Source organism: Engystomops pustulosus, chromosome 9 (genome assembly GCF_040894005.1).
Source record: "Engystomops pustulosus chromosome 9, aEngPut4.maternal, whole genome shotgun sequence".
NCBI lineage: Eukaryota > Metazoa > Chordata > Amphibia > Anura > Leptodactylidae > Engystomops > Engystomops pustulosus.
The window spans coordinates 89,028,217-89,100,305 of NC_092419.1; the positions used below are offsets into that span (position 1 = coordinate 89,028,217).

A 72,089-nucleotide genomic window follows, 5' to 3' on the forward strand; every position below is an offset into this window, starting at 1 on the left:
CGGTCGCAAGTCTCACTCCAAATTCCTCACAATTGGCTAGTATATGCACTGCAGCAAGGACAGCCACCAGCAGATCAACCAGAAATAAAATATATATAACGCTATTGTAGGCCTAAGTAAGCCGTTTGGATTCTCCTTTGGCTATTTTCTAGCCAAGTATGAAAGCACACTGATGAGATGACGCTGAGTTATGAAAAAATAAACGTAAAATAAAAAGGAAATGGCAGACTGTGCCTAATTGAAATCATACCCCTAATAAATTTTCCCACTTCGGTCTTTGCGATGGATATGTGCGTCACTAAGCGCTAAACACAGCGGTTGCAAGTCTCACTCCAAATTCCTCACAATTGGCTAGTATATGCACTGCAGCAAGGACAGCCACCAGCAGATCAACCAGAAATAAAATATATATAACGCTATTGTAGGCGTAAGTAAGCCGTTTGGATTCTCCTTTGGCTATTTTCTAGCCAAGTATGAAAGCACACTGATGAGATGACGCTGAGTTATGAAAAAATAAACGTAAAATAAAAAGGAAATGACAGACTGTGCCTAATTGAAATCCAACCCCTAATAAATTTTCCCACTTTGGTGTTTGAGGTGGATATGTGTGTCACTAAGAGCTAAACACAACGGTAGCAAGTCCCCCTGCAAATTCCTCACAATATGGTACTAGCTGCACTACTAGTGCCAGCAAGCCCAGCCACAAGCAAACCAAAAAAAAAAAAGTATAACGTTATTGTAGCCCTAAGAAGGGCTGTTGGGTTCTTGTAGAATCACTCCTGCCTAACAGTAATCTACTAGCACCCTAACGCTGTCCCTGACCAGCAGCAGCTCTCTCCCTAGCGGCATCCAGACACAGAATGATCCGAGCAGCGCGGGCAGCGGCTAGTCTATCCCAGGGTCACCTGATCTGGCCAGCCAACCACTGCTATCGACGTGTAAGGGTACCACGTCATGCTGGGTGGAGTGCAGAGTCTCCTGGCTTGTGATTGGCTCTGTTTCTGGCCGCCAAAAAGCAAAACGGCGGGAGCTGCCATTTTCTCGAGCGGGCGAAGTATTCGTCCGAGCAACGAGCAGTTTCGAGTACGCTAATGCTCGAACGAGCATCAAGCTCGGACGATTATGTTCGCTCATCTCTAGTTACCTCTAATAACCAGATTATTAAGAGTCAATATGTAATTGGCGGCTGACACCAATACATACTTTATTTAGATTATTAAAGTTTATTAAAAATGTGGAAGCATTTCCAATCCACACAAAGCACGGAGCGTAGGATCCCGCATTTGACGCAACTTGTAAGTTGATTTATTTAAAACAGATGCCTCAGTCTTTTCAACGCGTCCTCATGAAAATCTGAAGGTCAAATACACCGAAAGCAAAAGTCTGTCATTTATTTTAAAAGGCAGCGAAAAAGAAAGAGGGATGCAGATGGGAGTTTGTTCTCTTGCATCTAAAAAAAAAATTGCAAAGCGGTCTATTAAAGATGTGAAGCCGAGGATTAGAGATGCGGAAAAGCGGAATGGCTATGCTGAAACTGGCGGCGGTCTCTTTATCTTCCCCATCATCAGTCTGGAGACGCACACACATATATCCTTCTCCAAATAGTCATTTGGGTGTTAATATCAAACTATTTGCGGCTATCACTGGTATCAGCCTGCAGAAATGCTCTAGCAGCAGGATTATCACCTCCGCCGCCCATGTGCCAGACTTGCGCAGGCAGTTTTAATATTACAAATTGTGAAGCTCAAGATTAAATAATTAGATTTCTTGCAGTGGAAGAATCCTCCAGGAGGCTCGCTGACATATCACTTCCTGTGTATTTCATATGCCAGACACGGCTTAATCCAGTGTAATGCATGGAGAGAGCCGTGCCAAGCTATTTTATATGTCATTTGCCAAAGGCAAGAAATACCTATTGTGCTTGTTCAGTCTTTCTAGCTATCCATATGGATATACATAACAGCCCTCATCCTTGTACTAAGCTCTCGCTCGGAAAATATGCTCCGTAAGGAAATCAATAGCACAAGGCAAAATACAAAGTGGTCAATAATTCCATCCATTGGTTTGCGGATGCCCATCGTATGAGAATACGGGTCATTTATTATTCAGGAGAGGGATCTCGGGGAAGGTGGACTTTAAGTGACAAGCCAGGTATTTGTATTAGGCATAAGCAATGCTCCGAGAACACATATTACAGGGAGAAGCATTGGGAAAATACAAGTTTGTGACAATTTAAATGCGAAGCACAAGTTTGTGTCTCGCTGGTGTGTACATAAAAATGCATAGAGACAACTGGAGCCATTGTTTTCCCGAACAGAGGCAGAATAACAAGCGGTAGCGCTGAAGTGGAGCGAGTAACCAAGGATAAGGACTTGGCTAGATTAAAGAACAAGGACTTAAATGAAGAAAGATCCAGTGTCAAGGTGAAGCAGACAGCCCAGCAATTCCCGCTTCTTATTAGAGGGCTGCGCCAGAGTCGTAGCATTCCCTGTATTTACTTTACACAAGTGCAAAGTTCACAGCAGGTACGGCGGCAGCTATTGATGGAGGAACGGGAAAGAGGGGGGTGACCCCGTGACGCAAAAAGCCAACCTCTCTCCAGTACAATTACTGCTGCAAATAAAGAAGAGATAGAAAGAAAACATAATATGAAATTACTTCATAAATGCCCATACGGTTGTCAAGGAAACATTGACATAGTCATAGAAACCTCCATAACACATTACAAGCACAAAACTTAATGTCATAATGGGGGGGGGGGAGATAATATGATGCAGAGGCTGTGGTGGAAGGATTCATCTAGTATGTCACAGAAAGATGAGAAAAATGGTTAGAATCTACACATAGATATATATGCTGTATATATATGGACAGAGATAGATATTATATTGTAGCTATAGTAAATATATGGAATGTGTATATATATTTATATGTAAATGATCGATATACATAAGATACATAGATAAAGATAAAAAGGTAAAGAAAAAAAAACAATCCCAATGTTAGGGCGGAAACTATATGCAGAATCCTCTCTAGAGTCTAAGGCTAAATTCACACAAACGTATGGCCGCCGGGCTTTAGCCGGTCAGGCATACGTTCACTGCAATGAAGAGGAGGAGTGGTGACCCCTCCCCTCTTCAAAGCAATGCATGGAGCGTGTTACGGCGCCGGGAAGGATAGACCATGTCCTATCGTTATGATGCCACATGGGTGCTGCACAGTATCGTTACATGCGCCCATAACCGGCTTATGGGGGACGTATGTAGGGCCGCAAACTTGCAGCCTGATATTTGTCCCTCTACAGTCATGTGAATGTAGCCTAAACTGTATAAAAATGGATACACAGATAGATAGCTAGATAGAATACAAAGGTGCCAGCAGCACAACACTAAATTGTCTACAGGTTGGTGTACGCTAAATGCACCCGGGTTAAGGGGCAATCCCCCTTACAAAAAAAAAGCAGCACTCCAAAAGCAATGATACAAGTAATTAAAGGGATCCTGTTATGGAAGCTTCGAAGTGCCTCCAAGTGACCATTCTTTGTGTAGGAAGGTGCTTCTAAGTTGTAGTGGGCTCGCATCCGTTAGGGGTTGCTCTCGTAGACTCCTTCTCTCACCACACAGGTGGTAAACCCGATGATAATAACCACAGGGGGCGATTCCACATCCAGAATACTACAGGAAACGAAAACACTCCTATGTTCACACCCTTGTGCGGACTACTCCATATATTCGCATAGATTTATCCAGGACGTGGAGTTGCTTCGTGTGATTTTATCATCTGGTTTTCTACCTGTGTGGTGAGGGAAGGAATGTTTGAGCGCAACCCCTAACGTATGCGATTCTACATAGAGACTTTATTGGGACACCCTTTGGGTGTACAGCTCCGTTGATAAGTATCCTCTTTTGTAAATCGTAAAGATTAAGTAGAAGTGGGCCCCCGTTTTCATCCATTTCTGAAAGAAGGGGAGACACTATTTGGTACATTTGTATACTGCCCATTCCTGTGTGGGCCTGATCATTAGTAATTCCCACACTGAAGGAGAGGACAGTGAAGAGACTACATTAAGTTTTCTACTGACTGTAACTATAGAAGCTGTGAGGACTTCTACCAGGATTACATTATGAGGACCACTACAAGGATAACTTTTTTGGGGAGATTCGTAAACATTTCATTGTGTGCTGGTCAGAACGTCGTCCGTACCTGGTTCATGACATGCTGGATCCGCTAGGACAGTGATGGCGAACCTTTTAGAGACCAAGTGCCCAAACTACAACCAAAACCCACTTATTTACCCTGATGTGCCAACGTGCCATTTTAAGCAGTAACTTATTGCTACCTGTTCTTCCAATTCTTTAATTGTATTGGCCTGCTTAAGCCAACAATACAGTTGAAAGAAGGTGGGCAAATTCAGTCTATCATTGTAGCTTCTCTCCAGGGTCTCTCTGTTTAGAAAGAATGGTGGGTCCAGCAGGAGGACCTCCAAAGATAAAAGACTTCTTTCAACACCTTCTCACTTTTCAAGCAGTTCCAAACAGTCAATGAAGTGTCGCTGTAAAATAGTGTTGAGCGCAGCATCTCATAAGTTGCATAGGACTGCAGGAATATTTCATGGATTTTGTCCTGTTTGGTGAACTCTGTCCTGGGCTGATGGACTGAGTGCCCATAGAAAGGGCTCTGAGTGCTACCTCTGGCACCCGTGCCAAAGGTTCGCCACCACTGCACTAGGAGATTTCAACCATTAGAAATTATGCCTTGTGTCCCTTTTTCCAAAAATTGCATGATAGGTGCAAAAAGAGTCACAAAATCAGTGGAGTGCACCAGGATTTGCAGGATTGTGTTTTTGGAGCCAAAATTATACAGTTTTGTGCACAGTGTAGCAGTTCTCTTACTACTCCTAGAAATTTGTGAATAGATTGACAAGTGGGTGTTATCACTTAGGTGCGTGTCAGTCTTAGGCCAAATGCACAAAAAAATGTGTTCAGCCAACAGACTGCACAAATAGGGCAGGACACAAGTCTTTGCACTACACGAAAAAATTATGACAAGGACTCCCTTCCTGCCGGCTGAACTGCAATGTCGGTACTGTATTAACTGTTATGCCGGGTTCACATCACGTTTTCCCCATACGTTGTAAGGAGGATTCAGGATGTGTACTTACAATGTATGGAACAGACATATCCCCAAGGGTAGATTAAGACTTCTATGGACTCTGGGTAGAATGAATATTACAGCCTCTACAAGTCCAGAATTTCAAATGTACAAGGATTTCATGGGTTAAGGTCCTTCTCAGTATCAAATTTGGTGGGTGGTTTGGATGGCCAGGGGCTCCTTAGAAGGCTTGGTCCCCAGACTACTGTCCAAACCTCTTATGTAATAAGCCAATACTGCGTATCCTACTGTATGCTATACAGTTAGACACGTTGTCAAGTGCCTCCTCCTCTCCACTGAATGCAGGGGGAGGAGTGAACATCCAGTAATTGGCTGATGATGTTTGAGGTGTTTCCCCAGTGATGTCACAGACTTTTTACGGACAGGTTTATGAGTCCTCCCTCCTGCTGACCTCGGTGGAAGTCGGGGGAAAATGCACTACTGCAGCATTTGCCCTCATCAGACTTTAATGGCCCTAGTCCAGTGTATACGCTGCTCAGCAGGAGAGAGCAGGATGGGAAGATGTAGCTTGTTAAGTCTTTACATCATATTTTTTGTATAGTACACAACATATACAGAGCAGAGGAAGGCAAAAACTATTACTGCATCTGTCAGTATTAGTCTATGCATACAATGAGCATGTTTGTGTTTCTGGAATATATGCTCAGCATATACTGAAAACATCTTTTGAGCCTAGCCTTGGCCGGCAGACAAGAAGTCCTTGTATCACATTTCTGTGTGATCAAGGACTCCCGTCATATGCAATGTGTTCAGTCTGTGAAATTGGACCAACATACAGACCAGTTTCCACGCACTTACCCTTTGCAATTAGTTAAAGGGAACTTGTCACCAGGAGACCCCTTTTTAGCACTCCCACCCAGTCCCCACAGAGCATAGTACAGACACTGCCAGAGAGACACTGGGGGGAGGGTGCTAAAAATGTGTCTCCTGGTGACAGGTTCCCTTTAAGAGTATATGAGAACATGTAGGGATACACCTATTTTACTATAGGGAATAGCGACATCATTTTTAAAATGTATTGATAAATCACAATCCAAAATAATGCAGAGTAATGAGATGCTCTGGAGTTTTTTTTACTGTTTTTTAGTTTTTAAAGGAACACTCCAGCAAAGCTAATTCATTGAATAATACATGGTGCAGGGTCTGTAGAGAGGAGCAGGACTCATTTCCATTGTATTCTTAGAGTCATGCTCCTCCCTCCGGGCACTGCACGAGGTATAATTCAATAATCAGCAGTGATTGGAGCGTTCCTTTTATAAAATAGACATGTGAATACTTACAGTTCTGTGATCTGTTAATTTGATCAGTCCCCTGTGGTGTTGGACTGGCCCACCAGAGTACCAGAGGATCCTCCGGTGGGCCCAGGCTCTAACCAAGTACTGGACCCCAGAGATAAAGCTGAACATAACCCAATTTGGAGAGTCTGTTTTCTAGAAGTTGATGGAGGGTAGGCCCCCAGCATAATTAATCTGGTGGGCCCAAGGAACCCAAGTCCGACACTGGTCCCCGGCCATATGAAACCTGAACATTGCCAGTGTGAAATATATAAAATTCAATTGTTTTTAACTCTAAAAATCCAACTTTTTGATCCAAAAATGACTCTCTCTTTATCGTAAATACAAAATGTGTTCTTTTTTTTTTCTCAAATGTCAACTATATTGTTTCCACAGTCTTCGTTAAAAAGTCTTCCAGACACATATGTAAACACCCCGTCCAAAATACACCCGGCTCAGATCATCCTAATAATGAATTCATGCCAAATTAATGTCTACCTCTTTAGCTCAGAGGTCCCAGTCAACATTACTGATTGTATTCCCCAGTATACGTTTGCTTCTTGACATGTACCCAATGTTCCTTTTAAATCTTTGTTTTTAAGGCAATTTAGCTATTTAGCTGTATTTTGTAGTATTAATATATCACCGGCGCTGTGCGGACGCTTGTGCGAGACAACAGTGACATCTAGCGGCCGCTTGCGTCTCGCAGGAGACAATCCCGGAGATGGTTCTAGTCGTTTACTTACTTCAATAGAACGCCGAAACCAACCAAGGTCAAGTGAAGGACATTTGCAATGCAAATTAATTTATTGACCTGCAGCAAAGATTGAAGAGACGGGTATTTGCTTTTTTATTCTAACAAAGGATCGTCTCACTCCCGCTACTTTAATTTGCTTTTAGAAACGCAGGAACAATCGGAAGGAGACTTGTTCAGTTTTCATGTAGGAGATAAAAGAATAAGGCAAATGTTTCCTTAATTCTATTGTTCGCGTCTCCTTTACTGTACCGTGTAGTGTTTGTAAGTGAAGCGCGAGTTTAATTACTATTTCTCTTCATTTGAGTTTTTTCTCATAATACCGGAGGAGTATTAGGTCATTGCCATCGCATTGTCTGCTTTCATGCACAGTGCAATACTGCCCCCTAGTGATCTTTTCATTCTTTTCAGACTTACAAGCAGTAGTGGTATTGCTACAATGGTTCCCTACAGATGTCCAAATCCTTTTTAATTGCCTTATTTAATTCATATTTTCATCTTATTTTAACTTTATTTCCTTTCATAATGTCATCTCTGTGCTGAGCTGTATGTATCTACCATCAAAATCCATCATGATAAACCAGGGACACTTCCTTATAGATCTTATAGACACCGTGACTGTGGTAGTCATCTTATATTTGTTATCCAAGGCCTCCTTCCTTCTAAAATCAACTTTTAAAATTATGTTTATGAGAATGAAGAGCTCTGGGGGCATTACCGGAACCTCTCTGTGATGCAGCTTCACAGAATGTTACACTGTACACTGTTCCACGGTGTCAGAGGGAAGTGCTGAGGGAGTTGCCCCCCTAAAGCTCTGCACATTAGAGGATGACTATATTATAAATGCCACATAATAGCTTACAGAGTGACTTTCCTGCTGTAATATACCAAAGTGAGCGGCATACTGGACTGTACATGTAGTAGATCGCGGGACAATCCTATAAAGAAATATGCTAATCCTACTTTCCACAGCTCCGCCAAAGTGCCGAACCCAAAGCGAAGCCAGTGTGTAGTAACCCGACTCAACTAGGCAACTGCACAGGCGCAGGGAACTCCGGAATAAAGTAAGTACAGGCGGTCCCCTACTTAAGAGCAACTGACTTACAGACGACCCCTAGTTACAAACGGCCCTCTGTGTGCTGGATGTACTGTACTTTAGCCTTAGGCTACAATGATCAAATCCAATTTTCACAGAGACCAACCATTTTTGGCTGGGGTTACAATTTTTAAAAATTCAGTTCCGACTTACATACACCTGGGCTACCTGGGCTACCTAAAGGGCAATTTTGGACACTAAATCACCGGTCCATAAGGACTTGTGGCTGGTTTAGTGTTCCAAATTGTCCTAACAGGATCCCTTTAAGTCTACAGCATATGAATTATCGTTGGCCATTTTTAGGGGAGCCTCCCACCTGTAGATTGCTAGCAGAATGTTGTAAATAAATGCTCTGCAATTTCCACTATAACTTTATTTTTTCTATCCATTACACCCTATCCAAGATATTCCCATGTACATCTGCATGCTAATGAGGTAGTTGGTGCACAATGGGCATGTCCTCAGCACCCCGAGCATTGCTTTTCCTGGCTACATCACATCTCTCTTTTTCCAGTATCACTTGAAGTTTCTCAAAAGAAAAATCTCCAACATATCTGATGAAACAAGCATGTCTTTATTTACAGCTTCCCCTGTACCCTGTGTACCCCCACTTTCATTAATTTTCCATTCCGAAATGTGTCCCAGCCATATATACTCTAAACACCATTCCCTTAGCCCGTTATATTAATAATCCATGGACTGCCTCTACTATAGATTTTAAAGGGAACCTGTCAGCAGAAATTTACCTAACACACCACTAGCAGTATGTTCCTAAGCAGCTGAACACCTTCCAGACCATATTTCTTTCATGACCCAGTGTGGTGGCAGCATCCAGAAAATCAACTTTGAAGTGAGATTTTGAAGTAAATTGGTTGTGTAAAGTCAAGGAGGCGGAGATTTAAACACTGAAGTCAAGCTCTCTTTTTCTCGGAATGCCCCCTTCACTGTAATTGATGGTCCTGCATCCAGAGACATCAGTTACCATTTCTCCTGATGTCCGATGCATGATGTCCATCACAGGGGAGGAGCTGTTCCCCCCACTTTGACTTCAGTGTAAAACTCTCTGCCTCCTCGATTTTAAACAATCAATTTACATCTCACTTCAAAGTTGATTTTCTAGATGCTGCCACCACACTAAACCTTAAAAAGAAGCAAAACCTTGTTGTTTGACAATATACTGGTAGTGGTTTATTAGGCCAATTGCTTTTGACAGGTTCCCTTTAACACACTGCTAGTCTTTGGCCAGGCATCTGCTCCTGGAGATAGATGCCCCCTATGTAACTGGGTCCCTAGACACAGGCCCTCAAGCGCCCTGGGAAAGAGGATTGGTCCAGGCAATAGCAGTGCTGAGCACATACCCTGGGTGCACCAACTGCCTCATTAGCATACGGATTCCAATCAGAATTTCTCTGAACGGCCATAATAGACAGAAGGTATTTTTAAGTTAAAGTGCAATTTTCTGCAACATGCTGCCAGCAGATTATTATGCTTGCGGTAGACCGTCTTTTGACAAATTAGGACTAAATAGGACGGGTTTTCAATGTATGTAACGGGAAGCTGTCAGGGGAATTTGTCCTTATCATTCCACTACAGAATCATACATAGACAAAGGATAGATTTATGTTTGTACATCATGTTCAGCTCCTATGAACTAAATTTGAGACTATATCAGGAAATTAGAGCAAGACTTGTGGTTCCTTATTACAGCTCTAAACACCCAGGGACGCGGTTTAATTAATTCCACCACCTACTTGTCATATCGTATTCCAGCCACAATAACAATGTCATCATTCTTACCTGAGAAGAGCTAAAGCCATCAGGAGCTACAACAATTAACCCCGTAGTCGGACGAGGCCAGGGAAATGCGTCACTTCCCACCACTGATAGAACATTGCAGACTTCCAGACAATAATGTTTTTTTTATTATTCTTTAAATTTGCAAAAACAGGAGCGGAATTACTTTCATTGATTAAAAATTGTCGTTATCTCCACGTAATCAGCCCAGGAAATTGCACCAGCAAAGTAAATGGGAGAAGGAGAGATGTAATGTTATCCCACCATGAATAGGAGGAAGGTTAATAGTCAGGCAATTACAGCACCTCGTTAGGTGATTAAAGAAATAGCCATTGTCTATAGGATATATAATGCAAGATTGCACAACATTTTGGTTTTATACATTTTTTTCTAAACATTGGACACATGTTATAGGGATTCCAGGTTATTATATGTACAGTGTCAGATCGGGTTGCCTGAGACCCACCTATAAAGGGAACCTGTCATCAGGGAGCTCAGTTTACCAGAAGACAGGTTCCAAAAGTCTACGACATGTCCAAGTTTGTTTTAATTGATTATTTTAAGTTACCTGGCTCCCTGCCAGCAGCAGAGAGTGAGTCTCGGGAAGGGGGCAGTTCAAAAGGCACGAGTCATCTTCTCAATCCATCCCCACCTCCTCATTCATTGCCCTCCCCTTCCCTTAACCTCTCCCCCTTAGTGATGACTCATGACATTTGAACAGGACTCAGCACACACTACTGGCAGGGAACTAGGTAATATAAGACAATGGGGCTCATTTACTAAGTGTCGTGCTGCACACTTTTGTTGGGCAGTGCACCTTTTTAGGGGCTAAAATGGCTTGCACGGGTATTTAAGAAGTGTGTTCGCTGGGATTGTGGCGGATGTGACCCTTTTGTGGCGGAGCTGCGCTGGCTTCCATGTGACACAAATTACGGTCCGACTGACTCGGACTGAGCGCAGGATTTAACTTGCAAATTGTGTCCCACGTTAAAGGTGCACTAAAAAAAAGATGGTAAACTCTGTCAGCAACACATTCATGATTTCTGGCGCACGATGTTCCTGAATCGCCTCACGCAGCATTATGGACGGACAATAAACTTTCAGTGAACTCCGATGACCCTGTAAGTCAATGTGCCCCTATCTATTAAAAAGCACTGGATTTATTCATTTTGCTGACAAAGGCATTTTTTAAATGAACATGCAATAGGCTATTGGAACCTGTCTACAGGTGAAAATGACTTCCCTGATGACAGGTTCCCTCTAAGCTGCTACATGAAAATATTATCAGACACAAATTCCTAGACTGTAGCCAACTTCCTAGCCTTACCTTGGACTGGTTTTCCTGGAGGCTTGTCAGCAGCCTGCTGACAGTCTGTTGCCTTTACCTTATGCTGCTGAGAGACAGGAATACATGCCCATACATCAATAGGCCTTGGCCATGCACTGCTTATGAAGGGGTTGGGGGCCCAACTATCTTGGGGTCCCAACAGTGGATCTAACTGTTCACCTGTGGACCAGACGTGCATATATATATATATATACGTGCTTATATATATATATATATATATATATATATATACAAACAAAAATTGCAAAGCAGCACAGCCTTCAGGAAAAAAAGGTTCAGACGGGTGCTATCCCAATACTCTTACCCAAAGAGTGTGGATATAGCAAGACAAGCAAAGACAAAGGCTGATTAACAGCTGAAACGTTGCTAGAGATGGAATAAACCTCACATTTTTTTCCACGATTCCTTGGAGTGCTGCCACTTTTTTGCTTCTATATATATATATATATATATATATATATATATATATATATATGCTTATCCGACCTGACAGCACCCACTGTAGATTGTATAGTGGCTATGCTATGCCTAGTACTTAGATATTGTAATTGCCATAATTTTCCTTAATTTCTACCAATTGATATCAGCCCTGGAGGAGCTTATTTTGCCTGGATCAAGGCCTCATACACACAACTAGGTACTAAGGTGGTGATCTAGCCACACAAACTGGGGCTAACTCATGGACCATTATCCTTCTATTGTGCACGTTCACAGTGTGGTGAGGCATGGTGTATGCTCATTGACCTGGGAATGGGCCGAATGACCAAACTGCAAAAGATAGGGCCCCGGAAAATGTGTGTGAGGCTCAACACTTTATGATAGATAGTGAAAAATTTCTACATCCTAATTTAGGCCAGTTGTAAGGTTTTCTTGCCTCTTCTGGATGAACACTCTATGTGACCTCACAGACCTGGGAAGCAGAAGTAGCGATAAGTACTGAGTAGTTGGAGTGCTGGATGCCGTTCCGCTTCGATGTTATACTGATACCACGAAAGACCTGAAAAGCCCTTTCTAATGTGGAGTGGCTTGTTGGTTCCCAATGTGTTATCCAGCATCCCAGACTCATACCGCACCATACCAACACCGTGGCACACCTCTACTGTGTGACAATGATAAACTAGACCATGGCTAATAAATTACTTTTGCCCATGGGGGTATACTGCAAATGTACTTATCCACACGACCTCATAACAATGGTTGGTGACCAATTCTTAAAAGCTAATAATCTTTGAAGCAAATCTATTACAATGGAACATGCTCCATAATTATTTGTTAATTAGAATTTGACATTTTAATGCCCTTTAAGAATAATTTGATGCCTCGGATTATATAACCTCGGTGCCATCCGCCACCTTCTGAAAGGTCTCTGTGTCTTCCGTATCAAGCACGCAGTATTACCTGACCCTCAGGTGAGGATTCGGAAGGCGCTCATATAATTTAAGACTAGAATGCATCATACTCCATGCAGCATGCATCTCCCTGAGTGGCAGATCCCCACGTAGTTACCTGAACAATTATTCATACCTTGCTATATATACATCTTACTGCAGGCCTCCCCAGCTGTTAACCTTGTGTAACAATTATCATCACTCTCTCCTCTCTCTGTAATTAATTATTCAATGTACCTGGTTCACTGCACTAAATTATTACAGCCTGCTCATTAGGAATGAAAGGTTGCCGTCTATATAAACCAGCAGCTGTTAACGGTTAGGTTGACGTATAAAAATTAAGCGATGCTTGATAGTAGCTATTACGCATGAGTAAAGGTTAACATTGTGGACTGACTGGTGACAGATTAGTTTGTGTTGATCGGCTCCCATCTGTTCCGAGAAAGTTATAAAACAATACGATTTGTTATCCTATAGAAACTGGTTTAATCTGGGTGACTTGGTAATGTCTTCGCCTGTGTTATGTTCCTAAGGGTGCATTCACAAGCCCATTGTGGGGGCTGTGATCTGGTTGCATGATTTGCTACCAGATCACGTCCCTCTTAAACCTCTAAGGCTCCCGTTGACACCAAGTCAGCAGCCGCGCCACAAAGTAAATGACTTGTGCTATATTTGGGCAGATTTATGGCGCGACCACTCGTCTGCCTATGCAGAGAGGAGGGGTAAGAACACTCACCCCTCCCACCTCCTCCCGACCCTGTGCTCACAAGGGATCAAGAGACAAGGCGAGAATGGAGCCTCTACCTATATATGGATCCTGGCTGTATCCTCTAGAGTGCACACACTGGGGCACATTTACTTACACGTCTACGCGATCCCCGAAAGTGCATTGTCCGACCGGAATGCACATCTGCCCGATATCCTGCATGTGTCACTTCCCCGCTCAGGTCCTTGTTTTGCAACACAAATTGAAAGTTAAATCCCGCGCTCAGTCCAAATCAGTTGGATCATCCGGCGGCTCGCCCCCCCGATTTCTGTCGCATGAAAGCAGCGCAGCTGCTCCACAATCCGATCACGTGCGCCACAATCCCAAGTTAAATACGTGTCACAGCAGCGCAATCCACGTAAATGTCGGAAAATCCGGCGAAAGTGCGATCCGCAGACCCTTAGTATATAAGCCCAAGTGTATTGATTAGCACCTCATAGAATACACATCTTGGTTATATTCTGAACTGGTTGTGGGCTAAGGAAATTGAATATCACTTGGTGTAAATCCTTCTCAATCGATTGTTTGAAGTAAGACTTGCATGAGGAGATAAATCTGGGATCAGCAATATTCATCTGGAGACAGCTGAACTGGTTTCTAGAGTAACTCGCGACAACTTAAAGGAGTTGGCCACTAAACTTCATGTTTTTGTAATGTGTGTGTAAGTGTGGCAAGCAATATATTACGTATTTTATGAATATACATCTATTAGAAGTTCTTTACCACTTTCTTATATGTAAAGTACTATTTTCTACCTTATCAGTTGCCATTCCTGACCATAAAATTGCCAAAAATGGAGGGTCAAGTGATCCTAGCTCTCCATGACTAATCTCCATTCTGGGACCTCATGGTTCATGAATACTATTCATGAATACAGGCTTAAAGGAACGCAACCATTTTAAAAAATGTAAAACACCTACACATACTCACCCGCACTTCTCTTCATTTTGATCCCGGCTGTGTTCTCCGCTAGTCTTGACACTCTGGGATCACCTAGAAAAGAAATATATTTGGCAGCACGGAGTGGGGGACGAAATGTCCAGTGCTCTGGGCTTCTAATTATGCATGCCCCCCGCGAATTCACACCCCTGCATGAAGTCACCTCCCTCTAACAACATAGGAGATGGAGGTGCGGGGGCATGTATAATTAGCAGCCTGCCGTGCCGGACATTCTGTCCATGTACTCCGTGCAGCTAATTATAAGTTTCTTTTCTAGGTGATCCTGGTGTGCCAAGACAAGTGCCGGGATCAAGGTAAAGAGAAGCGTAGGTGAGTATGTGTAGGTGTTTTTATTTTTTTAAATAATTGATTTTCTTTAAGCTTCTGGATGGTAGATTAGACATGTTATCAATCACATGACCCTACATCCCCTGCCATTTTATTGACTGTAATGGCAGCTACTAAAGACAATTCTGAACCAGAGGTTTTACTTTATGTTTCAAGTGAAACAAATTTAATAGATGCATATATATATTTCTAAATGATCTAATATCCTACCCACTCACTTACACACATATATTCCCCAAAATACAGTTTTTAGTCATAAATAGTAGTATTATGTAGAGCCGCGCTTTGCAGTCACTCTCCAAGAAGTTTGGATGAAGGTAGCAAGAAGGTGGTTTATCACCCAACAGGATTTCAAGATCATTTTAGTCCCACGGACCGAACCATTGTGTTGTCGTGCTCTACTTCTGTGCCATACAGCTAATCACAGCGCCACCTGACAGTTCTGTGCTATTTGCTGCTCATTATGTGTAGAGCAGCCTTCAATGTAGTCAGACTCTTACTTAAAGAGAATTCGTCCAGCATTGTGCTCCAACATCCACCTTCATGAGCATAACCAAAGCTGCTCCTTTGCCTGCCTGAAACACAACACATACAACATAATAGAGAATTGTCAAAGGCATCACAACATAACGTAGCAACATAACACGGCCCAGTTAACCGTACCTGTATAGCAACTGTCCAATGATATAGGCATATTGATAGTAAGAGGGTTCTGTTCAGGTTTGCAAGGTGTTTAACAAAGCCGACCATTTACAAGACCTTCTACCACATTTACCACCAAATGAGAGTTAGGGGGGGATGATATTCTACAGAGCTTCTTGTTATATCTTTATCCTCTATAATTTATATAGACCGGCTCTAGAAGGGTTAAACACACTCATTAAAAATCCATACTGCAGTGCTGCATTTGGAAAGGCGCGGATCAATACTTTGCGCAGAATTCATTGTTCGCCAAGGCTACAGTTTTAACTGTGTGCTCTCCAGAGTCCAAGCTCCGGCGAACACAGAAAATATCATCTAAACATTTCCCACAGTTTAGAAGAAAAATCTTTAGAGTTTCTTCCTTTAATTATTTATGGGCTAAGGAAACAGAATATCACTTGGTGTCAATCCTTCTCAATCGATCGCTTTGAAATTAGACTTGTATGAGGAGAGAAATCTAGGATCAGCAATATTCATCTGGAGACATAAGGGGCTGCCAGCACTGAAATAGTGCAGTCTGTAAAGTGGCTTCCTAGTCAAGGTGCCAGCTTCTCAGAGGGACTCTTTACGTTGCAGTTGAAGGATATAGCTACCTAATCTTTTATTTGTACTGTGACCTAGTTTTTCATAGAATAGGCACAAGCTCCATCACGTGTGTTGTCCTGTTTGTATGGGACAATTGTAGGGAAAAAAATTGAGATATATGCCCAGTAAGAACTTTAAGGAAATCGACCAGTATGAAAAAGTTTAAAAAAACGCGGAAGATACTCTCCTCTGCTTCTCTTTATCTTGATCCAGCCGTTGGTCTTCACTAATCTTGACAAGCCGGGATCACCTAGACTTATAAAAAGCAGCCAGGAGCACAGGAACGAGATGTCCATCACTCATGACTCCACATGAGATGTCTCCCTCTCCCTTGTTGAAGAAATAGGTGCTGTCATGCAGGAGAAGTGAATAATTAGCAGCCCGGAGCGACGGTCATCTCATCCCTGCGCTCCGGGATGCTTTTTACAAGTCTTTTTTTTAGGTGATCCCGGCGTGTCAAGACTAGTGAAGACAAGTGCAGGAATCAAGATGAAGAGGAGTATTTTCGGTGAGGTGAGTATTTTCGTTTATTTTCATACTGGTTGATTTTCTTTAAAGGGAAGTTATCATGAATTGCAATATTTACCTTTATATCCTTTTTAAAAATAAATCTTCTGAGACTCATAAATTCCCATACAGGGATGAAATTACACGTTTTATGTCTACATGTGTTATTCTCACGGAAATGTCTTAATAAACCCCTGGATTATTACAATTACTCTTGGCAAAGAAGCATGTCCTTATACTGTCCGCTTAGATTTAGATTTCAGTTGTCAATTTATTTAGATCCTTGTTTAATCAAATTTTATAAAAAAAAAAAAAAAAGCGTTCAGGCTGCTAAAGGAGTGAGACAACAAATTTTACGGAAGCCCCAGACATCTACAATGGGAGACACCAATGAAGACCACATTGGCAATAAAGGGTCTGTTTAATATAGATTGATGTTCTGTATCCATATATGGACAAATGGAATAGGCCAGCAAATTATAAAACAGACCTTTTTATATAACTTAATTTTTATTAGATTTTAAAACAGTTTTGGTTCACAATGCATCTACAGGTCACAAAATATTTGGTATTGCAAGCCTTATGTAGAAAGGATGCTGTATATGAAGGTATAGAAATCAAACATCAGATAACAGATGTCTACCGGTTAAAAGAAAATTAGGTACTACCACATGCTTTATCCATAGTAACCCAATCCTCCAAATGCACAAAACATCAAGAAAACTGATATATAGTTGGTATTGTACACCATACAGATTGGCTTTAAAGGGGTTTGCCCATTAAAGAAAGTTCTCAAATCATAATCCCCTAGCGATTAAAAGATCATTTAAACCCCCTTACTATACAATTTTACTCAGTTTTATTGATGTTTTAGCTCCTATCACTCAGTGGTGAGTGTAAGACTCTAGGGTGGACACTTCATGATCCATCTAGTGCTGTCAGATGCTGTGTGCTGACAATGTGCCTAGGTTATCAGGATTCAGGGTTTGTCTACACTTCTGTTTAGCTTCTGAACATTCTACTAGAATTTGATATATATAAAAAGAGAGATGAGACAGATCAGAGATGAGAGATGATGAGATCCATGAGATGGATATAAAACACAATGACACACTCAGCTCTGCTCCCTCACCTTATCAATAAAACACACAGCCAGCTCTGCTATAAAGACCTTATCTGTCTGTAGTTTGTACAGTGAGTCTCTGCACATGGCTGCTTCCCGGCAGGAAGTGCCTGTGTCTGAGCTGGTTTTGTAATGCAGGGGGGAGGGGCAGGAGGCAGAACGCACTGCAGCACGCAAACAGGAGAAGCTTTTCATGTGAAAACTCCACCCAGAGTCAGAAGATTTACGGTTGTATCCAGGGAAAACCAAAATTGTGTACAACAAGACTGATAGAGGCAGGTTGGACCCCTTTGATGTAACCTCATAGATCAAATCTTATAGATCAAAGTTATAGGATTTCTGCTACACGTAGAGTTGATTCCCATTGACTTCAATGAAATTGAACCTTTGCATTGCATATGCTGTTAACCACAAACTAAATCCACAGCTACAATCACATTATATGGTTTCTGTACCTGAAGTTTAAAGTGTTTTACATAGCATGTGGTTATGTTGATATACATCCCCATGAAAGCACGTCTAGTCTGTATGCTCTGTAAGGGATTAGGTCCGGGATTGTCGTCTCCTGGGGTAGACGGGCACAATTCACCAACACCTACCCTGTTATACCAGTATTTGCCCCCTACCCTTATTAGCCACATTTAATTAATAAATGTACATTAAAAATAATAAAACTGATACTTACCTCCAGGCAGGGTGCTCCCATGGTGCGCGGCTCCCGTCTTCTCGCAGCTCTTCTGTGAGCCGTGGCTACACTCAGCGAGACAGGCGGCGTGACATCATCATCCGCCTGTGTCTCTGCATAGAATGGAGCGATGTCATCAGCCAGATATGCGCCGAGTCGCTCTGCATGTAAATCACACCTGTGTCTTAAAGAGACAGGTGTGATTTATTTATCTGGTGGGCGAATTAGGTGTCAACAGGTGCCCGAATCGTCGACATTAGAGCAGCAAATTTTGCCGCTCTTTAAAGGGCTCTGCACTCTGCCGCCTGAGGCAAGATTTTCATCTAGCCTCATGGCAGTTGCGGCCCTGGGCCCCAATCTGGAAAGTCTGCACAAGGTAGTTATGCAGGACTTCCAGCTGGATACAAATTAATCCTCATTAGAAGCAAAACACCCAGCTTTCCCACTTCCATCCAGCAACATATTCATTCCATACCAAAATCTACTATAGCGGCAGCTACCCTGCCACAGCTCCTCACCCTGACACCAGGGGTCATTCATCCTGGGCCATATGTCCTTCAGTCAGAACACCATATTCGCGTTACACCAATGGAGAAGAACTTGTTAAAATCGGGCACCTTCCTGCACACGGCTACCCCACTGGAACTGAATACAAATGTGCCTGTCGTACATTTGATCAATATGGAGGAGATTTAACAAAGGTTGAACTTGATGGATTTGTGTCCTTTTCCAAGCTGCAGCTTCACTTCATAGACTCGACAACGGAAGACAAGCTCCAATAGATATGACAGAATAAGTGTAAGAAAAATATTGGAGACTGAACGCAACGTGCATTAATTTTGTTTTCGGCTATATATCTCCTATGAATATAATCTGACACCTTGCTTTTCATACATTCGCTCTAGCTTAAACCTGTTGTTTCTTCAAGTATATTATCAGTGAAATCCTTAGCTGTGACAAGCCACTGTAAGAACATTATTTTATGCCCTCATGCGGATTACTGCAATATTTTGCCATCTGGCATTTACGCCTCCCATCTCTCACTCCTACAATCTGTTTTGAAATCTCGGCTTGGCTTTTCCCTCTTCCCTGGAACACGGAGTGTAAACAGTGCTTCAGCATCTCAATACATTATTACCAACCCGCGGGAGGCAGGGGTTAAAACTGCCATATTGTCACATCTGCTGCTGATTTTTGTCAGCGTGGTTTCAGTCAATAGGGGGATTGTAAGGATATAACACAAGTGTTCCCACTCCCCCTTATTGCACAGACAGGACCCCTCCCCAGGATACAAATATGTGGAAGGTAATCACAGAAATGTAATTCAGATTTGTAGTGAATGGACATAAAAAGCACAAACATAATGTACAACACCTCTATCATAGTAACACAGGACAATAACATAGTAGATAAGGTTGTATAAAGCCACAAGTCAATCAATGCCAACTTAGAATCCTACGGAGCTGATCCAGAGGGAGGCAAAAAAGAAGGACATCCAGGCACTTCTCGATCTTGTCCAGTGTCTCTCCCATGACAACATCCTGCGGCATGGAGTTCTAGTACAAAATCCCGGCATATGGTGACAGTAGAACAGTTTCTCCTCTTACATTGAAGGTTGATCCCTTGTCATTTTGTTAAAAAGAATTGTCCATTCAAGAGACAAAACTACAGGTCCATGCAGCATGGCCCAAAGAACAGATAAACATAAGATTGTTAGGCAACGTTCACACTACCATCTGAATTTCTGTTATTTATCTCTGTTAAAAATGAAAAAAAAGGGATGATAAACTGCATAGGACATGAGGACATGTCAGTAACTTCCGTTTTTACATTTATTATAACAAATCATCAATCTGTATCCTATGGGCCAGATGTATCACTGTTCTGCTCTTAAGTGTAGTCGTTGTGCTTTAATTCTGGCACATTGTTGCGCCAGAATTGTCACTAGCTACAACCATCTGTGATGAGTTCAGTTCCTGCCTCCTATTAATTGCTTTACTTTAGGCGCAATTTAGGTGCAGTTTAGGCGTGATATAGGAGCAATGTTAGATTCTGGCAGTTACATGTGATCCTGCTACAAGCTCCTCTCTGCTTATGTCCCGCCCCCCAGCATGAGAATGACCCTCACAGCAGAGCTCATATGTGTGGCACCCTGCACCCAGTGATCTCCTCAGCAGTAGCTTCTCCTTAAGGGTATTCCCCAGTGCTGATCTTCTGCTGCCCCCTGTAATTCTGGCCAGTATCCTCCTCAGACACCAGTGTGGTCATCCTGCTACACAGGGGACACTTCCCTGTCCTATCTGCAAAATCCTACAAACTTCTCTTCTCTCCTGCTCTGAGCTGAGGCTTCTGCAGATTGTTTGTAAATAGAAGCTCATGAACTGTAAACAGAGGCTGTATGTACTGTAAACACTGGCTGAGTTCTGCTGCTGGGGATAAACTGGTCTGCACAAAAGCTCAGCTTTGCTTCTCAGTTTATGCCACCTTCAGGCTGGAGCATTTTTGCACCCATTTTTGTGCCTAAATGAACAAGTTGCTAATGATGAATGATTATTAGGCGAAGCAAAACATCTGGATTGGTAGGATAAATTAGGAAAACATTTTTTTTCTGCCAAAGTTTATTTTTGCTGCCCTGCTAGTTTGGTGTTTGGTCACAAAACTGGCGCAAAAACTGTGTGACAATATGAAACAGCGCAAAAACAATGGAAAAACAAGTGATACGTGTGGACCACTATATATAGATACATAGACAGATAGATAGACAGATACAGGTACCAGCAGCTTGTCAAAAGAACACCCGACAACAAAAACCAACAGTCAGAACCCATAGAAGTCACTGACTCCAAAACTGCCAACCCCAAATGATAGGGGGTTAAGAGTGTCGGTTACTGACATGCAGAACATCCTGCTGGCCCTCAGACTGAACAAGGTCTGTGGGCCCGATGGAATTTGCCCCAGACCACTAAGACATTTGAAAAAGTGATCTTGTTGCACCTGACGTAGCGGTGAAAGAGAGGACTGAATCCTTACCATTTGTGTATAACAAAAAATGGGAGTTGATGCTGTTGTGTTCCTCCTTTACAAGACATACACATACCTGGAACAGAAGGGCACCATAGAAAGGGTTACCTACTTTGACTTTTCAAGTGCATTCAATACGGTTGATCCCTCCCTCATGGGGGAAAAAATGGCAAATTTCAAAAACCTAATGATTACTAAATGAACCTTTGACTATTTGAGGAATATAAATATGTACTAATGGGTGGGGCAGTATCGCACAAGGTAGTCAGCAATCGAGGTGTACCGCAAGGCAATGTACTATCCCCGTTTCTTTTCACATTATATACCTCGGATTTCAGACACCAGTTAGATCTTTGCCACCAACTTCTCAGACAACTCAGTAATTTTGGGATGTATCGAAGATGGCAAGCATAGCGACTATAGAAGAAGCCTTGTGATCCTGTGGCAGTGAAGTCCAGATGCCTATACAAGGATTATAAGTTGAAAATCGAAAGATTCATATGGAGAACCCTACTGGGATTAGCGACAAGCCCAGACTGGTCTCGAGGCACAGCAGGAACATAACACACTAGTGGGGCGAATGTATCACCATGTTGTCTGGTTTCTTTATTACTTTTTGAGACTCTTTTGTGTCAGTTGAGATTTTTTTGTCTCAACCTTGACAAAAAAGTCTCACCTGAGACAATATATGTTTTGGAAAATAGTACAAAAAAACAGGCATGGTGATAAATCCTCCTCCCTCTTAATTTTAGACCTTATTAATAACTCAGTATATTGTATGAACAGAATCCGTGCTCTCTGCTAACTGTTCAATCAGCACCACATGCAGGTCCACGAAGTTTCCCCTGTGTCACAAACCCGAAGTATCAGCACCATGGACAGTCTCCAGACTGCAGTACTGGGCAGCACACCACAACCTGATAAACATAGGGGTAAAATTTACTTACCTGGTCCTGTCGCGATCCCTAATCCGGACTGTCCAACAAGGATGAAGTCCAACGTGATTCACCAAGATCGTAACCCCGATATTCTGCATGTGTCGCTTCCCCACTGAGGTCCGCCGGAGTTCACCTTCTTCTTCCCGGTGTATGTGAGTGCATGTCTTGTGACACAATTTTAATTTTAAATCCTGTGCTTAGTCCGATACATCGGGTTGTCCAATGGCCACGCCCCCCGATTTGTGTCGCATGAAAGTCGGCGCAATTGCGTCAAAATCCGATCGCGTGCGCCAAAAACCCCTGTTAAATGCGGCGCAAAGCGGAAATAGTCAGGAAACCTGACGGAAATGCGGTCCACGGACCCTTAGTAAATGTGCCCCATAGTCTTTCACACTGTTACCATAAGATGCTCCATACAAAGTGGTTTTATATTGCTTTTCTAGTAAATGGACAGGTTTACTAAAATCTATGCTTGATGAACACATTGCAGGTTATGCTGTGTTGTCATATGTAAATAAATAGGACAGGGAGAACACAATGCAGAACTTGTTCTCCGTAGAATTATATCCTCTTCTGGTGGGCTGGAACCGACCATATATTACATAGCTGGATATTCATTGGGATGTTGACGTGTAATTCTTCAAGGCCATAACCCATGCATGGGAAATCTCTGGATTGATCACAGCTTCCCTGTGAAATTGGGAGCAGAACCCAATGCAGTCAGATGATCGTTCCATACTAGTGATCACTGATGGGACAAGCCCATCTATGAGTATGACCCTACATGTCAGGAATGATCATCCATGTGATACATGCATGTACCCGGTCTACCAGAGATTGAGATGCCTTCTATTTCCATTAATAACATTTTTTATATTACAGAGGATAACAATGGTTAAAGAAAGGTTTTAACACTTGAGATACTGGTGAGGGGGTGAGTTCTGTTTATTCGCACAGCCCTATTTTGTATTCATTTTATTGCTATGTTTTCTTCATAGAAGTCAATAACGAAATACTTGTTCACTTCTATAAATCTTTATTTATAACTAAGCAACCGGAGAAAATATTGCAGGAAAGAACATGCAGCACGTTGACATAACAAAGCCTCAATACTGATATCAAGAGGTAAACTCATAGTCTATGGGAGGAATTTATCACAGATTTTTGGCATACAAGCCTTGAAGTAGTTACAATTCCTGGCACACCACTAGATACATCCATCAGGGCGGGTTTACATGCCCGTTTTTTAACCATATTTCATGTTACTATAGTGTAACTTAAAGAATATTTTATTATTTTGTTTATATTTTTCTGTTTAATTTCCGTATATACTCGAGTATAAGCCGACCCAAGTATAAGCCGAGGCCCCTAATTTTACCACAAAAACCTGGTAAAACCTATATTTTTTACTTGAGTATAAGCCGAGTTTGGGTTTTCAGCACATTTTTTGTGCTGAAAAACTAGGCTTATATTCGAGTATATATGGTAACTGTTTTCGTTTATCTGTGCTTTGGAATTACAGCTCAGGCACTTACAAGATCTGCAATGCCATTCACAGGCTATAGACAAAAGAAGTATGGGTAATTTTAATGTAAATGCCTTTGAGTACTTATGTACCATAAAGGTGTATCATTTGGCAGCCATTGGGGGATCCTTTTTCATTTCCTCTTGCAGTTGCAGTGGAGAATCAACTTACATCATAGAAACAACAGATCCTTCAGTCCTGGAGGGAAATCCTCATTATAATAAGGTGATCCAGTGGTAACATGATCTGATGAAGTCTAGACTTGCTCTATTTTATGCATTTGAATTCAATACTGCAAAATTCCCCCCAAAATATGGTAAATATTCTTTTCTAATAACTTTAGAAACTGTTTATATGATATTTTACCTACAGTATTTTGTTCCGAGGTCGTCTCCATATTTAAGCAGGTAATCGGATTCCAAATTAAAAATGGTTCCATTTCATATTGAAGATTGGAGAAATAGAGAGTAAATCTATATTCACTCTAGAGCCCCTTCTGTCGAGGATCCACGGAAAAGCCCCTGTGCACATACAAGGACATACAAGGAACTCTGCTGTTCCCTCAGACTCTAAGTGGGTTAAGATGTATACAGTGCAGGTCATCTTAAATATCAGATGAAAATATTTATTAAAACATACCCACAAAAGTAAAGTCAAGCATTGTATTACAGCAGTAAAATTCCACACCAAGTCTCGCCTATGTACAGTGGGTATGGAAAGCGTTCAGACCCCTTTAAAATTTTGACTCTTTGTTTCATTGCGGCCAATTGGTAAGATTAAAAAAAGTTTTTTTGCTCATTAATGTACACTCAGCCCCCATTTTGACAGAGAAAAAACTGAAATATAGATATATTTGCTAATTCAAACTGAAATATCACATGGTCATAAGTGTGACACTCATATTTAACTCACATGCTGTCCATTTCCTTCTGATCTTCCATGAAATAGTTTTACTCCTTCATTGGAGTCCAGCTGTGTTTAATTAAACAAGTTGGACTTGATTAGGAAAGTTTTACACCAGTCTATATAACAGCTCACAGCTCACAGTGCATGTCAGAGTACATGAGAATCATGAGGTCTAAGGAACTGCCCAAGGAGCTCAGAGACAGAATTGTGGTTAGGCACAGATGTGGCCCAGGTTACAAAAGGATTTCTACAGCATTCAAGGTCATTCTAAAATCACAATCACCCCCATAATCCTTAAATGGAAGATGTTTGGGATGCCCACAACACTTCCTCAACCTGGCTATCAAGTCAAATTAAGCAATAATGGGAGAAGAACCTTGGTGAAAGAGGTAAAGAAGAACCACAAGATCATCGTGGCTGAGCTCCAGAGATGCAGTAAAGTGATGGTAGAAAGTTCCACAAAGTCAACAATCACTATAGCTCTCTATGGCAGAGTGTGCTGACGGAAGCCTCTCCTCAGTGCAAGACATGAAAACTGCATACTGTTTGAAAAAAACACGTTAAGGACTCACAGACTATGAGAAATAAGATTCTCTGGTCTCATGAGACGAAGATTGAACTTGGCATGTGAGGAAAAAACTAGGCACTGCTCATCAAATACAATTCCAAAAGTGACACATAGTGGTGGCAGCTATAGGGGCAGGGACAGGACGACTGGTTATAATTATAGGAAAGATGAATGCGGCCAAGTACAGAGATATCCTGGATGAAAACCTATTCTAGAGGGCTGTGGACCTCAGACTGGACTGAACCTTCCAACAAGACAATGACCCTAAGCACACAGCTAAAATAACAAAGCAGCAGCTTCAGAACATCTCTGTGACAATTCCTGACTCGTCCAGCCAGAGCCCGGACCTAAAGCCAACTGAGCATCTCTGGAGAGACATGAAAATGGCCTTTACCAACGTTCACCATCCAACCTGAGGGAACAGGAGAGGATCTGCAAGGAAGAGGCCAAGGATCCCCAAATCCAGGTGTGAGAAACTTGTAGTATCTTCCCAAGAAGACTCCTGGCTGCTCCAGCTCCAAAGCTGCTTCTACTCAACACTGAGCAAAGGGTCCGAATAAATTAGCAAAAATATCTACATTTCTTTTTTTCTGTCTAGATGGTGGCCGAGTGTACAATAATGAGCCAAAATAAAACTTTTTTGATCTTACCAATTGGCTGCAATGAAACAAAGAGATAAAAATTTAGAGGGGTCTGAAATTAAGAGAGGTCTCCCTGTATATAAGAGACTTTTATATAAACATGTATATAGACCCATATAATATATGGTACAATAGGCTGGACTTAGAATACAAATTTATTTCAAGTGAGGAAAATTCTTCCAAAAATGAAAATGACGATATGAGGAGAGGATATAAGACTGTGCCGTGAATCTGGGGATGTTTGCATATTTCATTTCTCCAAACACATCAAGTGATTGCTTTCAGTAGTAAATCCAATGTGAATTAGCTAATTGAAGGCAGGCAGATATTTTTCTTTCTTGATGCCGCTCTCCAGTGTTCCTATTAAGCTGAGAAGTCTGTAAATTATAGAATTCAGATTTATTTCACTTGATAAGAAATATCTTACCCAGGGTGAAAGGAGCTCTATAAGGAGGAGTTCTCCTTAAACTGACCGCTTAACATTTCCCCTAGAAGTATAAGCCTAGGGGGATTAGTAGCAACTATTTTGTGTCAAAGGGAACTTGTCACCAGTTATCTACTAAATAAACCCTAAAAAGTACCCTTACCAAGTCTGTAATGGTGTGTAAATGGTTTGTCAGTGGGTCCTGCAGTTGCTGCATTTGTCCAAAAATAACTTTTATTCCTTTTGATTTCATCTAGATATACTGACAAAGAGATGTGAGAGCTCTTGGATCTGCTCAAGCTCCCCGGCCTCTTCATAGCCTCTCTAACTCATAAACCCACCCCTCCGCACGGCCCACAGCTCCACATCACTGATAATCTTTTTAAAATTCTCGCACACACCTGTATGCCTCCGGACAGCTCCATAGGTGCACTCTGCACATGAGCCAGTGCCCATCAGCCAGTGCGCCTCCTGACAGCTCCATAGATGTATACCGTGCATGCACAAGTGCACACCTACCTGTGCACCTCCAGACAGCTCCATAGGTGCATACCGTACATGCACCAGTGCACACCGGCTAGCTCTTACTCACACCGGCACTGGCGCATGCACAATATTCACCTATGGAGTCAGCTGGGGTGCAAAGGCCGGCACATGTGCGGGAATGTTAAACAGATCAGCAATCATGTGGATCTATGGGCAGAGGGAGTGGTGGGTTAACGAGTAAAGGCGGCCTTGAGGATGCAGGGGAGCATGACTACATCCAGGAGCTATCCCTGTTTTCTCTGGAACAACCTGGGCTCCTAGTTGCACTATTTAATACTCCATGCAGCAAACAAGGAAGCTGGGAAAAATGTGCAACCTTTTGAACACATTTTATTACTTTTTTTATGAAATGGTAAAAAGCGTTTATGTGGGGTGTTTTGTCTTCTAAGATTAGCTTCATGGGATAATTATTTTTATGTTCAATCCACATTTATTGGTAAAAATGAAAAACAACAGCTACAAACCGAATTTTCAAGGCATGAAGGGTGGTCTCGCAGGACCCCAGCATCAAGATACAGCGGTGTGACGGCAGACTGTGAGATCACACTGAGGCGGAGATCATAATGTAACAACCGCGGGGGTCCGCCCACCCTTTTCAATGATAGAACAAGACAAAAATACAAACAGGGGACAGACAACACGAGACATAGACGAGTTAGACAGAGCTGGATGGGGAGGGGAGGGTCATAGGGCTAAGGATGGCTTCTGAGTCGTTCTTGGGCCATACGCACTGAGCGTACCACCTAGTATTTTCAATGCAGGGGTCCTGAGAGGTTACAATTTCAAGTAAAGATCTTATTATTCTAAGCAAAAAGGTCCTAAAAGGCAGGGGTTATCTGGTATTCCTCCCAGGGGGTCCACACCGTGGCTGTTTTACTCAGGTCTGGCATGTCCTCGGCCACCAGCTCCTCCATCCTTCGTATGTAATGGAGCTCCTGTATCCACTCCACAGTGGGTGGATGAGGGCTCTTCCAGTGTCGAGGGATCACTGTCCGCGCCCGCCATGAGAAAATGGCGAAGGAGGCCTTTTTTGGAGGAGATGGTGCCCGACAACACTGAAAGGAGGGCGACCTGTTTGCTGAATTGTATAGTCTTAACAAACACCCTACTGTAGGTGTGAAATACCATCCGCCAGAAGACCTGTATTGCTGAGCAGCTCCACCAAATGTGAAGCATGGATCCCACCTCCGCACCGCACCTCCAGAAAAGTTCCGAAACTCCAGGGTAGATCCTGTGGAACATGAGGGATAATTATTTTTATTATATATTTTTTGTATATATTTTTATCTGTGTTCTGAGAGGGTTTTTGAGAGGGTTTGATTTTTCCTTCAACATACTCCACCAGAGTCCACCATCGGTGAATGGTTATCAAAACCAACTATGCTTATTATCTGCCGATGAGCCCAACTGACCAGCGTTGCGGGTGAAATGCGCTGAGATGTAGTTTTAGCTATGGGACAATGGGGGCAGAGTGATTTTTAGATCAGTCAGTGTGGTTTATCGTCTTTAGCTTGCTCCTAGCCCCGTTCTATGACAGCAATGGGACCCTCGGAGTTACAATGTCACCCAATATGGTGGAGCACATGTACAGGGTTTCTATGCTAAATCTATGGATAATGAAGAAAAAAAGTCCTCAATGTCACCCACACAGTATCAACACACACAGATCAGCTGATCAACAAATAATAAAATAGCATAAAACAAAAAGCAGACAATACTAGATCTTCCAGAATTTTGGGTGGAGAGGAGCCCTGCAGTAATAAATACCCACACAATCTTAGTTGTAAAACAAACGCTATGGCTGGATTTTTAGATTTTATTCCTGCAATTATTTTTACAAATATGTTACTACTTGGATGCGTTCAATATTTCTTACAGCAGTAAAAAATGCATTAGCAAATCTCCATAAATTCAAATAGACATTTTTTTTTCAAGAAAATTGTTCTCTTTCTGCACAGAAAAAGGAAAAATATAAGCCTTAGAAAACAAATGATTATAAAACACTTAATGTAATGTGCGCAATTCTAATGGTATTCATGGTAAAGAAGTAATGGAGGCTGGAGATAGCGGCGTAAGGTTCAGCACATCAGTGTCATTTCCCTGGATATCATCCTGACAGTATTACTGCCTGACTACATTGCTGATCATTGTGTCAGGGTCAGTGGTGGATCAAAACTGGGCCTATTAAAGTAGTACCCCGAGGCTTTTAGACGTAGGGGCCCAGACATAACCGATTAAGTCTCAGTGGTACAATTATGTTGACCTTGAGATGTACAATAAAGATATAAAGTGACGAGTATCTTTAACTTTCCAGTGTAGACATGATACACATGTTATTGAAGATTCATTGCAGTGACTGAAACAAATTAAATTTTATTATCTACAGGCACTTTTGCCTCTCCTTACTGGTCCATTTTAGTACATACATTTTTTTCATGTAATATCAATTCTTGAGCCTCTTTTCTTATAATTGTGATATGCAGGGTTAGAGAACAAACAGGAGACAACCAATAGGAAACAGAGATAGTGGGTCTTGAGACTAAACCCCCTGCCCAGCTTTTCCTGCCTATTTACCCAGCTCAACCTAGACAGTGGGTAGACAACTTCTCCTTTCCTGCACCAAATCCAAAACCGGCGACAAATACAATACAGAGTGGGATAGTTGTCAGATATGGGTCAAATCCAAGAGGACAAATGGAGTAAAAAAGGGATGTTCAGAATACAGGCAGACCCCGGGTTACATACAAGATAGGATCCACAGGTTTGTTCTTGAGTTGAATTTGTATGTAAGTCGAAACTGTATATTTTATAATTGTAGATCCAGACAATTTTTTTTTTTTTGCCCCAGTGACAATCGGAGTTTCAAAATTTTTTTCTGTATTGGGACCAAGGATTATCAATAAAACTTAATTACAGACACTTTACAGCTGATTATAGAAGTCTGGGACAATAGTAAAGCATCCGGAGAGCTTCACCAGAGGTCACAGTGGGCAGAGGGGTCCGTCTTTAACTAGGGGTCATCTGTAAGTCGGTTGTCCTTAAGTAGGGGAACACCTGTACAAACAGAGGGTCAAAGATTCCAAAATACAGAATGACAGAATACGCGGGTTACTAAGTACTAGGCTACTATGAGTACTGATTCTGAAGACCTTATATGAAAATCCACGATACAGAATAGCAATAGGAGTGAAGAGAGATTGGGGGTCATTTACTAAGGGCCCGAATCGCGTTTTTCCAACGGGTTATCCGAAAATTTCCGATTTTACCTAAATTGTCCCGGGATTTTGGCGCACGCGAACGGATTGTGCCGCATCGGCGCCGGCATGCACTCGACAGAAATCCGGGGGCGTGGCCATACGAAAACCCGACAGATTCGGTAAAACCGCCACATTTAAAATAAAAAAAAGGGTCACTTGACATGCGCTTACCTGCACCCAGCATAGGACGGTGAACTTCAGTGCACTCTGATGAACTTCAGCGCAGCAGCGACACCTAGTGGACATCGAGGGAACTACCTTAGTAAATCGCCGGAAGACCCAAATCCTCCACAGAGAACGCGCCGCTGGATGGCGAATGGACCAGGTAAGTAAATCTGACCCATTGTGTCAATAACAATGGCTTAACTGTTAGTGAACCACAGCAGAGTTTGCAGGAGACAAATCGGTGTGGTGCAAATCAATCAAGGTAGCCAGCAAATATAAACCAGAGTTCATATCACGATTATCAGAGTGAAACACAATCACCCAATCAGCACATCCTCAGCCCTGCTTTACGGTCAAAGGATGACGCTGGCAAAGATGTTACAAATTCATAGTTATGCAGTTCCTTTGTTGTTCTTCCTGGGTGTTACCTGTGAGGGGTGTATTCTTAAAATAGTACTACATTGTCCAATGAGAGCTCACAAAATCATATGCAGTACCCAAACCTTTCACAAGAGTAATGTCAATCTATTCATAAACATGCAAGGTGTAAAAACATGGAACAACAAAAAGTTATAAGGACTCACTAGATAATCAAAGATTGTTGTGTTCATGGGGAATACAAGTATGTACTGAATCAGATGTTTCATGAGAGTTGCTAGATCCTTTATAAAGCTGTGTTCACATGTTGCGTTTGCATTGTGTTTACATCGCATTTACATGGCATTAACATAACATTTATGTAAACATTCTATGAACATGACATAAAAGTAGTGATAACGAATTGTTAACCATGTTTCTGCCACAGTCCATGACTCTTCATCAGACGCCATATGTGATTCTTGCCTATAATATTACTGAAAATCATTAATATGGGAAATAAGACGGAAAGGAACAGAAGCCGATTCTGCGTCTCAACCAGCGAGACAGATGGAGGCTGTTTGATTTGGCTAAATACCTGTGAGATCAAATGTTAATCCCATTGCTGAGTTTCTCAGTCTGGCATGAGGGTTGCGGTTCACTGACTAAGCAAAATGCATATATTTAATGCAGTTATTACTATAAACACTTAAAACCCCAGGAAAAGATTTTTCTTACATGTTTTGTAAAACAATTACATCTGCAACATATTCAATGATCGAGGTCAAAGCTCCATTATCGCAATGCAGAGCAAAAACTTATCCCTAAGCACTACAAATATAGGAAACGGGTCAGTCCGCACTTTTATCTATTACCTCACTGCTCTGATCACAGATGTTTTATGCAAATATGGTTATTTTATGTGCAAAAATGATAAATATATAAATTCATCTGTTATTGAAAAAAAAACGAAAATGACACTCATTCCTCAGCTCTCTTGTGTTGTACATGTGTCCTGTGTACTGTGCAGCAACTGAGTGCCAAAATACTCCCCCCACAGCTTTTATATGTGCAAACTTCTTCCCCGGCTCTAATGTGTACAAGACAACCTCCTCCCCCACTCTCCTTTGTACTAGACATCTCCTTCCCCAACTCTCTGAAGTACCAGATTACTCCCTCGACTCCTCTCCCATGTACCAGACTACTCCCTCCCAAGCTCTCCGGTGTACTAGACTACTCCCTTCCCAGCTGTTCAGTGTACTAGTGATGTGTTTTTCGCGAACGAGTCTGCTCTAAGAGCCGTCTCTTGTTCATGAACAATGGTAGCCGGCTCACATTAGTGAGCTAATAGCTCACTTAACCCCGTCCCTAACCGGCTCACCACACCCCCTTTGCCCCCTGGTGTACTGACTGGCCAGTATATTCAATAAGAAGAGCTGAATTCCCATCACTACAGTGTACCAGACTTCTTCCTCCCCAGCTCTCCAGGGCACCAGATTATTTCCTCTCCATCTCTCAGGGGCACCAGTCTATTACCTCCCCAGCTCTCAGGGGCACCAGACTATTCCCTCCCCAGCTCTCAGGGGCACCAGACTATTACCGCCCCAGCTCTCAGGGGCACCAGACTATTACCTCCCTAGCTCTCAGGGGAACAAGACTATTACCTCCCCAGCTCTCAGGGAAACCGGATTATAACCTCCCCAGCTCTCAGGGGCACCAGACTATTCCCTCCCCAGCTCTCAGGGGCACCAGACTATTACCTCCCCAGCTCTCAGGGGCACCAGACTATTCCCTCCCCAGCTCTCAGGGGCACCAGACTATTACCTCCCCAGCTCTCAGGGGCACCAGACTATTACCTCCCCAGCTCTCAGGGGCACCAGACTATTACCTCCCCAGCTCTCAGGGGCACCAGACTATTACCTCCCCAGCTCTCAGGGGCACCAGACTATTACCTCCCCAGCTCTCAGGGGCACCAGACTATTCCCTCCCCAGCTCTCAGGGGCACCAGACTATTACCTCCCCAGCTCTCAGGTGCACCAGACTATTCCCTACCCAGCACTCAGGGGCACCAGACTATTACCTCCCCAGCTCTCAGGGGCACCAGACTATTACCTCCCCAGCTCTCAGGGGCACCAGACTATTACCTCCCCAGCTCTCAGGGACACCAGACTATTACCTCCCCAGCTCACAGGGGCACCAGACTATTACCTCCCAGCTCTCAGGGCCACCAGACTATTACCTCCCCAGCTCTCCAGTGTGACAGACTTCTTCCTCCCCAGCTCTCAGGGGCACCAGACTATTACCTCCCCAGCTCTCAGGGGAACCGGATTATTACCTCCCCAGCTCTCAGGGGCACCAGACTATTCCCTCCCCAGCTCTCAGGCGCACCAGACTATTACCTCTCCAGCTCTCAGGGGCACCAGACTATTCCCTCCCCAGCTCTCAGGGGCACCAGACTATTAACTCCCCAGCTCTCAGGGGCACCAGACTATTACCTCCCCAGCTCTCAGGGGCACCAGACTATTACCTCCCCAGCTCTCAGGGGCACCAGACTATTACCTCCCCAGCTCTCAGGGGCACCAGATTATTACCTCCCCAGCTCTCAGGGGCACCAGACTATTACCTCCCCAGCTCTCAGGGGCACCAGACTATTCCCTCCCCAGCTCTCAGGGGCACCAGACTATTACCTCCCCAGCTCTCAGGGGCACCAGACTATTCCCTACCCAGCATTTAGGGGCACCAGACTATTACCTCCCCAGCTCTCATGGGCACCAGACTATTACCTCCCCAGCTCTCAGGGGCACCAGACTATTACCTCCCCAGCTCTCAGGGACACCAGACTATTACCTCCCCAGCTCACAGGGGCACCAGACTATTACCTCCCAGCTCTCAGGGCCACCAGACTATTACCTCCCCAGCTCTCCAGTGTGACAGACTTCTTCCTCTCCGGCTCTCAGGGGCACCAGACTATTACCTCCGCAGCTCTCAGGGGCACCAGACTATTACCTCCCCAGCTCTCCAGTGTGACAGACTTCTTCCTCTCCGGCTCTCAGGGGCACCAGACTATTACCTCCCCAGCTCTCAGGGGCACCGGATTATTACCTCCCCAGCTCTCAGAGGCAACAGACTATTACCTCCCCAGCTCTCAGGGGCACCAGACTATTACCTCCCCAGCTCTCAGGGGCACCAGACTATTACCTCCCCAGCTCTCAGGGGCACCAGACTATTCCCTCCCCAGCTCTCCAGTGTGACAGACTTCTTCCTCCCCAGCTCTCAGGGGCACCAGACTATTACCTCCCCAGCTCTCAGGGGAACCGGATTATTACCTCCCCAGCTCTCAGAGGCACCAGACTATTACCTCCCCAGCTCTCAGGGGCACCAGACTATTACCTCCCCAGCTCTCAGGGGCACCAGACTATTACCTCCCCAGCTCTCCAGTGTGACAGACTTCTTCCTCCCCAGCTCTCAGGGGAACAAGACTATTACCTCCCCAGCTCTCAGGGGAACCGGATTATTACCTCCCCAGCTCTCAGGGGCACCAGACTATTCCCTCCCCAGCTCTCAGGCGCACCAGACTATTACCTCCCCAGCTCTAAGGGGCACCAGACTATTCCCTCCCCAGCTCTCAGGGGCACCAGACTATTACCTCCCCAGCTCTCAGGGGCACCAGACTATTACCTCCCCAGCTCTAAGGGGCACCAGACTATTACCTCCCCAGCTCTCAGGGGCACCAGACTATTACTTCCCCCAGCTCTCAGGGGCACCAGACTATTCCCTCCCCAGCTCTCAGGGGCACCAGACTATTACCTCCCCAGCTCTCAGGGGCACCAGACTATTACCTCCCCAGCTCTCAGGGGCACCAGACTATTCCCTCCCCAGCTCTCAGGGGCACCAGACTATTACCTCCCCAGCTCTCAGGGGCACCAGACTATTCCCTACCCAGCACTCAGGGGCACCAGGCTATTACCTCCCCAGCTCTCAGGGGCACCAGACTATTACCTCCCCAGCTCTCAGGGGCACCAGACTATTACCTCCCCAGCTCTCAGGGACACAAGACTATTACCTCCCCAGCTCAAAGGGGCACCAGACTATTACCTCCCAGCTCTCAGGGCCACCAGACTATTACCTCCCCAGCTCTCCAGTGTGACAGACTTCTTCCTCTCCGGCTCTCAGGGGCACCAGACTATTACCTCCCCAGCTCTCAGGGGCACCAGACTATTACCTCGCCAGCTCTCCAGTGTGACAGACTTCTTCTTCTCCGGCTCTCAGGGGCACCAGACTATTACCTCCCCAGCTCTCAGGGGCACCGGATTATTACCTCCCCAGCTCTCAGAGGCAACAGACTATTACCTCATCAGCTCTCAGGTGCACCAGACTATTACCTCCCTAGCTCTCAGGGCCACCAGACTATTACCTCCCCAGCTCTCCAGTGTGACAGACTTCTTCCTCTGCGGCTCTCAGGGGCACCAGACTATTACCTCCCCAGCTCTCAGGGGCACCGGATTATTACCTTCCCAGCTCTCAGGGGCACCAGACTATTCCCTCCCCAGCTCTCAGGGGCACCAGACTATTACCTCCCCAGCTCTCCAGTGTGACAGACTATTACCTCCCCAGCTCTCAGGGGCACCAGACTATTACCTCCTTAGCTCTAGGGGGCACCAGACTATTACCTCCCCAGCTCTCAGGGGCACCAGACTATTACCTCCCAGCTCTCAGGGCCACCAGACTATTAGCTCCCCAGCTCTCCAGTGTGACAGACTTCTTCCTCTCCGGCTCTCAGGGGCACCAGACTATTACCTCCCCAGCTCTCAGGGGCACCGGATTATTACCTCCCCAGCTCTCAGAGGCAACAGACTATTACCTCCCCAGCTCTCAGAGGCAACAGACTTTTACCTCCCTAGCTCTCAGGGCCACCAGACTATTACCTCCCCAGCTCTCCAGTGTGACAGACTTCTTCCTCTCCGGCTCTCAGGGGCACCAGACTATTACCTCCCCAGCTCTCAGGGGCACCGGATTATTACCTTCCCAGCTCTCAGGGGCACCAGACTATTCCCTCCCCAGCTCTCAGGGGCACCAGACTATTACCTCCCCAGCACTCCAGTGTGACAGACTATTACCTCCTCAGCTCTCAGGGGCACCGGATTATTACCTCCCCAGCTCTCAGGGGCACCGGATTATTACCTCCCCAGCTCTCAGGGCCACCGGATTATTCCCTCCCAAGCTCTCCTGTATAACAGACTTCTTCCTCCGCAGTTCGCCAGGGAAATTGAATATACCGTCCCAAGGCTCCTGTGCGCCAGAATACTCCTTCCTCCCAGGTCTCCAGAATACTCCAACTCAAGCTTAGAGGGGTCATTTTGGACCAAAGGACAAAATCTATAACAGGGTTTTAACATTCTATGTGCCTTTTACAGGTCCCCATATAACTACACCGCTTTTATTATATAATAAACCCTAAGAAAAGAAACGGCAGAACCTGAGTAGTTAATCTGTGCAATATTGAGATATTACTGCCATGTATAAAGCCATCATCCCCATCCCTTCCATCAATAATTCCAGCAAATAAAAAAAATGGTAGCAAGTTTTGATGAGTCTTGGGAAACTTGTGGTTGATTTATCAAGCTTAACCTTCACTTATAACTTGGCTTTGTCTAGCAGCAAGCGCCTCATTACCTCCCGAATAACAACATATGCTACAATAGGTCTGAATCCGGGAGAAATCTCGAGTTTCGTTCCGAAAGAGAAACTTTGCTATGTATAGGCAATTGCACTTACAGTCACATATCTAGCATACATGGATCACATGGTAATTAACATTGCATGATACAGGCCACTATCACTGGGACAACAGCTGTCACTACTCGCTGAAAGCAATTACATGAATTATATATAGGATTGTGCAGCGGCCGAATGGTAACGACAACAGTGACATCTGCAGGTTGTAAGTCAGTATCAGCCACATCCAAATACATCCACAAGATTTATATGTAATAAACAGGAGTCCAAATTCTATATTTTTACCTATTGCAATATATTGAAGCACTCTATCCCATTTTATGCCATATTCTGAGCAGTTAAATGTCCTCTCGCTGTGACTTGGCAACTGCAATTGTGTCCATAATAAATACTATATTATTGATGGCTTATAGTAATAAAGCGTAACTAAAAGTTTGAAGTAATTTTTTTAAATTTCAGAAATGAATAGAGAAGGTGATAATAGTAAACTTTGCAATATACTTACCGTATTTTTTGGACTATAAGGCACATAAAAAATCCTTTGATTTTCTCAGAAATCAAAGGTGCGCCTTATAGTCCAGTGCGCCTTATATATGAACTGTACTTACAGACAACAGCTGCCTTGAACTGTGCACAGGTCTGCCACCTGCTGGTCATTCTTCCTTATGATCAGGTGCGCTGTATAACCTGATGCGCCTTATATATGAACCTAGATGTTTTAGCAGGCATTTATTGATGGTGCGCCTTATAAATTCAGTGCGCCTTATAGTCCGAAAAATGCACTAATTAAGGGAAGTAGATTCTATGGGGGATATGTATTAATCCGAAGAATACTGAAGTAATTGGCTTCTGAAATGCCGTGCGCCATATTTACTGAAGGTTTTAGACAATTTTAGGCAGCTTGCCGTATTGTTTGAAAAGGGGCGTGTCCTCAGTAGAAGGGGCGTGGTGTTTTAGAAAATACCCCTTGCACCAGAAAATTCAATATTGTGACGCAGCAAATTAGACCAACTACCAGTACAACTCGACAGTCTATTACTGCACCAGATGGCAGTCTGTAATCTGCACCAGATTAATCCCTGTGTCTAACGCTGGATGATGAATCGGGTGCAGCATAAGACTGGAGAGTTGTACTGTGCACCTCCTATTAGTTGGTCTAGTTTGCTGCACCGCAATATTGAATCTTCACAAACTGAATTTTTATGGTCCATGGGGTATTTTCTGAAAGGCCACACCCCTTTTACTGATGCCCCTTTTTCAGACAACATGGACAACTGTCTAAAATTGTTTAAAATCTTCAATAAATGTGGCACATGGCATTTCAGGTAAATTTTTTTTTCTGCAAGGCCTCGTCCCCTTTTTACAGAGGACAAGTCAGAAAACTGCCTAAAAATCGGCTAAAACCCTCAATAAATTTTGTGCTTACCATTTCAGGTGCAAATGACTCCAGTTTTCTGGTGTAGACAGATTGATACCTGTCCCCCACTGTGATTATTCTGGCGCAGCACAGACCTGTCTACTTCTACTCTGCACTGGTCTGAAGACACACACATTTCCGCCTCTGTGTCTTGTTCTTTCTCCTGTAGAGAGCAGTGCATCTAAAAGCATTGAGAGCTCTGACCACCTCAATCACATAAAGAAACTAATGATTAACTCTATCTTTCTTGATGATTCAGCTCTGTAAAGAGTTAAGTCATTAGGATCATTATCAGGTTCTTCTCTGATCAGCTGTCATTGGTGTACAGAAAGATGGAGCTGATTTCTAAAAACTGCTTAAAGCACAACCCAAATATATTTTTTCCACAATTCAATAGTTCTTGGGATGTAGAGAAACTTTGCCTATTACCTCGATTACCTATGTGCAGCAGTTTCTCTGATATCCTCCTCGGTTTGACTTATTTCTGAAGCAGCTGCTTCCCCTGGCTGTGCTGATAATCCCTATGAGACCGTCTTGTAGACAACTTTACGGACTCATGGGTCGGGAGGGGGAGGTGCTGCTGCTCCCTGCTCTCTCTGGAGGGAGGAGCGGGAGATCATGTGACAGTGATCTCTGTGTGTAGCTGAGAGTGTTCTGATCTGAGGATGCAGAATCCCAGTGTGTGATTCTACAGAATTACTCGCTTCATTACTCGGTGTTCATTACTCACCTGCTCTATTCATTTCTGTAATAAAAGCAATAGTTAACGGACACCTGTCATCAGGTCTCTGTCACTAGTCCTGTCACTACTACCTGTTGGAGCAGCTCACATGGATCCCATCACAGCCTTTATCTAGTCAATTCATACATTTATCATTGCAAAATCATCTATTCTTTATTATGTAAATGAGGCTGGTCACATGGTCAGAGGTAGTGATGTCACCCCTGTTCCCCCTCCCCTCTCCTCCCCCTGCTCATGTCTGTGTGTAATGTATAGTAAAGCATTGCTAGTGTGTGTGCTGCATCTGTTGACATGCTGCATCCTCCTAATACACAGAGATACAGACATCAGCTACACAAGTACCTGACATGTTCTGCTATAACATGGCTGCCTGGAGCTGTTGTAGATTAGGGGGGTTATTTTGCATGACGGGTTCTCTTTAAGATTTAGTTACCTCCTTGCATAGGCTCATTCTGTAAGTCATACTCTGTTTGCTTCCTCTGTCTAGGCCAGATGCCATTTTCAGCCCCTCTTAGACCCGGTGACAGAGTTTCCAGAATCTATCACCTTCTCGCATGATGTGTTTAACATCGCCCTTAGCTGCAGACGAGCCCCTGTCATATCTGGCAGTAATTTGGGTTTCGCTCCTCAAGCTTGTCACAGGCTGGTACTATAGCCATATACTTAATTAGTTTTCTATTTTGTTATTTCTCTTCTTTTGGCTTATTCACCATATAACGGTGCGGCGCTGATCGCGCAGCAATGAATCAAAGTTTTCTTTCTGCAGAGGTAAGTATTATCATTTTATTCAATAAGCATTTATTAGTCTTCTATTTCATTAGAGGTCCTTGTTCCTGAAGGACGGAGCAGATGGTCCTGGACTATGTTGAATTTGCCCTGGAATGATGAATTGTTGTTCAATGTATTATAATAAATTGTGTTATTTAATATAGAAGCTGCTTGGGCAGAGGATGCGCGCGTAGCCATTTCATTACATTTACAGATTTAACCCCTGAATTGCTCTGTAATATCCCGTATGTTACATAGTGCAGTATCTGATGGAGCATGCAGTTAATATAATTTAAGCATTTGCATTTCAGGATGTGAATTAATGGGACTCTGTCACCAGGTTTACCCCATTGACCTACTTGTCCCCTAAGGTCAGGTATGAAATCTCACTTTTTTTTTTAAAGTCCAGCAAATATGACTCTTCTCATCCATTTTCACATGAGATGAGTCAAGTTGTATCGTTGCAAGTTGTGATGGCACTTCAGAAGCCAATGGGGCATATTTACTTACCCGGTCCTATGCGATCCCCGATCCAGAATGTCATCTGCCACGATTCAAGAAGATTGTGTACCCAATATCCTACATGTGTCGCTTCCCCGATCAGGCCCGCCGGAGTTCTTCATCTTCCTCCCGGTGCATGTAAGTGCCTTGAATGCGACACAAATTTAAATATTTAAATCCTGCGCTTAGTGCGAATCTGTCAGATCGTCCGATGGTCCGCCCCCTGATTTCTGTCGCATGAAAACCAAAATCCGATCGTGTGCGACACAATCCCTGACGCGATCCCTGAGAAGTCGGGAAACCCACCGAAAATGCTGCCATGGAACCCTTAGTAAATAAGCCCCATTATGTTTGTTTCTATAGCACCTAGAAACATGTTTATTGTGTAATTTTTAAGATAAGAATGACACCTTTTAGACAGGGGTGAACCTAGCCTCTCCGCTGCCTGAGGCGAATTATAGAAAGATGTCTCCCCCACCACTTGGTCAGATAGTTATATACTATGCTTAGTAGCAATAATCAATTGGGGTACCCACGGATCACTGACAGGGGTCCATTGTATTGCAAATTGACAGAGAAGCCCGTTGCACCTACTGCGTTCCTCATCTCTATGGCAGTGATAAAAGAGCCCTGTATTCTGCTATCTCCATTGCCATAGACAATGAATGGAGAGTCAGTATGGATGTCTAAGCTGCCCCTCCACTCATTGGGGTTCAACGAGTTCCTGCGATTTGTGGGGGTCCCAACCGATCAGCAACTCTTTATCCTGTGGATTGGGGAGAACTTTTTATGACTGGACAACCCCTTTAACGCGCAGCCCTTTAACTTTTTTATTTCTCCTACTGTAGAGCTGTATGAGGCTTCTTATCTGTTTATTCACAAAATCACAAAAAATGCATTTGCTCCATTTTCTCATGTGTTTTGTTTTTACAGCTATCACTGTGCGGCCCAGATGACACCTCTCTTTTATACTCTGGGTTGGTTATGTCCCATAACATATCTTTGTGTCCCCCCCCCCCCCCTCCTCATACATTTACCCTCGCCTTCATCTCTTATCCCACTCCTCACTCAGTTACCCCCAAGTTCTCCCCCCTTCACCCAGTTAGCCCTCTCATGTCTCCCACCTCCTCATCCAGTTACCCCCCATGTTCTCTCCCTTTCACTCCGTAACCTCCACATGTTCTCCCCCTTCCTAATTCAGTTACCATCCATGTTCTCCCCCCTCCCCCTTTACTCAGTTAGCCCCCTGTACACTGTCTTCTCCTGCAGGTCATGTGATCACGACATTTAGTGATGTGTCGTCGTTCGCGAACGACGGGGGCCGGCTCTCCTCAGTGAGCCGATGACTCCCTTAACTCCGCCCATATCCGTCTCACCATGCCCTTCTTTAACCTGATACAATTGGGTTAAAAGGGGAGTGGTGTCCAGTGACTTACTGCCCTGCGGCTCCCTATTATATATTTAATAGGGAGCCATTCAGGAGCCAGAAGAGCCGGCTCTTCTTAGTGAGCGGAGCCTAATGAGCCAGCTCACTAAGAAGAGCTGGAATTCCCATCACTACATGAAATCATTACATAATATTCTTCTGAGGGTGGCCGGATCTGAATGATTTCAGATCGGGCAGGGAAAAGCAGTGTGTGTAAAGAAAGCGGAAGGGAGGGCAATACAGCCACCAAAATGCAGCCACCTATCATCCAACAGGAGGCATCATCTTAGGTAACTTTCTCAGATCAACTTAGGGAAACAGATGATCGGGGCTTCAGAAGTGACACTATCCTATGAGCACTAAACATGACTCATCTCATCTGAAAATGTGGTGAGAAGAGTCATATTTGTCTGACTTTGGGAGAGATTTTTTATAGGTAAATGTGTGAGATTTCATACTCTACCCGAGGGGACTAGTAGTTTTGTGGGATACAATCCGGTAAAAGGTTCTCTTTAATCCAGCAAATATGATAATGCCCAGCACATATTAGAGGGGTTGACTGTAATAATATTCTAACATTAGATGGGGTTAGTCAGAAAACATGTTCATATAGACACAGATTAGGTGTATAATGCAGAAAATATCTTGTGTCAGTTATCACATTGTTAGTCATTACTTGCTAGTTGTAGTCTATAGAGAGCTCTAAGTGGACATTGGAGACCTCCTATGTGCACACAGGATCTCACAGAAGTGAATGCAGATTGCTGCAGACCTGAAAAGCCCCTTCCCTATCCCCCCTCTACTACGGTAGGTATAGAACCTGGTACTTCAAATAGGATTAAGATTCAGGCCACAATCACACAATTTTAACATGCACTGAAATGCATCAGTCAAAATACATCCCAAAAGACATATAAATCGTATGCATGGGGGCAAAAATTTGGGTAAAGGGAAATATGTAGCCAAAAAACTTACCGTATATACTCGAGTAGAAGTCGACCCGAGTATAAGTCAAGGCCCCTAATTTTACCACAAAAAACTGGGAAAACCTATTGACTCGAGCATAAGCCGAGGGTGGGAAATGCATTGGTCACAGCCTGCCCCAGTTTATATAGCCTGACAGGCCCTGCTCCAGTGTATATACCCCCCCCCCCCCGGTAGTGCAGTACAACAATACCATTGCTGCGGCTGACGTCAGATCATGTGACGTCGCACGGACCTGCCGCCGCTACCGGATGGATCGCACAGAAGATCTACGGGGGTGCCGGAAAGGTGAGTTTTGATTTATTTATTTTTTTGACTCAAGTATAAGCCGAGTTTGGGTTTTTCAGTTTATTTTTTGTGCTGAAAAACTAGGCTTATACTCGAGTATATAAGGTATGTTCCTTGCAGATTTTGTATTATTAAAAAAATGGACCTCCCCGGATCCACCCTTACTTGCTTTTTGGAAACAAATAACCAACAAGTCAATTTTTGCCGAAGGTTTTTAAATAGAAAAATGTGTCCCAAATCAAAACAGACTTTTATCAAATTATGGTTTATATGGTTGAAGTTGTTTTTTTCACCGGAAGAGAAAAGGTTACTAGAGTAACTTAGTACACATCCAGTGGCAGGAGGTGAGGTATGGGGGAGGGAGAGAGATTTGTGGGGTGGGGGGTTGTGTGTATTAAGACAAGATTAGATTAGCGTGATGTCATTGGTCAGGCGTGGGCGGGAGATGGGGATAAAGGTATAATGTGACATAATTCTTGGTTTACTGTCGTATATTGAAAAATATGAAGTGTAAGTTGTTATGTATATAAGTGTTTTGCATACTTTGTACAATAAAAATTTATATAATTCTGCTACATAAACACCATAGCTCATATTTAATCAATGCATGACCACAGCTCACACTTAATTACTGCATGATCACAGCTTACACTTAATTACTGCATGATCACAGCTCACAATTCATCAGTGCATGAGCACAGCTATATCTTGTGTTATCCAGCCACACCACAATGCCAGCCATATAGGACTACTACCATCTGTGTGTACAGAATCATTGAACAGCTTAATGGATATATCATTTGAAGGTATTGTCTAGTACTACAAATGCAATAAGATACCATTGAGCCACCATATCATATTATTGGAAAAAGTTTTACCCATTTATCATGATATATTTTCCTCATTTGAAGTCATTACATTAGTATTGATAGTAGTATACTACATGAGAAACAAAGAATCACAATTCCGCTCAGCGCAGCAGTAAGAAACTGCATGTCCTAAAGCCATAAGTGTCCTTGAACTGAAAAGGACACTTATGACATTGATGGACAGTTGTGCATTGATGACAGAATACAAGAGCACACTAGTAGTCATGTGTCATTCATGGTATTCAGACCTTTATAGTATTTCTTCAGCCTCCAGAGAACATGGGAATCAATGGAGTCTGCACAGCTCTCCAATCTTACTTAAAGCTGCTCCGAATGTAGAAAATCCTCCTCCCGCATCCTCCAACATATTTTCTCTACCATGACCTAACCTATCTTACAATAAAACCTGAGAGGGGACTGTAAGAGAACATTCCATCTATATATGACTAAATTATTCAATGTCAAGTATTAGTTCAATACTGTCTCTTTGTGTAAGGCAACTGGTTGCTGCAGAAGCTCTTCCCATCTTAGTGAAGCCCTGCGGATGTAGGCAACTAATAGATGAGATTGGAAGTCATCAGAAAAAAACTTATTTCTTGACTTCTGAAATACTGTTTTTATTGTAGCTTGGTAGTTGTCCATTCTGCATTGATCTTGCAGAGCCCCTTTTGTTTAGTACATTGGGACACATTTACTTACCCGGCTGCTGGAGTTCACCATGTCATATTGTGGCTCCCTTATATTCAGGCCTTCCTTATATTGTGTCCCCCCAGCAGGTTCCCTTCATACTATGTCCCCCTATGTAACAGCTGTGTCCCGCACATCTACTCTGCCTTCCACCTCCTGGTCCAGTTGACCAGTTCTTTTGGGACACATAGAAGATATGTGGGACAAAGCGGCACAAAACGGGACAAATACCCAACCTTTTGGGACTGTGGAATAGCAGTGGAAAAACCTGGAATGTTTGACCGAACCCAGGACTGTTTGTAGCTACGGCCATAAGTGAACCAAATCCAGAGCAACTTGTTAATAGGTTATTGAGGGGTTCACGTCCATGTGCCATATGCTGGTATAGTGTTATCAGCTCTTATTTATGGCTCATAAAGTAATAAGATGTCTGTCAGTAAACTGTAATCTATAGTATCCATATGACCTAACAGGCCCTTATAGACATAATAGAACACTACAACTATCATATGTTTTTCACAATACATTAAAGTATCAACTGAGTTACTAAAAAGTGGCCAATATGGGGTCTTCTAATACTAAGCACACAATTACATAAACTAACAATATGGTGGCAGCAGAAACAATGGGGCACATTTACTACAGGCTTTCTGTCGGACTTTGTAGGTTCTTTCACACGTTCCTGTAGTGGAAAACGGCTTGCACGTGTATTTAAGAAGTGTCTGCGCTAGCGTCCATGCGACACAAATTAGGGGGCGTGCCAGTGGTCGGTACGACCGATTAGGACCGAGCACTGTATGTAGCATACAAATTATGTCGCGAGCCCTATGTTAAAGGTGCACCACAAAAAAGTTGGTGAACTCTGTCGGGCCAGTGCGGGGAATCAACACATCCTTGATTTCTGGCGCACGTTCTTAGTGAATGACAGCACCCTGCACTATACACGGGCAGAGCAATTTTAGCGCAGTTTCCGACTTTCTAAGTAAATGTGCCCCAATGTATTGAAGAACTTCACACTACAACCCTGGCAAGATCCTGGTAATAAAATATTCACTCATACTCTCATTACATGATATTTCTGTATCAAATAATTCAGCTACCTGTGCGTTATGATATGTATCCATATAAAATAATAATTTATTGCAATGTAGGAAAATTTTGAGTCAGCTATCTCATATTTTATGACTTATTATATGACTGTCCTGTGCCCTATGTACCGTGTAATGGAAAGCAATGACAGTGCAAAACCTTTGTATACTATCCCCTTGTGTCAGTACTATATATACTGCCGGTGCGGAGGTAAACAGCTAATCATCCCTTGTTTGCTCTCCTTACTGTCCCTCCCACAGACATTTGACACCTGGCTCCCCTAATAAGGTGCCTGTCACCGGTGAGAGACAGATTGTCACTTGTACATTGTACTCATACGCTCAGCAACAGCAGCTAATGTGGAGCGACGGGGAACTGGCAAAATGGTCTGATTAATCGTGAAAGGTAAGGGACACGCGATCCTCAGAGAATAGCAGGAGTATTTTTATCTCTGCACACAGCGCAAGCCATTTGCATATGTGGAATGATAACTATAGATATCTAAATTTGTTGGGACCGTCAAACAGAGAAGCCCTAACGCAAGTTGTATTCCTTCATACAGTCACAGCCATTAGGAGTTTGTATCCGCTCACTATTTTACATGAAAATGCCATTTATTCAATTAAAACTTGACATTTACACATCCATGCCTTTGCCTCGTACACAATCTACTACTATATAATTAATAAAATATATGAATATTAATGTGACAGCAAAGCGGCCTACCTGCGGCACTCTCTATCCGGAACTGATGTATCGCAATACACTGCTATGTGATGTATTTTTAAAGGGATAGAGCGAGAAATTTCTAGGATTGATTGTTATACAAAAAAATTTTGCTGACAGTCAACTCTATTTTTTATGTAATTTTCAATGAAGGCTTTACTTCTGGGCGACCAGTTAGGGTGCACTGGGACTTGGAAGTATGATCTCCATCTGTGCCCATCTGCTACATTCACGTAGCTGGTGATGATCTGATCTCATTTCAGGCATCAGCATAGACTCAGACTATCCTCTATATTGCAATGGAAAGCCGACAACCACTAGAATCTATCATTACAAGGTACCTAATCAATCAGCAATAACAAGTCTACAGAGAACCTACCAATTATCTCTCTATAAAAGGATTGGTCCCAATTGGGCCACTTCCTTCTCCCATCATATCCATAAGTACTATTACTATAAGACAGGTTACAAAGACTCCTACTTATTGGGGGACATTTACATAAAGTGTCGGTGTCTGCATTGGCTTTGTTACCGACCTGCTCTCGCAAAGAAGATGCACATTTAATATTGTGGAGCTGTGCACATACATTTCTGGTGCCAAGACCATTTACTGTCCCTGGGACCAAAATCTGACCCGAGCACCAGAAATGTGTCCAACAATCGGAGAACAGGCAACAGTGAAATAGGACGGTTTTGTGTCCCTGCTAGACCAAATTTATTTTGGTCTGCTTTCCGACAGTTTACAGTGCCCAAAAATGGCGGTAAAATGGAGTCGGAGCAGGCAGAAAAAGTCTTTTTTTTGGCGTCGCCAGCTAATAAATAGGTCGGAGAGCAGAACATGCGGTGAGAGCGCCACAAAACTGTTGGAAATGCCATGTTAAATTTCTACTATAGACCCATGGAATGAGTATGGACTCTCTAATGGTTATCCAGGGTTGGCAGGTGCCAATGAACATTTCTCACTCTATACTAGTGCGAGATTCTTTAACAACATCAATATTAGTTAACATAGTGCTTGCTCCATCTGTGTTGATGCTAATTTCTTTCTATTAAATGGTGGAATTGTAAAATTTGAGAAAGAACAGGTAAATTGTAAGCTCAAGTGAATGGTGATCAGTGGTACAGCGCTGTCTAATATGCTTTGTCTAAATAATACATAAAATATTTATTTTATGTAACTAGACAAAAAAGAGAAGTACTAACAAGGGCACAGGTCCAAAGAAATGTAACATATGTCAGACTGTATCATAAATCAGAATGTACAGTGTAAAGTGGAAGGATTTAAAGGGGTTTGCCCATGAAGTAAAGTTCTCAAATAATAGCTTCCTAGTAGTGTTTATACAATAACGATCCTTTTAATCCCCTTACTTTACAATGTTACTCAGTTTTATTGCTCTTATCACTCAGTGATGGTTAGTGTAAGATTCCAGAGTGTGAGAAGGGACTCTGTAGGCAGACAATTCATGATACCTCTGGGCTGTGAGATGCTGTGTGCTGACAATGTGCTTAGATTATCAGGGTACAGAGTTTGTCTACACTTTTATTCAGCTTCTGAAAATTCTACTAGTATCTGGTACATAGAAAAAGAGAGATAAGACAATTCAGAGATGAGAGATGATGAGATCCATGGGATGGATATAAAACACATAGACACACTTCATCTCTGCTATAGATCAGCTATAACACACACAGATTCAGCTCTGCTACACATCTATAAAGATGTAATCTGTATCTTGTAGAGTTTGTACCTCACATTGCAGTATGTCACCAGGAAGTGCCTGTGTCTGAGCTGTTCGTGTAATGAAAGAAGGAGGGTTTTTATGCAGAGAGCAATGCAGTATGCAGACAAGAGAAGCTATTTATGAGGATAATCTGCCCTGCCCAACTATAGTTAGAAGCTTTACAGCTGGATTCCAGAGTAACCAAAATTGAATACACCAGGGCTGATAGAGACAGATATGTGAAATGCTGTATTTTTGTTAATAACAGTGAATTAGAGAATGTGTTATTTTGTTATCCTAAGTTTATTTAAGATTCTTGTGTTTGTGGGAAAACCACTTTAAGATGCTTAAATCACTAGAAGTCAAAAGAGATCAATTTGATGAACAATGCTTCTGGGCCTAGTCAAAACTGCAACCTCTACAGTTATGCCACTGTTAGTGGAATACAGTATAGCTGTTGACCAAATTTACACACTACATACCTATCATGAGATAAGTTGGGGTCTGACATCCTGCAGCATTCACTAATCATCTGATGGCAGTAGCCGCATCAACCTACATTAGGACAGTGTACAGGGTTGTTCCTACTGCGAGCCCACGTCTCTACACACTGCGGCTCCTCTTCATTTTGTATATGACCTGGTTTGTTACAGACTTGGTCCTGAGAAATTAGATAGATGAACTTAAATTTTGGGATTTAAATTGAATAGGGTATTTTAACCTCACTCATGATTTAATGGAAATCCATGTCTATCTCAAGAAAATTGGATCCCCTTATCCTCATTGTAACCGAGAATAGAGAAGTGACCGTGCGGTCACAGAGCCCTCCTTTCATGATCAGAAGACTTCCATGCTCGGGATCGGTGTGTGTAGGAGATCAGAGTAGGTGTGGGATATGAAAACCTTATTATGGACAATTGTTTGCTTTCTACTTTGACCCCCACTGTGTCATGTGACCTTATTTCTATTCTACTATTGCTTTTTAACAAGAGTAATACAGTAGACGCTGCAGTCATAAGCACCAGACAATATAGATAACAGCAGGCTTACAGCTTGTATTGTTATTGTGAGGCTCAATATCATAGAGGACTCTGCAGGGAAGCAGCGGGGAGGGCTGAACATGCCGACGCGTAATACCCCTAGGCTATAGGCCCTGTCTGTTCTCTGCAATAGGAACAAGATGATGGAAGAAGCTGCAGGAGGCGCTATTCTGCTTCTTCAACTGTCCAGGTTTGCTGCCCGGCCACAGCTTGTATAAAGTCATGTTGGGAGTGAGGGATTGTCGCTAGATCAATAAATATGCGTATCTATATAAAAATATGTTTCCTTACATCTTCTCACAGCCTGCCATTATGTAGCAGTAAAAATCGGGAGCCTCTGTCGAAAGACTGAAGATGAGGAACCTCCAACACCTTATACATGTCCAATCCCTGAAAAGGCCAAACCCAGTAAGTTTGCAGATAGGGCCCTACACGTATTACTATTGCTAGATAAGGAAGGCTACGCAATAATAAATGTCTTGTATATGTACAATCTCCGGAATATCATGGGCCGTTGTTTTGGGGTTGAAGGAAAACAAACTTTAGCTAGAATATTGGAAGTGCCAGATGTATTAAGTTCAAGTATCTATCGGGAGAGATTCATGGACACCACCCAACAGTTGTCTGGTGTGCTGAGAAAAAAAAAATTGCCACCCACATCTACTTTTCTAATCTAAACCAATGATCTTCTCCAGGTCAAGTCCCCAAGTAGTCACATGACTATGATAATGTCGTGACTATGATAACAATAAACTGCAAAGCATATTTTGTTATAGGTTGGAGTCTAAACTAGCAGGTAACAAGCCACAGGGTAGGTAATTAATAGCGGATCTGTGGGTGTGCAATTCAGTAAGAGCCCGGGCTGCAGTTAAAGACAATCCTGTTGTTTTTAAGGGGAGTCTTAAATTCATGCATTGGCATAGACAGCACATGAGTTGTGCACTTTTAGCTAATAATTGATATTGTTTGCTTAAAGAATAGTTATACAATTTTCCTATATACTTTCTTCATTAATTGCTCACTATATTTTAGATCTTTGCTTGCTCTGATTCTAAAGGATACATCATTGTTTACTTCCTGTGGATAAATACTGGTCCCTGGTCATGTGATGTCACACAGGTGCACGGCTCATTATATCCCTGGTGATATGATGTCACACATGTGCACGGCTTGTTATATCCCTGGCCATGTGATGTCACACAGGTGCACGGCTTTAATATCCCTGGTCATGTGGTGTCACACAGGGGCACGGCTCGTTATATCCCTGGTCATGTGATGTCACACAGGTGCACGGCTCATTATATCTCTGGTCATGTGATGTCACACAGGTGCACGGCTCATTATATCCCTGTCTCATAGGTGCATGGCTCGTTATATCCCTGGTCATGAGATGTCACACAGGTGCACGGCTCATTATATCCCTGGTCACGTGATGTCTCATAGGTGCATGGCTCGTTATATTCATGGTCATGTGATGTTACACAGGTGCACTGCTCATTATATCCACAGCAAGCACACAATTAAGTTTCCTGAAGAATGACAGCAAGCAGCGATCTAGAAAACTGGATAATTAGAAAATTGGAAAACTTTCCTTACAAAATTAAATATCAATAATTAGCTGAAAGTAGACAACCCCTTTAAACCAAATACTTATAAGTCTTTATATTTTTTTTTGCAGATGAACCTCCAGGCCAAAACACACTACCAGAAGTAAAGTCCCCAAAAGCAGATGCCCCAGCTAAGCAATGCGGATCCTGAGGGTAGTGGAACCCAGTCACACAACTGGGCCCAAACACCTTTACCTCCTACACCTGGACTCTTGCTCTTCCATGTCACGTGGAGACCACAATGTCAAAGCTCGAGAATGCACATTTTAATGCTGATCCCATAACTTCTTCTCAGAACTGTAGGTTACCTTGTATGACCTTTAACTTTGAAATTTAGCTTCACTTCCAAAGCCGTCAATTAATTCCGTGTCAACGGTGAGATAATGATCGTTTCCCTTCAAGACATTTCAAGACATTCTCTCCTTATAACTAGTTTGGTAAGAAAGAAAGAAGCCTGAAAGTAAAGGACACAATCATTATCTCACTGTCTTGATAATATCAATGTACCGAAAGAAGATTTCACTGCAGTCTGCACATTTTGCTGCATTGTAACACACACACCTACACATTGCTATATAACACTATACACAATACAGGTCTGTAGTCAGAGAAAACAAGCATCGCTGCAAGTAACTGGAAAAGACAAGTATTTTGTCAACACTGCCACAGGGGTTAATTGTAGGACGCAGCAAGTACAGAGATGGATGACAGCAGCATCCAAAACCTTCTTCCCAGGAGGAAGATGTTGCTTGAAATTAACCTGTTCTGTTGACCTTAGTGAAAAAGATCCCGTGTTTAATCACAGTCTTTAATAAAATAAATCAATCAGGCCGTGACAGCTCGTCTGCTTTGTTGGAATTTGGAAAACCAGGACGTGCTCCTGATGTTTTCTGATGTCTGCACAACAACAACAACAAAAATATTCTTTTGAACAAATCCAGCAATGTTATTATCGGCTTATATTTACATGGTTCAAAAATTTCCAACGCTACGAGAAACGAGATGCGGCAAACAAACAGAGACGTGAAGACTTAGCCTCAGTGTCACAGTAAAATACAGACTACGTAGTCAAATGTCAATGCGAGACACTCATATTTTAGCCTGTGTCATATCAATTTGGGAGATGTGCATAAAACAAATAATTTACTTTGATAGCCTCTTTATTAAACTGACAAGCTGAATTCCGGCTGGGATGAGGGCACGGTGTAATACATATGTACTGAGTTACTGGCTGAAATGATTGGTGCAGTAACTTGTTTCATCGGCTGTGAGCGCATTTGACCCCCAAACAGCCTAAATTCATCTCAGCGGGAACACTAGGAGTTGCTGTTGGCTTGTCACAGACATCGCCAAGTTGATTGCATGCAACAATTCCTGAAGATTAGGTGGTGCTAGTGCAAGCCAGCTGCTTGAAGTTACATTGGGGCTCATTTACTAAGGGTCCGAATGCAGCACTTTCGTCTGGGTTTCCCGAATATTTCCGTTTTGCGCCGAATTGCCCTGGGATTTTGGTGCAAGCGATCGGATTGTGGCGCATCAGCGTCGGCTTTCACGCAACAGAAATCAGGGGGCGTGGCCGTCGGACAACCCGACGGATTCAGAAAAACAACGGAATTTAAGAAACGATTTGTGTCGCAAGATCAAGCACTTACATGCACCATGAAGAAGAAGGTGAACTCCGGTGTACCTCGATACAGCAGCGACACCTGCTGGATATCGGGCGCACGACCTTAGTAAATCCCGGCAGACCCGAATCCTCGTCGGACAACGCACCGCGGGATCGCAACTGGACCGGGTGTAAATGTGCCCCATTATGTTCATACACTACAAGGATTGGCCTAAAGGCTCAAGTGTTTATGCAGTGTTAGGCCTCATGGCCAAGCACGGTGCATTCACCGAGTGATGAGTGAGGAACCTGCCCAGGTAGACATCTTCTAATGACACTGGCGGCGTGAGTGGTGGTCACAACCCCATGACAGATGGGCCGCTTGTTTATGGCCTGCAAACAGCACATGAAGCCTTTTTTTCAGAGAAAGACAAAAACCCCTCTACGATTGACACCAATTATTAGGGGGAAAATTCCTTTCCGACTCCAAATGTGGAAATCTCTCTACTAACCTTTCAAGTCAAGAATTCTAAAAGGCTTATTCACACATTAATTTTTATGATTTTCACTGATGCCTTACTGAACCATTCTTTTCTTTGTGATTTTTCCACTGGATTTTCCACTAGAAGACAAATAAAAAAAAACAGATCCATTGACAATAGTCGTGCAAGAGACATGCCTGTGTGAATAAGCCCTAGTTCTCATCCCTTAAAAAAAAAATTATTAAGCTAATAAGATATGATATGAGAAGGTGCTCAGCACTGCTGTCAGGTGAGTGGTTAGTGGTAATTGGTTACATTTTGGACTCGAAAAGTATTTTTAAATTTGGGTTCGCCTGAGTTTAACAGATCTGCTCATCACAAATCATGAGCATGTCTGGCCACCTAAAGCCCACAAACCCGGATCATCTGTAGAAACATGACTTTACTATTGTATTCAAAATTAAGAAAAACAGAGCAAATAAAAATATATCATTATACGACACAAAACAAACAATACTACCAAAGCATGGGGGAGATTTTTCAAGGCTTGTATGTCAGTTTTGTGGCAAGTCCTCATGGGGGGGGGGGGGGATCTGGTGGCAGGGTGGACCGCCGCCATGTTCCTGCCTCATCCCACTACCTATAACCTGCTCCAGGAGCTAGTGCAGGCTATAGTCTATTCCATCTTGGACCTGGCATAGAACTGCTCTGGAGCCACCTGATTAATCCATACAGGGGGACATAATACGCCGGCGCTCCACTGAAAGGTACTATAACCAAAATCTGCAATCAGACCTGGTCTAAACTAAGCTCAGTGCCTGAAAAGATCCGGGCCGCAGAGCGCCAACAGAAGTGGGGGGATTAACGCCGTCTTAATAGATTCCCCCCATAGTGCATACAAGCTGTAGACACAAACATTAAGAGAATTTTTTACTGAGACTATTTTAAAAAATTGCTTTAGCTTTTATTTTAGTGTCAGGAAACCCAATATGGTTGTGTAAGTGCAAATATCCTATAACAGTGATGGCGAACCTTTTAGAGACCGAGTGCCCAAACTACAACCAAAACCCACTTATTTACCATGATGTGCCAACGTGCCATTTTAAACAGCGACTTACTGTTACCTGTTCTTCCACTTCTTTAATTGTATCGGCCCCTGAGGCCACCAATACAGTTGAAAGAAAGAGTACAAATTCTGACTATCATTGTAGCTTCTCACCAGGGTCTCTCTGTTTAGAAAGAATGGTGGGTCCAGCAGGAGGACCTCCAAAGATAATGCAGTTCTATCAACACCACCTCACTTTTCCCGCAGTTCCAAACAGTCAATGAAGTGTCGTTGTAAAATAGTTCTGAGCGCAGCATCTCATAAATTGCCTAGGACTGCAGGAAGATTTAATGGATTTGTTCCTGTTTGGTAAACTCTATCCTGGGCTGATGGCCTGAGTGCCCACAGAAAGGGCTCTGAGTGCCACCTCTGGCACCAGTGACCACCTCCCGGACTCAATGACCGCAACGAGCTCAATGTATTCTTGTGATATTTACTATCTCTTCCTTTTTCTTCTTTCATACTGGTCAGGCTACCTTGGCCACCTAATCCCAAGCCACCATTTTACTATAACTTGGAGCATATGCTCATACAGTATTCCGCGACCTGCGCCCCTTACCATATAGCACCCTGCGCCCTTTATAGCACCCTGCGCCCCTTACCCTCTTCAAATTGTAGGGTGGTATTAATAGTTCGCTGTACATAAGTGCCATTTAGCATGGATCGACGATCAGATCGTCGCAGCTTTAGTGTCTTCTTGTTTTTAGCTTCAGCAGTGGGATTGAACCTCCGGTCCGGGTTTTGGAAGGACCTCCATGCCGGGCCTGACGATCTATCATCCTCCCACTTACCTGAATAGTTTTAATTATCACCTGGTTGTCACATATACTTTGTCTCCTTGTGTGTTTATATAAGGATATTCATGTGCATCACTGAACTATTGTTGCGGTCTCATTGTCACAGGTGTTGTAATGCATTGCTTGTTACTAGGTATGGCCACGCCCACTAGGCATGGCCACGCCCACTAGGCATGTGTATTTTAGCGATGATGGCCATCGGCTTGAGAAAGCGCCACAGTGCGTGAAACGGCCCTGTTGCCGGAACCTGTCTGTTTACCCCCCTGCATGCTTCCCCACCAATAAAGGACGCTTTTCCTGCTTTTGGAACCAGTGAGTGCCGTCATCTTTCTCTATGTTTATGTATGGATATCCTCTTTTATACATTGATTGAGCACCGCTGGAAAGTCCTGCCGTGATCACCCCTGCCCCTGGAGAGTCGGGCACGCGTTTGGCTGTCGGCGGTATCGTTAGGGCTGTGCCCACCAGAGACTTTTTTCCATTAATTATACAGGAAGAGTCAACACAAAAAACAACCACATAAAAAAGCTACCCTTCCGCATACATGTCTTTATGAGGGACGCTGTATAAGACTAAAGTAAAACAGACCTCCAATTACTGGAGCTCTCCTGTAGGCCGTACATATACATATATATAGACATGCTCACCATGCTTTAGTTGCTGTCAGCAGATATACTGACAATTTTTATGGATAATTAGTGAACACATGTCGGTGAAAATCCTTGGTTCTGGTTGTCCTACTTAATAAATCCTGTAAAGTTCATAGATGGCCTTCAAGGAAGACATTGGAAGACATTCATGACAATACAGAAAGAAGAGGCTTGTGCAATGTATCTATACATGGATTTAGGATAATAGGGTTCATTAAGTAACCTATCTAAAGTATATTTGGTAGGCATAATAATATAAATTTGTATAAAAAGCAGTATACAAACATAAAAATAAAGTGAATACCTCTGTGGATTTTATTTCATGCAACGTTTTGGCCTTTATAAAGCACAATATCAGATTGGATATATACAGGTAGGGGGTGGGTCACATGACCCACTGGGACTACTCCCCTCACATAAATGTAAACATTCATACACAGGCGGTCCCCTACTTAAGGACACACAACTTACAGACGACCCATAGTTACAGACGGACCCCTCTGCCCACTGTGACATCTGGGGAAGCTCTCTGGATGCTTTACTATAGACCCAGACTGCAATGATCAGCTGTAAGGTGTCTGTAATGAAGCTTTATTGATAATCCTTGGTCCCAATACAGCAAAATAATTTTGAAACTCCAATTGTCACTGGGGCAATTTTTTTTTTTGTCTGGATCTACAATGATATCTACATACAAATTCAACTTAAGAACAAACCTACGGACCCTATCTTGTATGTAACCCGGGGACTGCCTGTACTCATTGACAAAAAAAAAGAAGGAGTTGAAACTTTTGTTAGCATTTTCCATAACCTTTAATTTGGGACAAAAATTGCACTTAGCACCTTTATTTGGGGTAAAAACTGTAAGATAACAAGGTCACACTTGGATGTTAGTATTGGATGGCAGTATAAATTGTTTACACTAGCACATTTTGCACATATGACTGTCCCTTTTTATAGGGCACACATAGGGATGCATAACATTTCAATCTTTAAGTACGTTTTGGATATATCATATACACATACAAAATTAACATCCGATGCACTATTAAGCACTTTAATGAGTATATTACATAGATCAAGTACAACTTTATAGAGTTGTCAGTAGCACACTTTAGCACTTTATTAGTATACCTCACCTTTAGCAATTATGTTTATAGAAAGATCAGTAGCATAGTGACTAGAACATTTAGAACAACAAGCATGACACAGTGACATAATATTAACAGTACTCCATATACACCTTACCTGTGTGCGCATCCCGCCGGTGAACTCCGCTGGCGACGACCTCTTCCGTCAATATGCCAGTGCGCATGCGCTGATCTGAACGAGGGATAGAGATTCTCTCTCCCCGTTCGGACAGCGCAGGCGCAGTGGTGACCGGAAGAGGGACGTCGCCATATTGGTACAGGCGGATGTAACGGAAGGGCATGCGCCAATCAACAGGTGAACACAGCTACACACGTTCACCAATCACAGTAGGTATAGCGATCACATGTTTCACTCCCAGGGCTTTAACCCCATAGCGCAATAAGACGTACCCTTACGTCTTACTGCGCATGGGGGAGTATGAAGAGGGCTCACAGGATGAGCCCTCTTCATACTCACCGGGCATTTGCTTCATAATGAAGCAAACGCCCGTCGCTAACACCCGCCATCTTGGCTCCGATCGTCACTCCCCGTGACGTCACCAATCAGACAACCTAGGGTTAAAGTACCCTAGGGAGTCTGTAAAATAGTAAAAAAAATAAATAAAAAAAAGTAAAAAAAAAAAATTATATTAAAAAAACATAAAAATTCAAATCACCCCCCTTTCCCTAGAACTGATATAAATATAAATAAACAGTAAAAATCATAAACACATTAGGTATCGCCGTGTCCGAAAATGCCCGATCTATCAAAATATAATAACCGTTTTTCACTGCGTTAAACCCCGCAGCGGAAAATAGCGCCCGAAGTCGCAAATGGCATTTTTTTGCCATTTTGAAAAATAGAAAAAATTCTATAAAAAGTGATCAAAATGTCAAACAGTCCTAAAATTAGAAGCATTGAAAACGTCATCAGAAGTCGCAAAAAATGACACCACCCACAGCTCCATACACTAAAGTATGAAAAAGTTATTAGCGCAAGAACACGGCAAAATGAAGAATTTTTTTTCTGTACAGGAGGTTTTAATTTTTGTAAATGTATGAAAACATTATAAAACCTATACAAATTTGGTATCCCCGTGATCGTATTGACCCAATGAATGAAATAGACATGTCATTTGGGGTGCACAGTGAAAGCTGTAAAGACCAAGCCCACAAGAAATGGCGCAAATGTGTTTTTTCATCATTTTCACTGCATTTAGAATTTTTTTCCCGCTTCCCAGTACACGGCATGGAATATTTAATACCATCACTACGAATTGCAATTTGTTACGCAGAAAATAAGCCATCACACAGCTCTGTACATGGAAAAATAAAAAAGTTATAGATTTTTGAAGGTGGGGAGTGAAAAATAAAAATGCAAAAACGAAAAAGGGCCTGGTCCTTAAGGGGTTAAATAACCGGACATCCCCTTAGTTTTACATGCCTCCTGAGGAAGCAATAGGCGAAACGCGCGTCGGGGCAAGGGGTGCACGGCATCCACAGCAGCAAGGTAACTAAAACTGAACCTTTATTATGGAAAAGAAACAAAATGTTTTGTCCAAACGACGGGAATGCCAACATATGATACTATAATGCAATGTAATGTATTTCTGACTTGCTATGGCTGGGCTGCCTGAGCCCCAATCTATTTTGGGATCATTTTAAAGTGGAAATAAATTGCTAAATATATGTTTTATTGTTGATTAAATAAAATGAAGAGATTTTTATAAAACATATTTTGTGAGTTCCCCTACTTTTTAGGGTGTGATAAGTTAGATTGGGGGGAAGCTACTCGTACTCCTCTATAGGACATAACTTATTTGGGTTATATTGTTCTTAAAGGAAACCTACCATTTGATTTCATACATTAAGAAGCAAACATACCTTGAGACTGCTGTAGCTACACTGATGTAGGATCATATATTGGTTAATCCCTGAGTTGAGTGGTTTTGCTGAAAAAAAATTATAACATTCAAGACCTTGGGAAAGCTGGGTCAGGCGGGCTGCCTACATAAACACATTACACACTGAGCTTTTCAATAAACATGGAGGTCAGTTAAGCATGACTAATCAACCTGAGCTGGATCACTCATACAGAGCAGCTGGCGGGTGGTTTAGCAATTGATTATTCTGCCTTCAGGCACAACCCAGGGATTACATCATCCTTTCCTGCAGCAAAGAACTAATGTGCTAGGAGAAGCCCGAACCAGCTGTAGAAGCCACAGAGCTTCATTATCATAATGTTATATCTGTTTTATCAGCAAAACCACTGAGTTGATAAAACAAGATATGATCCTGCATCAGTGTTGCTACAGCATTCTAAAGGTATGTTTGCTTCATAATGCAACAAATCAAATGGTAGGTTTCCTTTAAGTTGAATTTGTATGTAAGTCGGAACAGTTTTTTTTAATAATTGTAGTTCCAGACAAATGTTTTTTTGCCCCAGTGACAATTGGAGTTTCAAATTTTTTTTGCTGTAATGAAACCAATGATTGTTAATAAAGCTTCATTACAGACACCTTACAGCTGATCATTGCAGCCTGGGACTAAAGTAAAGCATCCAGAGAGCTTCACCAGAGGTCACAGTGGGCAGAGGGGTCCGTCTGTAACTAGGGGTCGTCTGTAAATCGGGGACCGCCTGTAATGAGCAGACGCAAGATTTGGATGAAGAGGAGAAGTGACATCGGCATGAAGAAGTGGTGCGGTGGACAATGGAGCGCAGGGTGTGTGCTGCAGGGGGTGTTTATTAGCCTGTGAGGGGATCTGCGCTTCTGGCTAATTTACATATTTTTAATGTTAGATTTTTGGACAAAGGAGGTCATAAATAAAGCATATAAAGACACATCCAGAATCATGGTGCTCATATGGACATGTGAGTGACGCTGGTTTATCAAGTCAAAATTTTGTGATAGATTTAATTACAGAAAATCTGCCACCCACCCAAAATAAATACTTCATTAAAAAACTATGGTTAAAAAATCAGTTTGCAAACTTATAGGCAACTCACCTGATGTGAGTCCAATCACACTAAGTGATTCCTGCATAATAAATTTTACTTGCATTGCCCTGCATCCTTGTTCCTGATTGACAGGTCTCACTGCTAGGACATGCTGCTGTGTGAAATATTGAGAGAGAGTTCTGTTACATCATTGGGCACTTAACATTATGTGACAAGGGTGATGTCATCTAAGGTCTTTTACCAAGTTAACATTTGCAACGTTTACCCCAATATGTATCTGATAACATAAAATCACAAAATGCTTCCCTGGACTTCTACTGCTTCCTATGCCTCCACGGAGACTGCTGTGATTTCATGTGCTCAGATACATACATGGGGTAGACGTTGCAAATGTTAACTTGTTAAGGACCTTAGATGACATCACCCTTGTCACATGCCGAGAAAAGGCATGGGACATGGGAAGGAGTAGATGGGAGGGACCAGTTGAGCAGGACACGCCCCCTCTGATCCCAGGTAATATAAGATAAAGTTGATTTATGGGGATGTAAGGGAAACAATTTTTAGATAAATGAAGGGTGTCAATTAGCTAATAGGGCTCTACGGGAACCTGTCATTGGCTGTATTGAAAATGTGGTGACAAATTACCTTGTGGTGAAAAATTCATTATTCCTATCATCAACTGGAAGACTAAGCGCGGATCCTGGATTTTAACCTTTTTTATTACTTTACTTTTCAAAATATTCCATAGCACAAAACAGTAATCGACATCTCTTACACCAGATCCTGTCTTCAAAATGGTTCAAGATTGTATTTCCCTAGAGAATGAAACTAGGGAACCTCCCTGACATAATACTGAGGGTGCGCTCTCTGGCTGACTGCACGTACAAGGTGCACATGGGAAATTCCATTAAAAGGTCTAATAGATTTTCGAGAATCCATTCCCTATGAATTGCCTGTAGAGCCCATAATTGACTCCAAATTAGCTTTGAATAGTCTTCTGCTGGATATCTGAGGCCCAGTTTTCTTGACAATGCTTGTTTCTTGACTTGCTCCTCTGACCCCTCTTCCGATAACTTGTTTACATCCTGTTTTCTTTATCACCTTTCACATTACACTCTGTATAACATCGCATACGAAAACTGCACAAGGTGTTTGAAGTATTGAAGCTGCATTGCCTGAACCAATGACCAGGTCTCAATCAGTGTCGCTCAGATCGTTTGATTTGAATTTAGTGGATAGAACACGGCAAATGACAATTTCCTTCAGATTTCAGAAATTTTTCTGTCAGGTTTTGTTCAGTTTGTCAATTTTTAACACACGGTTTGGAACAGTGTTTACTGCGTTTCTCACACAGATTAACCCCTTAAGGACGGAGGGTTTTTCGCCTCATTTCTCGCTCTCCAACTTCAAAAATCCATAACTTTTTCATTTTTCCGTGTACAGACCTGTGTGAGGGCTTATTTTGTGCGTAACAAATTTTACTTTCCCGTAATGTTATTTATTTTAACATGCCGTGTACTGCGAAGCTGAAAAAAAATTCCAAATGTGGAAAAATTGAAAAAAAACCGCACGTGCGTCACGTTCTTGTGGGCTCAGTTTTTACGACTTTCACTCTTTGCTCCAAATAACACGCCTACTTTATTCTTTGGTTCGGTGCGATCGCGGTGATACCAAATTTATACAGGTTTTATTGTGTTTTAATACATTTTCAAAAATTAAACGAATGTGTACAAAAAAGGAAAAAAAAATTTTTCCCATCTTCTGACGCTAATAACTTTTTCATACTTTGGCGCACGGAGATGTGTGAGGGGTCATTTTTTGCGAAATGAGGCAACGTTTTCATTGCTACCGTTTTGAGGTCTGTGCGACATTTTGATCATTTTTTATTTCATTTTTTATGTTATGTAAAAAGGTGTAAAAGTCGCATTTCGGACATTTGGGCGCCATTTCCCGCCTCGGAGGTCACCGCCGGCCGTAACCGTTTTTATATTTTGATAGATCGGGCATTTTGGGACGCGGCGATACCTAATATGTCTGTGATTTTTACTGTTTGTTATGTTTTATATCCGTTCTAGGGAAAGGGGGGTGATTTGTACTTTTAATATTTTATTAATTTTTTTTATTTTTTAAACTTTTTTTTTTCTTTTTTTTTTCTTTTAGACCATCTAGGGTACATTAACCCTAGATGGTCAGATCGCTGCTACCATATACTGCAATACTTCTGTATTGCAATATATGGCATTTTTGCAGCACATTCATTACAATGAGCCACTGGCTCATTGTAACGAATATGCAGCTGCCAGATAGCCTCGTGTCAAAAGAAGACACGAGGCTACCATGGCAACTGATCGCCGCCCCCCGATGACGTTCGGCGTTTAGGGGGTTAATAGCCGCGATCGGTGCAAGCACCGACCGCGGTTATTAGCGGTGGGGGTTTTGTGCAAAATGCAAAAACCCCCACCTCTGTATGAAGAGGACTCAGCCCGTGAGCCCTCTTCATACATCCCTTATACCTCTGCGCCGTAGAGCTACGGCGCAGAGCGTTAAGGGGTTAAAAAACTGATAACTGTGGGGTTCATTTACTAAGGGTTTGCGGACCGCACTATCATCAGAATATCTGATGATTGCGGTTGCGCGCAAAGGGCAGAAGGGCTTTCTGTTGCACGTGATCAGATTTTTTCGCATAGGCGCCGGCTTTCACACGACACAAATCGGGGGGGGGGGGGCGGCCCGTCGGGCGATTCGACGGATTCGGACAACGCGCGGGATTTAACATGTCAAATTATGTCGCAAGACATGCACTTACATACACCAGGAAGAAGAAGGTGAACTCCGGCGGACCTCAGCAGGGAAGCGACGCATGCAGGATATCGGGCGCACGATCTTGGTGAATTGCGCCGGACTTCATCCTCGTCGAACAGTCTGGATCGGGGATTGCGACAGGATGGGGTAAGTAAATGTGCCCCACTGTGTTTCTCTCTATCAATGAAAACTTTTGTACTTGCAATTTTCATCAGAATGTAATGCGATTGTAAAGATTATTTTTCACACAGATCAGCAATGCTGAGAGTTTCACACGCATTAGAGGCACATTTGTTCGCAAAAAAAAAATGCATGTCTCACAGTATACAATGGGGGTCATTTACTAAGGGCCCGATTCGCGTTTTCCCGACGTGTTACCCGAATATTTCCGATTTGCGCCGATTGTACCTGAATTCCCCCGGATTGTGGCGCACGCAATCGGATTGTGGCGCATCGGCGCCGGCATGCGCGCGACGGAAATCGGGGGGCGTGGCCGAACGAAAACCCGACGTATTCGGAAAAACCGCCGCATTTAAAAACCGAAAAAGTGTCGCTTGGGGACCGCTTACCTTCACCTGGTCCGAGGTGGTGCATTCCGGCGCGATGAGATGACTTTCAGCGCAGCAGCGCCACCTGGTGGACGGCGGAAGAACTACCTTCTTAAATCCCGTCCGGACCCGAATCCAGAGCAGAGAACGCGCCGCTGGATCGCGAATGGGCGAGGTAAGTAAATCTGCCCCAATGGGTCAGAGTCAAATACAATTCTCGCAACTCAAAAACAGGCGCAGAACAAAAGCATAAAACACACTAATGTGAAATGGTTGTTACCCCTGCTTGAAGCACAGGAAGTTTTAACCTTAACCCAACTTATAGAGATTGTTGTTGGAATGAGTTTTTTTAATTTTTTATTTTTTTAGGTACCCTAACATATTTCATTCTCCTTACACCCTTGCAGTTTAGGTGTTGTTAACGGTACACAACAAATTGGGGCTCATTTACTAAGGGTCTGTGGACCGCGATTCCGTCGGGTTTCCCGAATATTTCCATTTTGCACCGAATTGCCCCAGGTTTTTGGGGCACGCTAACGTATTTTGCCGCATCGGCGCCGGCTTGCATGCGACGGAAATCGGGGGGCGTGGAATTTTCAAAACGGAATTGTGTCGCAAGATCAAGCACTCACATGCACCGGGAGGAAGAAGGTGAACTCCAACGGATCTCAGCGCTGAAGCAACACATACAGGAAATTGGACGCAATCCTCGTCAGACAACGCACCGCGGGATAGTGACAGAAACGGGTAAGTAAATCTGCCCCTCAGAGTCACATGGCGATAAGGAAGCTATGGCACAGCAGAGAGTAATAGACTGCTAGGACCAGAACTTTGCATTAAAGTGCCTCCCCTAGACTTAAAGTAGTTGTCCAGCCACAAGATATGGGTTAGCTTAGTGGTGGTCTCAATGGTGGAACCCCCACTGATCTATAGAACAGGGGTCCATTGAACCCCCCGAAGAATAAAGCATCAGGTCAGGCAGGCACCCTATTACTCCTTCCACTGTCTATGAAACTGACAGAAACAGTCAAGTACAGTGCTCAGTTATCTCCATCAGCACCATAGAGATAAATGAGGAAGCACTGTGCATGTGTGACCCGGGTGCTCTGTTCATTGTGGGTGCGACAGATCCCCATTCTCATGATCCATAGAGGTCCCACAACTGAGACCCCTTTAATCAGCAAGTCAGCCCCTATTCTGTGGGTAGGACCTAACATGCCCAACCCCTTGAACTTTGCATGGGACCCCTGAAATGGCAAGTCCACCCTTTATTCAAATACTACACAGTGTGGCAGGCCACATGTCGCAGGCAATAGTCACCTACCCACTGCTGGGTACAGATCCAGCCAGAACTTACATGTGGATGGTATTTTAGGACTTTTGCATCAGCAACAAGTATCCAAGCACATCCCCCTGTGTATATTCCCTGTTTCTATGGCATTGTGATGCTGTATAAATACTATAATAGTCATTGTGACACAGCATAAGCAACCAAACCTAAGACTATAATGAAGAAATAGGTAACTTCTGGATGAGTAAAAGGACCATCAGACATTCCAGTCTTGTAGCTCCACTTTCCAACCTCATTCCTTATGGAGACATGAGATATTGACATGACTTGTCCTGCGAAGCAAATAATTAACCTTTACAATCCGGGCACATAGTTTATATTCCGCATGTAAAATATAAGCTGTGCAGTTATTGTGTGTCAGGGCACATAATACACACCAGGATATATGATAAGAGTCAATCAGGTGGGAAATTGTCTACAGCCACAAAGGGTAATACAAGTAAAATGTAACATGCAGGACTCACTTAATGTAATTGGACTCACATCAGATGAGTTGCATATAAGTTTACAAACGGATTTTTATAACATTGCACCCATGGAAAGAAATTAAGGATTAGGACAGTTTTTAATCATAGTTTTTAATGAAGTATTATTTTGGGTGGGTTACCGTAATTTAAATGACAGGTTCCCTTTAACTACATTTTACACAGCGTATTTTAACCTCCTTACACCCTTGCAGTTTAGCCGCTGTTAATTGCACACAACATATAGGAGGTCATTTATCTTATCTCAGTTTTTTTGGCTAGTTTTTGCCCATCCGTTTCCTTGGTAATTTATGAATCTCACTTTTTCTTTGTGTTAAATGTTTTTTTTTTCAAATGTTGCACAAATGTCTCAAGTCATTTTTTCCTTGAAGGGGTTTCCCATGAAAGAAAATTCTCACATTTTAATCCCCTAGTGATCATTTTAACCCCTTACTTTACAATGTTACTCCGTTTTATTGCTGTTTTAGCTCCTATCACTCTCACTCCTCAGTGCAAAATCCCAGGGTGTGGGCGGAGACTCTCTAAACAGACACATTGGGGGTGATTTACTAATGGCCCGATTCGCGTTTTCCCGACGTGTTACCCGAATATTTCCGATTTGCGCCGATTGTACCTGAATTGCCCCGGGATTGTGGCGCACGGGATCGGATTGTGGCGCATCGGCGCCGGCATGCGCGCGACGGAAATCGGGGGGCGTGGCCGAACGAAAACCCGACGTATTCGGAAAAACCGCCGCATTTAAAAACCGAAAAAGTGTCGCTTGGGGAGCGCTTACCTTCACCTGGTCCGAGGTGGTGCATTCCGGCGCAATGAGATGACTTTCAGCGCAGCAGCGCCACCTGGTGGACGGCGGAGGAACTACCTTCTTAAATCCCGGCCGGACCCGAATCCAGAGCAGAGAACGCGCCGCTGGATCGCGAATGGGCCGGGTAAGTAAATTTGCCCCATTGGGGCAGATTTACTTAACCGGTCCATTCGCGATCCAGCGGCGCGTTCTCTGCGGAGGATTCGGGTTCTGCCGGGATTCAATAAGGCAGTTCCCCCCCATGTCCACCAGGTGTTGCTGCTGCGCTGAAGTCTGTAGGATTGCACTGAAGTCCACCGTCCTTCGCTGGGTGCAGGTAAGCGCGTGTCAAGCGACACTTCTTTTTTGTAAATTCAGCGGTTTTTCCGAATCCGTCGGGTTTTTTTTACGGCCACGCCCCCTGATTTCCGTTGCGTGCATTGCAGCGCCGATGTGCCACAATCTGATCGCGTGCGCCAAAATCTCTGGGCAATTCAGGGAAAATCGGCACAAATCGGAAATATTCGGATAACCCGTTGGAAAAACGCAAATCGGGCCCTTAATAAATTAGTAAATACATTATCAGGGTACAGGTGTAAATGCACTTTCATCTGGCTTGCCATTGTGATTCTGTATAAAAACTATAGTCACTGTAACACAGAATAACAAAACCTAAGACTATAATGAAGAAACTTCTGGATTAGTTATTAGTGTAAATGACCATTATCAGAAATGTTTACCTCCACTTTCCAACCTCATTCCTTATGGAGACATGAGATATTGACATGACTTGTCCTGCGAAGCAAATAATTAACCTTTACAATCTGGGCACATAGTTTATATTCTGCATGTAAAATATAAGCTGTGCAGTTATTGTGTGTCAGGGCACATAATACACACCAGGATATATGATAAGAGTCAATCAGGTGGGAAATTGTCTACAGCCGCTGTGCTCCAAAACATTATGACTTACTTAGATGAATTTCTCTTCACATCGGATGAAAGTGTAATTACTTTACTTCCGACTCTTCCAAGCGCTATGTCAGGAGACGGTAACAATCAGCAGCTCACCGCTGGTCGTAGGCTGAAGTGTTATGGAAACCAAGGCAGTTGCCACATTACAAGCCCTGGGGGACTGCAGTAAATACTTTGGAGTTATCTAGACATGACAGAGACAACACGGAATATAGGTCCACAGTAGCCCTGACATTCAGATTCATTTACCAGTTCCCATCAGGCATCATAGTGTGTGAAACACATTGCAATAAAAAACTGATGGAAAAGGATGATCGAGATCAATAGGGAGGCAAAGAGGTTACCAGGGTTTTAGATTAGGGTATGTGTAGATATTAGGGTAGGTGTAATGGTCCATAAAACATTATCTGATACTATTTGCTTATGTCATACTTTCTAATATTTGGTAGAGACCTGTGTAAACAAGTCTAAGGCCGCATTCACACAGCCGTATGGGGGACGTATATACGGCCGACTTAAATACAGCCTATATACGTCGCCCATAGACTGCAATGGGTGCATGGTGCCCTTTGGGAGTGGTACGGTGCAGCACAAGTGCTGCATCGCACGGTTCCGGGTCCCGTGAAAAGATAGGACATGTCCTATCTTTTCTCGGCATACGGTGCCGTGCACCATGTTCATGTGTGGAGAGGGCCGGGTTTGAGCAGCGCCGACTTGAGCAGCCGTGTGCCCACCGTGCTACGGTACTGCGGGCACACGTCAGTGTGAATGCAGCCCAAGAGTAGGAGTTTCTAGGAAGCAGGGTAGAGTTAGATTGTGCCTAACATTTCAACAAACTTTGCATAAACCAATCGTATTACTTATCAGGGAAACATGCCTCATACGCCTATTACTTTGGCTCTTATCATGTCCCCTTCTTTCTAATCATATTTCACTTTGAAATCCCTGTTTAATTTCGTCTTGCTAGACTTGGAGTCAGGAACCTTTGGCCCGTGATCCAGATGTGGCTCTTTAGATGGTTGCATCTGGCTTGTAGACATCTTAAATAGTGATCGGCGCTGTGTGCTTATAAGACACACATAGCGCTGATCACTGTACGCAAGCAGCGACAAAGGCGGCGTCACCTAAGCAACAATGGTGGCAGCATCCAGTGTCCACTTCTTTCTATGACCCAGGCGTCATCGCCTAAGCAACAATGACGGCAGCACTTGGGACATAGAGTAGAGCACGGGGGCAACGAAGAGTCAACTGCAGAGAGCGCAGGTAGGTCAGTATTAATTTTTATTTTGCTGTGGCTACCTATGTACTGGGGGCAGGAGCTGGGGCTACCTATTTACTGGGGGCATGAGCTGTGGCTACCTATCTACTGGGTGCATGTGCTGTGGCTACCTATCTACTGGGTGCATGTGTTGGGGATGCCTATCTACTGGGGGCACGTGCTGGACCTACCTATCTAGTGGGAGGTATGAACATATTGAAACACATTGGGGGTCATTTATTAAGGGCCCGATTCGCGTTTTCCCGACGTGTTACCCGAATATTTCCGTTTTGCGCCGCTTGTACTTAAATTGCCCCGGGATTTTGGCGCACGCGATCGGATTGTGGCGCATCGGCGCTGGCATGCGCGCGACGGAAATCGGGGGGCGTGGCCGAACGAAAACCCGACGTATTCGGAAAAACCGCCGCATTTAAAAACCGAAAATGTGTCGCATAAGGACCGCTTACCTTCACCTGGACCAGCTCGGTGCATTCCGGCGCGATGAGTTTACTTTCAGCGCAGCAGCGCCACCTGGTGGACGGCGGAAGAACTACCTTATTAAATCCCGGCCGGACCCGAATCCAGAGCGGAGAAGCCGCCGCTGGAACGCGAATGGACCGGGTAAGTAAATTTGCCCCATTTACTTACCTGTCCACTGGAGTTCACCGAAAGTGCATTGTCCAGTGATAATGCTCTGTGCCGTATTTCACTAAGATCGTGCGCCCGATATGCTGCATGTGTCGCTTCCCCGCTCAGGTCCGACAGAGTTCACCATCTTTTTTGTATACTTTAAAGGAGTTATTCACTTATTCACTCTCGACTAGACTATTGTAACTCCCTACTAATCTGTCTTCCACTCTCTAAACTCTCTCCTCTTCAATCTATTCTTAATGCAGCAGCCAGGCTCGTCTTTCAGGCCAAACGCTACACGGATGCCTCCAGTTTGTGCCAATCACTGCACTGGCTACCTGTCTCCTTCCGTATTCACTTTAAAATAATAACCCTCATCCACAAAGCTCTGAATAATGCTGCACCTCCCTATCTCTCTTCTCTCATCTCAGTCTATCGCCCTTACCGTGCTCTTCAATCTGCCAGTGACATTAGATTAATCTCTACCTTAATTCGAACCTCCCATGCACGTATCCAGGACTTCTCCCGAGTTGCACCAATTCTCTGGAATGCCCTTCCCCAGACTCTGAGACTAATACCCACCCTCCAAAGCTTCAAACGTGCTCTTAAAACCCATCTCTTTAGGCAAGCCTATCACACTCGCTAACTGCATGAAATGTCAACTCTCCCTTTACTAATCCATCCTATGTCCTATCTCCCATCTGTTATCTGGCAAACAGCTGATATATACCAAGCTCCCGGCTTCTCTGCAGTCACTTTCACCTAGGACCCTGTAAATAAGATGGCGGCTGATGGCTGGTTCAAGCAGCAACATCGTTGTTTAGTAAATTATTTATTAAATTATTTTATATTGTTCCCTTATAAATAATGGCTGGACCATTATACAACCTCTTGTGTCACCCCCTCATCCTCATAGTCTGTAAGCTCTTGTGAGCAGGGCCCTCACTCCTATTGTTCCATATGACTGTTTGTTCTTTGTAATGTAATATAGTTGTATATGTCCCCTATGATTTGTAAAGCGCTACGGAATTTGATGGCGCTATATAAATAAAGATTATTATTATTATTATTAGTTATCTGGAATAAAAAATGTGCTTGTAAAAATAATAATCCTTATACACCCGATCTCCAGTTCAGCCACGACACCGCCCATCCCAGCCGGCCTCTGTATACTGTCACGCCTACTGCTACTGCCTGACACTCCTGCTGTAGCAGGGATGGCACCACTGGACTCTATATATACATGGAGGCCACTGTGCACTGTGAAGGGGCTGCACTGTGATGCACTGTGAAGGGGCTGAATGGGAGAACAGAGAGAGATGAATATAAGAGGTTTATTATTTTTACAACTCCCCTCCTGAGCCATATAGATTTATTTTGATTCAAAATTTTATTCCAGATTCCACCTCAAGGCGCTGTGCATTTCCGCATGCTGACTGGCCATGCTGCAAAAGGTCGTTTTCCTGCCATGTTTGCAGTCAGTCATTTCCTATGGCGGTTGAGTGCAGCCAGACGAGTTTTAATCAATGATACGTGGCCCATAAAATGCATGAGGCCTTAATGAGAAGCAGAAATTGAAGCTCCTGGGCCCCTTCTTGTCCCATAAGGCTTCTGGTCCTACAGGCACCTACTGCCCCTTTACTCTCTACAGCTATGTCCCTCATAATAATCTACTTAAAGGGAACCTGTCAGCAGATTTTGAGGTATTCTAGCTATTGGGAGGTTCCCATTGTACTCTATAAATTAATGACCACCCTTTTTAGCTACAAGAGCAGGGCTTTCCATCACCATAAAACAACTTTTTAATCTTACCTGGCAGCTTGTCTGAACGAGCAGAGAGTCAGAGGGGACAGTTTTTTTTTCTTCTACTACTCCAAGCACCCCACCCCTCTCATTTCCAGCTACTCTTCCCTCCCTCCTATGTCATCCTCCCTGCCAGAGGACCGCCCTTCCTGTCTTCACTCCCAGGTACTCCTCCCCTGCTGGGATGTCATTCTCATTGCCAGAGGACCACCCTTCCTGTCTTCACTCCCAGGTACTCCTCCCCTGCTGGGATATCATCCTCATTGCCAGAGGACCACCCTTCCTGTCTTCACTCCCAGGTACTCCTCCCCTGCTGGGATGTCATCCTCATTGCCAGAGGACCACCCTTCCTGTCTTTACTCTCAGGTACTCCTCCCCTGCTGGGATGTCATCCTCATTGCCAGAGGACCACCCTTCCTGTCTTCACTCCCAGGTACTCCTCCCCTACTAGGATGTCATCCTTCTTGCCAGAGGACCACCTGTCCTGTCTTCACTCCCAGGTACTCCTCCCTTCCTTCTATGTCATCCTCCTTGCCAGAGGACCACCCTTCCTGTCTTCACTCCCAAGTACTCCTCCCCTCCTAGGATGTCATCCTCCTTGCCAGAGGACCACCCTTCCTGTCTTCACTCCCAGGTACTCCTCCTCTCCTAGGATGTCATCCTCCTTGCTATGGGAACCTGTCAGTAACCTTAAAATGTGGAGACAGGTTCCCATATAAGGCTTTGAAATTCTATATCCAAAGCACCGATGAAGCATTAATTCATTTTTATATTATATTTTATTGAAATATTTATTTGAAATGTTAAAAATTCATATGCTCTCCTACCCGGACTTGTGGACTTCAGTGATTAAACCTTATCATAATCTAGTATGTAAAGCATCGCTTCTTAAGAAAACGTGTATTTTCTCTAAGAGGGAGATGTCTGTAGCGCTATCGTAGTAGGCACAGCCCCCGCCAGGAATGGAAATATCTTGTACCTTGAACTGAGCTCTGGAAGCTAAATTAAGACGCTCAATCATAAAATGAAAACATCAGATTTGGTACACATCTCTGGGGAAGGATTTATTACAAAGACTAGTGTAATTTAGATACAGCGCACAGATACACAGAATGATATACATATCCAAGGTTACCTTTACTCTATGTCAGCATGACACAGGAAATCCAATTCCAGCCGTGCTGGATATATTATGCTTTGCTGAATTCTTCTAGTGCCGCGATGATGAATACAGAACGATCATCTGAAAACTAGAATCTCTAGATCTGGCATCAGAGCTCTCAATCCATTATGTGAACTTTCCTTATGTGCTGCAATGTAACTTCACTAAAACGGTGCAGAACGGCTCTTGGAGGATGGAGATTGCTGCAGTTGAATGGCTGTTTGCACACAAGTTCTTGTATAGGAATATGCAATAGAGAAAATCAGAACATCAGGAGCCTGGAGTAATGTGAGAGCGCCATCAAAATGACAATGTGACAATGATAGATGGAATTTTAGGGACAAAATATTCTGATGAAACAAAGTGATATGGAGATACAAATAACTAAGAAAACAGAATATAATACAAACTGGTATTAAAATGGATAGATAAAGTCTATTGATGCGCTGGCGACATCCAAGGGTATCTGACGTTCGCCACTATGTAAGGGATGGAGCCTGATGGTGACTGCAATATCAAATGCAGACTAACTGTTAATATTTGGTCTATTGCAATTCCAGGCTGTCCCCAACTTATAGGGAACCTGTCATCAGAAATTGTCCTAATAAACCACTGCCAGTAGGTTGTCAAGCAGAAGAACAGCTTCTAGATCATGTTTCATTCGTGGCCCAGCTTGGTGGCATCATCAAAGAAAATCAAACTGTTAATTGGCTGTATAAAGTCAGGGAGGCAGAGAGTTTAACACTGAAGTCAAGCTCTCCCAGCCTCCTCCCATGTGATTGACATCATACTTTGGACTTAAGGAGATTTGATCAATATTGTCCCTAGACACAGGACCATCAATTACAGTGAAGGGGATATTTTAAAGCAGGGAAAGCTTTTATATCTCACTTCAGAGTTGATTTTCTGGATGTACTACCACCACATCAGGCCATGAAAGAAACAGCATCTAAAAGCCGCTCATCTGCTTGATGACATAATGGTAGTGGTTGATTAAGCCAATTACTGATGACAGGTTCCCTTTAAGGACTCCCAACCCCCTTTAAGGACAGGCAACTCCTAGTTACTGAACTTTAATCGTAGGAGTTACATGTCTGTAGTGCACTTGTCAAAGGAGCAAACAAATGTATCT

General features: G+C 43.3%; 1 long non-coding RNA gene across 1 annotated transcript; it reads left to right on the forward strand.

Moving 5' to 3' along the window:
• Positions 1–45,553: 45,553 nt before the first annotated feature.
• On the forward strand, positions 45,554–51,259 carry LOC140076709 (uncharacterized). The gene is made up of 3 exons (XR_011849640.1): positions 45,554–45,741; positions 49,127–49,231; positions 50,502–51,259. It is a non-coding gene; the product is annotated as an uncharacterized lncRNA (long non-coding RNA).
• The last annotated feature ends 20,830 nt before the right edge of the window (positions 51,260–72,089 follow it).